We start from the raw sequence: 72,089 nt of genomic DNA, 5'->3' as shown, positions 1-72,089 counted from the left end.
TGGCTCATAGTTATTCTCTTGGCTTTTTGTGGTGAATTTTATGAATAATTATATATTTTTAGCTCCCAACAGATACTCTTCCTATTTTCTTATTATAAAATATTTATTTCTGGTTACAAGAGTAATGGCTTAAATATAAATATTATAGTTTCATTTATTGAGTATCTATCACCATCTAGTCATTTTACTAAGCACTTGGTATCTTATGCAAGTTTCTAAAACTTTGTGGCTAAATTATTCATCTATGAAACAAGGCTAAAAATAATTCCTACTTTATGGGGTTGTGAGGATTTAACAGCATAATTCATGCAAAGTCATTTAGATAGTGCTTGACACATAAGTACACATGAATTCTACATTATTATTATTATTATTATTATTATTATTTAACATTTATTATTTACATCTTACAACTCTTGGGAATAGCTACCTTCTTCATATCTCCATTATACATCATCCCCTGTGATTACATCCTCCATAAATCCTCCATCAAAACCTGACTCAGGTTATTTACCATATTTTTCCTAGCAAATAATATCTGCCCATTTTAAACTCAGCCTATCTAAAAGTGAAACTATATTCTAGTCTTCATCCAAAAACAATACTTCTAATGCTTGATTTTTATGCAGTAATGCTTTATTTATATGATTTGAGTCCAGAGGATTTCTTCTGTTTTCCCTCATACCTTCTCATTCTCCATGCCAGTTAGACCCATATTTTATATCAACTTTATTTTTCCTGTTAGCCTTCTTGTTTAGCCCTTAATGTCTTATTATTGGGCAAGGACAATGACTCCCTCTGTTTTCATAACTTCCCATCTCTTTCATTCAGTATACTCCAGATGTGGGAGTTTTCCAGCCCTCCAAATTGTGTGTGTAGGTTATTAATGTATCCCCACTGACTGAAAGCTAGTATCCATACTCCTTATCCTAGCATTTTATAGTCACAATACCCAGAGTACGTTGAGCAGCTATTTACTACTTAATATAAAAATGAACATTTGTGAATGTTTGTTACATGCCAGGTGTACTTATCACAGAAATCCAAGGAGATACAGACTTTTAATATCTTTATTTCATGTTGAAGGGAATAGAAGCCTAGACAGCCAGTGTACATAATGTTTAATGGCATAGACTTTGAAGACTTACCTCAATGCCTTTATTTATAATATAGTGGAATATAATTATATCTATTTAATAAGGCTTTTGTGAGAAGTAAATTAGTGTATGCAATGTGTCTTGAATTGTGCCTGGCACACGGTAAGTTTTCAGTTAAGTGGCACTTCTTACTGTTTTTGGAGGTGTTAGTAACTGACCTAAATGGCAGGATTGAGATATGGAACCCAAGGAGCCTGGTACCAGAGCCCAAAGACCACCGTTATGCTCTACTGTCTACCTTGGAAGGCCTGCTAGACAGCATTCCAGGAGTTTTTCACATATTACCTCCCACATCTCCCTTCTTACCATTCAGCTAAGGCCTATTTAATTTGAGCCCACAGTAAACTTGTCTTCTTTTTTATACATGGGTGCCAGTTTCTCAAATTGTTTTTGAACTTCAAGATTCTGCATACAATTCTTCCATGGAGGCTTTCCATAATACATTTTTCCCTATTGCTACATAATTCACCTTCAATTTTGAATAATTATTCCAAAGAACATGTAGTCAATATTTAGGAGTTCCATTTCCATCTTTATAGTCCTTATTGATGTCTGTTATTTTGAATCCATAATACTATTTTAGTTGCTTTATGGATATACCACATTCAAACTAACAAGTTATTGTGTGCTTACATTTCTTTAAAATCCAATCCAAAATTTAAGTATATAAACATGTTGAAGAAAGTGACTTTTTGCTTCTATGGTACTTCGTACAGTGATGTCAATATATGTGGTAATTAGTAAATACCTAATTATAGTTATTCAATAACTCAATTATAGTTATTCAGTATGCTCAAGTACATTAGGCTAAATTGATAATAAATTGATTAATATATTCCACAACATGAAATTCTTCTAAGAATTAATGTGTAACATTTTATAGATAATTCTGTTTAAAATATTTTAAATCAGATATACTTTATTACATTTTTTTCTAAGCAAATGCAATGAAAGCAAATAGCATATTATGTACTTATATAGTAAAATAAAATATTGAATTTAAGAACCTATTCAGAAACCAAATCAAGTTTCTCCAGATAATGTTAACATTTCCTGAGTTACATACCAGAGATCTATTTTATCAGTGATTTTATTAAATATACACACTCAAATATTACTATTTCATAACAGCTGATTTATATTGAATACCTAAGTTTTGTACCTTTGCCAAATCAAAATTTCCATTAGAGACATAACTTGCAAACTTCCTATTAGTGGAATACTTAATTTCTTTTAACAATATTACTTATTATTGTTTAATTCCTAAGAAATGAAATGAAAATGAACAAACTATTTTCCCCTCCCCACTCCAAAGGAAGAAAAAATAGCTGTTTTGACTGCCCTACTTGGATACATCTCTTTATATATCAAATCCTTGGCAGCCCTTTTAAAAACTTCATTCCCAGAGCTTGCTCATGCTGCCAAAAAATACTTTCTCATCTTTGAAAAATAGAATTGTATTAAAGAATGTGATTTTTCAAATACTTAATAGAAAAAAAAAATAGAACTGTATGGCATGGACCCAAATTAGTGTTTTATAAAAGTTAACTCCTTTAGAAAAGAACACTGAAATTGTGCCAACCATGGACGAAAGCCTGTGTTGGAGTAGAGTTTCCACCAGGGTGAAAATCCTACTTTTCTTTTAAGCCTAAACTTTTAAAATACTCATTCTGAAACTTATGGCTAATAAAAAATAACCCTAACACTATTTCTTTTTGTAATAAAAGTATCGAAACAATAGAACATGCCCCAGATATCAGTTTTGAAGTGTCTTAAGGAATCAGTGAAGATAGGAAGTATGTACTAGATCTGTATGTATTGATATTCGGGTAAATAAAGACAGCAGGTCAGCAGATGGAAAAAATGTAAATATTTTCATCTATTCATAAGGTTTATCTAGAATATTAATATGGAAAATGAAACAAATATCACACATTTAATATATCTGAAGTTATCTGGAAGACTTCATCCTTTTTTCCCCCTCTGTTAGACATAATTTGCAATTAATGATTTAGCCAGTCACATTTTTATCTGGAAAGTTTTCCTAAGTGATTTCTAACATGTTAGATCCTCCAGGTATTCAAGCACAGAAATGAAATGCAAAGAAATCTTTATTGCTGGGAATGAATAAAATCACAAATTAGGTTCATTTAGCTTAAAATTTCTTGATCATTCATAAAATCCATTGTGCCATTGCTGTACCTGTAAGCGTCATGTGGAATCAGCACTAAAAAAGATATGTAGAGGTTAGATGGCAAATTAATTATTAATTTTACAAGTACCTAGTTCCCAGTCCAGCCATCAAGTAATTTCTTTGCCATTATTCCAAACATTGGCAAATCAATAAGAATGTACGTTTTCCCCTAGTAATATTGCAGTAAAAACAGTGAAACGTAGGTTTGAACAACTGATATATTTCAAAATACTGAGAAAGCGAAACCAGATTAATAAGATACTAAAAATTATCCAAAAATTAGAAACGTAAAACCTACATTAGACAAAACAATTACAATTAAAACAGCTTCTTCAAAAAATGAAAGCAGAAGGAATTTACTAATTATACCGCTTTATTAAGGAAAAAGAGCAAAAGCATAAGATCAACAACATTTGAAATTTCAGAGGGGGAATAACACCGGTGTATTCTATCAAAATAAAATTAAAAGATAATCTGTTTGGGAGAGCTCGAGTGGCTCAGTCGGCTGAGGGTCTGAGTCTTGATTTTGGCTCAAGTCATAATCTCTCACGTTTTGTGGGTTCAAGCCTTGTGTGGGGCTCTGTGCTGGCAGAGTGGAGCCTGCATGGGATTCTTTTTCTTTCTCCCTCTCTCTGCTCCTCCCCTGATGGCGAGCTACCTCTCTGTCTAAAAAAGAAAACAAGAAAAAAAAAAAAAAAAAAAAAAAAAAAAGAGAGAGAGAACAACTTGTTTAATCTTGTACAAAATAATTTTTAAACTGTGAATGTTCTAGAAAAATGCAGATTACAAAAAAGGACCCTTGAAAACAAGGGTAAGCAGAGATATTACCTTGGAAGAAATTAAAAATCTTTGAATTAATTTAAAAAGTACTGGCATATATATATATATATATATATATATATATATATATATATACATACACACATACACACACACACACACATATATGTATAAAGGTATTCCTTTATATATATTCTGTACAAAGGTATCCGTTAAAGGTATTCCATACAAAATTGAGACACCAAGGACTTCATTTTTCAACTGGTCATGAATAATGGAGAGTTTTGAGTAGAAGGGAGATAAATTAAAACCCTTTAAATACTATTTTAAATGTTTTTTTCCCACTAAAATCTAGTAACCATTTTAAAGTTGATTATCAAATGATAGCAAATACTAGCCAGTTATATTCCATCTTTCGAATCTAAAGTAGCAAACACTAGTAAACTTAAAGTAGTCAAACCTGATCATGGTTATAATTTTTAAGAACTCCAAAATGCTTTCTCTAGAAATGTAATTAACAAAATGCTTTCTTTAGAAAGTTACTTAACAAAATGCACCCATCAAAACCTATAAATATATTTTACTCCAATATTTCCACTTGAAATGAGACATTTATGATGAAATATTAGCTTGAGACTTTTTTTCATAACAGCATTTAAAAAGTACTATTTAAAATGAACAAAAACCTGAAATACCCAATAACAAACAGCAGAATGTCTGTTGAATGTTCTATTTAGACAGTGGCATAGGCAGCCTTTAAAGTTTGTGTTCCCAGTGCATTTTTAATGACCTGGTAAAAGTCTCACTAGACAATTATGAGTAGAAAAAAGAACAATATGTCCATACTGACTGTGATAAATACACATAATCTGAATTTTAAAAAATTGGGGAAAAACTTCTCTCTGATCATACTTAGACTTGGAAGATAATTATGGATGCTTACATTATATACTTATCAAGTTGTCTAAATGATCATAAGTTACTCTTAGAGTTGTTTTCTTATTTTAGGATTAATATTCAAAATGGCCATATAAACTAGAATAACCCACATGAGATGATAAACTACTAGACTTATCTATGGAAATTTATTTGCAAGGTTCCATGTGACTACATTTAGCCAGTCAACAGTTTTACTTAAAAATTAAATCAGTTGTATTAGTTAATTTATTTGGCCTTCATGCTAATTTTCTAAAAATTCATAAAATTATATGAAAGCAAGCATATCTTATTTCATAGCTTTATCATACTGTGTTATGTTAGTTTCTCAGTGATATAAAGGAGAGCTATATTGAGACATTAAAGTGGCATCAAATAATTTTTCCAATTATGCAAAGTTTAATTTGCATATTTAATCCCAGTGGCTTAAAAATCACAAATATTCCTTTGAAGTATCTTTATAAACTTAAACTGAAAGTTGTTTAGTTGAATGGTGGACATTTATGTAAATTATTTGATTAAGTTAAAAATGTACTTGAGACAACATTTTGGGAAAAAATGTAATTTTTAAAAATTGAAGAAGTATAGGTATAAAAAGGTACATAAATCATAAATATGTAACAAAATTATAAAGTGAGTTTGTCCATATAGGTCCATACAGAGTCAAGGAAAATAATTTTAGTGGCATACCAAAATCTTCATGACCCATGAAATTATTACTATCTACGCTTTCCTAAAGGTAATTCTGATGTCTAGCACCACAGATTAACAGGGTTTTAATCTTTATGCAAGTGCTATCATATAGGGTGTATAATTTTGTGTTTAGCTTCTTTCCCTCATAATTTGATGTTATCCATGGTATACACTAAGCTATGGATTATTATTTCATTGTGTAGAGTATTCCATATTATGAAAATACAGAAATTCACTAACAGTTCTAATGTTGATAGGTATCTGTCTTGCTATGTGTTGCTATGTATATCTTTCTAAGAGTATCCTTATTCGTGTTTCTTGGTGGGTGGGTCTAAGCATATGTATATGAAATTGTTGGGTCGTAAGGTATGCATTCATTCAAATTTAGTAGGAAATACCAAACATTTCAAAAGTGGCAGTATCAATTATAGTCTCTGTGTATGAGAGTCCCAGGTTATCCACACTTATCTACACTTGGTATTAGAACACTCAAATTTTAGCTGTTCTTGTTGACTGTAATTGTATCTGTTTCTGGTATTAGTTTGTATTACATTGAAACTAAGGGGATTGAGCGATTTTTTTTTTTTTTTTTTGCCAGTTATGAGGTTATCTGGTTAAGTCTTTTGCGCATTTTTACTATCTTTTAGTTGATGTGTAAGAGTTCTTCATATACTCTGGGTAGGGTTCTGTTTTCAGATATGAGTTGTGATTATCTTCACTCTTTGGATATTTTGTCACTCTTTTTCACTGTGTGTGTGTGTGTGTGTGTGTGTGTGTGTGTGTGTGTGTGAATCTTGATTTAATTGTCTTGGTGTCTCAATCTTAATTTAACTCTCTTGTATCTCTGACTTTATGCAGAATTTATTTTTTAATAATTTGTCTAGCTTTTCTAGTTGTTCTCACCGGAGGAATTGATCTCCATTACCTTGTTAATCGCTACCAATATAAGTGTGTGTGTGTGTGTGTGTGTGTGTGTGTGTGTATTTGAGTGTGTGTTTAAATACAATTCCCTTGATCTACCTGAATATTATATTATCCTAATAGTTCTTTCAATATCTAGCTTTCATGACCTATTCTGATCTTTACTACTTAACTAAATCATGGAAAATGTTGTCTTTTGAACAAATGAGACAAAGTAGAGAGATTAAGAACATCAAATGTATATCAATAAAGCCTAAAATACTAGTTAAGCTTAAGTATTTAACAATGCATTATAACATTACTTATAAATACTAGAATATTTTTAAAATATAACACTCAAGTTTCTATGTGTTAATTTTGGTACAAAACCCACTATACGATGTTTGCTATTCAAGAGAAAGTATTGTGATTACATAAGGTAAGTAAATCTATTTTCTTTTTTACTTTATGCCAATCCTTGTCCCTAATGATATTTAATTTTAATGAGCTGGATCTCTTTCAATGCCTGTCCTCAGTCCCTCTCCATTTCTCACATACCTCCAGATCAGGGGTTCTAGTGCAGGGGCTCTGATTAATGTCTTCAGTAATAACAATTTATGTTTAACGTTTCAAAGAAATTTCAATGTTGATTAAACATTTCGAAGGCTAACAATTATGTACCACAAGATGAAAGCCAACAGGAAATTATTAAAGCTTTGCTATGTGTTTACTGATTATTGGGAGAGGTTAATAGAGGAGAAGCAGAACTTTAGCAAGGTCTGACTGCAATCCCTAATAAAACCTAAAAATCATCTTAGGATCAAACTTCTGTGTATTTTAGAGATAAACTATGGCACTATAGGTTTCTGAAAAAATCTTACTAAGGATTTGATAAGCTTCTGAAGGGATGTTAAATTGAGGACAGATCTTAAGTGGCAATTCTGAAATTTCTCAAAAGGGCATTCATATACAAGCCATCAATTTTTAAAATTATGAATATTATACATTTAAATGAAAACTGACAATACTCATAGTGGCTGTGAAACTCCTAGTCAAATAATGCTAAACATTGCTGGTAATTATAGTATGTTACAAAATATGATAATATTCAGTGCCTCTTCACATAATTTGAGCCCACTATGAGCTATTTATCCTTGCTGTATTTTTTTTAATCTTTTAATATTTATTTTTGAGAGAGAGAGAGAGAGAGAGAGAGAGCGCAAGTGGGGAGGCTAGGGGGAGGGTAACAGAGAAAGACAGGGAGACACAGAATCCAAAGCAGGTTCCAGGCTCTGAGCTGTCAGCATAGAGCCCGACACAGGACTCAAACCCACAAGGTCATGAGATCATGACCCAAGCAGAAGTCAGATGCTTTACCCACTGGGCCACCCAGGCACTCTTATCCTTGCTGTTTATAAAAGAGATGCAGAGCTGAACATATCAGTATGCTGTTTGCCCCCTCCTAAAAACATATATGCTCCACCCTATATCCTTTAGCTCAACTCAAAAACATCATATGTTGGTTAATCCAAAACATAAATAGTTATTTTCAGGCTTTTACAGAGTGTCTGCAAAGGAAATCATTACGTTCAGGGTAAGAATTATGTGTTTTCAGTTGTAAAATTTGAAAAAGAAAATGAGGCAAAATCTACTTACATTTTCATGGAAGATGAATTCTATCCAGGGAACAGAAACATTTTAATTAGTTTCTCCAATATTGGTCCAATATTTCTAAGAAGAAAATATTGTTTCTGGACATTTTCAGAAAATAAAATTGATTATCAAACACACAACTTTCATATATAGAACAAGCCAACAACTTGACGATGAAAATTCTCAATCTGAAGTAACTGTTCAGCAGGCAGTTACTGATTTTACTTCAGCAATTTCTAATTCTATTTCTTCTTTCTAGTGAGCAGTAATCCCATTTAAAAGCAACTTGAATGTTTAAATGCTTTATTAACAATGGATATTAACAGGCGCAACATGGTAGATTATAGCTAATTGACAAAATTCTACACCCCCCAAACCTAATGAATTTATTTAAAAATTACTTAAAATAAGAGAAGAAAAGAAAAGAAAAGAAAAGAAAAGCCATAACAGGAAAAGGAGCAGGCGAACACCAACCTTACATTTTTTAATGGGAATTTGGAATGATAGACCTTAGATTCAACATGAAAAAACAGAAGTTTAATGGGTAATATTTCTGACAAGTATTAACAGTGCACTTTGAGGAAAGAAAGAATGGGACCCTGGAGAGTGTTATGGATTGATTTGAATCCCTCACAAATTCATATGTTGAAGTCTTACACCCCATTACCTCATAGTGTGGCCTTATTTAGAAAAAAAGGTCCTTGTGGATAGGTATAATTAGTTAAAATGAGGTCCTACCAGAGTAGGATGGGTCCGTTTCACTGTGCTTGGTGTCCTTATAAGAAGGGGAAATAGGGCCCAAGTCTAAGTTTTCATGGTTTTTCCTACCTGCCCCCTCCCCAGTGGCTAAGGGAGAATGTATATTATTAGGTAGGAGTAGCTGAAGTGATGGAATGAGATAATCTCTTTTAAAAGACCAGAAGTTCCCAGGACTTCCCAGAATTGGAGAAATAATGAAAGCCTGAAAGAAACAAAAATATGGAAATAGTTTTTAAAATCAATGGAGTTCTAAGGCTTCAGATTTCAGACCAACATCAGGAAAAGCTTAATGGTGGAATTAGCTTCACTAGGTGTTATGAAAGTAAAAGCAAGTTAGTAAAACCTAATTAAATATGCTTTAAAATCATCCATCATGCAGGATTATAGTTAGGTGAATTTTAAGATGCTTTCCTGTCCATTGTTAAATTATATAAGCAACAACCTAATTAAACCCCCTATTTGACAATAGAAAAAAATCCAGAGACCTTGCAAGGAACTAGGAGAAATAGATATGAGATTTGTACCATTTGGATCAGTTTTGTTAAATTCCAATAAGAGAGGAAAACAAAAGGAAGGATGGAGAAGAATGATATTCCTGTGAGAATATTTTGCTTTTGTTGGACTGAAGAAACTTGAATGATAAAACTCACAATAATAGAATGATAAAGAAAAAAAAAACATTTTACATAAACCCTACCACTTAGATGTGGTGAAAAAGCAATATATTTGAGGAGTTTGTTGTCCCTCACAAAAGAGTTTATCAAGGATTATCATTTCATTCGTTTTCACTTGAATATACACATTTCTTTTAATACAATCTGATGTGTGGGAGTATTTTGAGCACTATTTTAATGAAGATTGGAATTTGTCAGATTAGCTTATCAAATTTCCTGGCTTTTCATACTTCTATTTTCTATGGGTGGTCACTGCCTTTATTTTTATTGGCAATAAACTTGCTGTTTCAAAGATATAGAGTACCAATTACTTGACATATTGTTTATTTGTAGGAAAATGAATTCTGTGTAGTTTTGAAATTTATAGATCCACTAGTAATTAAATAGAAAAAATGAAATACCTGGGGAAATATTCCCTTTTAAAGAAAATAGCAACCCCTTTTCTTATCCTATAAATTGTTAGAAAAGTAATACAATAGAATATTTACTATAAAGTGCTCTACAGGATATAATCTTCTATTTTCATAAACAGTTTATTCTCTGTTTTCCTTAAATGCTTTTATAATTATTAGATTATAAGTAAAGATAGTACCTTTATTCCTTAGGTTACTAGTACCATTGCCTTTTCATCCATTTAATTTTCTAACTGTGGCATCACTCTTGTTTGCCATGGAAATGACTCCATTGTCAAAATATGGTTGCATTCAACGTTGGTAGATGAACACAGTGATTCCTTATTCCACAGAGAAATATCTATTAAATTGTTGATGTATATGTCTCCAATACGTATCACCGAATAGATTTATAAGTGAAGGTTCATTTTAGCAAAATGTTCGTATTCATGAAAGCTTTCAAAAGTAGAAAAAGAGGGTGGCAATTTCAACGCTGCTCTGCAGGTAACTGGAAGGCTGAGTCAGAGGCTGGTTCCTGGATGAATGAGAACACACAAGGCTTGCTTTCCCCTTTTGCACACAAGGGTCACTAGTGGAGCATACCCAGAGATTTAGAATTAAGACTCCCTTGTATTTTCTCAATTCTCCACAAAGTTCCTAGGGGATCTGAATGGACTTGGAGCTGTGAAACATGGTGAAGAGTCAGAGGAATTTCTCATGATGAGGTGCACAGCCAGACACTTTGGACCTGCTTCAGACTGCATTTTTCATGCATGCGTGGCAGCAGTGTTTAGACATGAATAGGCTGAGTTAGTTGTTCTCTTCCTTCCGGAAAATTAGCTTTGGAATATCCAACCAGCATTGAATCCATACACATTTCTTGGCATAAGAGGGCAATTACTTTTTAACTCCAGGAAGACAACATTGTCCTTTAAATTAAAGTGAAATAAAGATTTGAAATTAGGCATTGTAATGGAGCACGGCCCATAGCATAGTTCTATTAAGAGTTCCTACATTAGCAATGTAGGAGAAAAAGTCCCGAATGTTTTGAAAATAAACAAAAGCAAATATCTTACCTCCCATAAATTTTAACATAAACAGAAAAATAAATGAGGCAATCGTTTAGTGATAGATACACATATCATCACATTGTGTACTTTAAACTTGCTCTATGTCAATATCTCAAACCTGAAAATACATATTTTTAAATGAGGAAAATGAGGTATTTTTGCTCTTTTCCCCTTTTAGAAATCATTCACAGAAGAGCTTTTTTTTTAATTCTAGGTAGAAAATGAATTTTTTAATAAGATTAGAATTGAGGGGGACACCAGAAAGATATGTTCAGTTTTATCACTTGTTAAAGTTGCAAACTTAGTTTCAATATTGCTCCTTTGATGAAAAGTATTAAGAATGTGAGAAACAAAGACGAAGATAACAAGAATTTAGAAAATACTGTTAAACTCTCCTCTTCATTTTTCTTAATCAGATAAATTGTTGGTCTTCTGAAAACACTCTCCCTCCCCTTGACTTATGCTACATTTCTTTGTCTTTATAACCTACACACTTTTTCAGACAGGATTCAAGTATCTGGACTTATTCTCCAGTGACCTGGTTGCACTGTTTCTCCCAAGGTTATTCCTCTAGCCAGAGAGACCTCTGCTTGTTGATAACCTTACTTCTGGATCTTTTATTTTCTCTGGTTTCTCTGGTTTTGTGTGACAGCTTTCACTTGTTCCCTCGTCAGGGATAGAGAAAAATGTCTCTTGTATATTTGGGTTTATTTTTGCCATGAATTTTGCTGTGTTTAAGACTCCAAACTGAAGGGAGACATAGGGATGTTTGAAACAGGCTTATTTCAGATAATCATAAAACTGTTCATATTAATTGTCATTTTCATATGACCACATAAGCTAGAATGTGTTATATATCCAACGTATAAAGCATTGGGAAAATGTTTCAAGTGTGTTATTTTGGTTGTAGTTTTAACAATGTCTAAAGTGGAGTTTAGAAATTAAATATTATTACCTAATGCACAAACTTTATATTGAGGAGGTAAAAGCCTTTGATTTTTGCAAATAGAGTCTTACCATAGATAATTTTGAATTCTTTCATGAGAAAAATAGGGTTTTATAGCTAATTAAGATTATGTTGTTTGACCTCAAGGACTTACAGATGATATTTAAATTGAAAATATGTAAAAGAGAACTAACTCTATATTCAGATAATGTTTAAGTATGGTCTGTTAATTATTCAAAATTCCATCATTTGGTATCTTTTTATTCATAAACATTACTTTTCTTATGTATGTCATATTTAATTATTCATTTATTTTTAAACATTAAAATTTTTTTTCAATGTTTATTTGTTTTTGAGAGAGAGACAGAGTGTGAGCAGGGGAGGGGCAGAGAGAGAGGGAGAAAACAGAATCTGAAGCAGGCTCCAGGCTCCGAGCTGTCAGCACAGAGCCCGACATGGGGCTTGAACTCACTAAGTGATGGTATCAGGACCTGAGCTGAAGTCAGATGCTCAACTGACTGAGCCACCCAGGCATCCCTAAACATTTTTCATGTTTGTTTGTTTGTTTATGTATGTATGTACATATGTATGTATTTGTTTATTTTTGAGAGACAGAGACCAAGTGTGAGCAGTGGAGGGCCAAGAGACAGGGAAACACAGAATCCAAAGCAGGCTCCAGGCTCTGAGCTGTCAAAACAGAGCCCAACATGGGTCTTGAACTCACTAAATGCAAGATCACGACCTGAGCTGATTCTGGACACTTAACTGATTGAGCCACCCAGGAGCCCCTATAGATGTCATATTTAAAGCAACACGTCCAAAATTAATTGAAGTGTAGGAATAGTGTTCTAGAAGCATATTTTTTTCGTATCAGTGAAATGGCTTAAAAGATTATCACTAATATTTTCAGGGTAATGTAGAGAGAATGAAAAGAACAGTCACAAAATTAGCCAACATTTTTGGAGATGTGAGGAAAAAACTTCAATGAAGGAGATTATTTAAAAGAACCTAGTAAGGAACAGAAAAAAAAAATGTACCAAAGAGAAAATAAACTTTTTTATGTCTTAAGCTTAGAATTTCTCTCTCCCCTGTTCTCAAACACTTGGCTAAGTAAAAGTCTACAGTAAAATTATTACTAATCTTCTGGCTTGGGTCCATTCCCAATATAACAAATGCTTCACTAGCTCCTCTGTCATTTATATCTGTACATATTATGATGAATATTCCACTTATGCAGTCTACTTGCCAAATTTTTAAGTTTGAATATTCTCACTTGTAAATCTAGTTTAATAGGAGAAATCAAACAAATTTTGTTGGTCATTGTAGAAGAAACTGTTCCACAGTATTCTGGTAACATTGATTTTTTTTTTTTTTTTTTTTACGGAAAAATCACTGAAATTTCAGGTAACAGAGACAAAACTTTAAAGTTATCCTATGTTCTAGGCCTAATAAGATAACATTATCTGTTGTCTCAGGCTCCATTAAGATCATCTTGAAACTTAAGGTGGGGTTTTATTTAAGACAAAATATAAAGGTATATAACATGAGTGAATGCTCCCTTTATCCATCTTGATTAAATAATTAGACATAGTATTTTGCCTTCATTAAAATTGGATTATTATCCCACATTAATGGTCTATTTTGAATGTAAGATTTATAGATAGGGCTTTATATATGAGGAAAAAGAGGCACTATAATAGTGTTGCAAACTTGGATTCTGAGGAGTGATTTGGATTGAATTGTAGCTTAGACTCTCCCAAATCCTGTGACCTTTAAAGAGGTTTTAAACTTTATTTCCATTTTCTTGTTTGTTACATTGCAATAAATGATGGTTCTACTTTATTGGCTTGCCATGATAAATTGAACGTAATAGGCCTATTCTACTAATGCCTGACACATAATACACACTTGATACGTTTTAGCAACTGTTATTGTTTCAAAATGAAGATTTGGGGTAAATTCAAAAGTGTTTTTGCAATGGACCCAAGACAGATCTCAGATAAATATTTCAAGTTCATAGTGAAGGTCTGCTTTCTATTGATTAGTTATATAGTTCTGTACTTTTTTCCATTTGTTACCTAAAAATAGAAAACTTACTTCAGCAAATACCATAACTGCATTCTTTCCCAGTAACTTTCCTTTCAAACTGACCTAATCCAAAGTTTTGTTTTGTTTTTTTAATACCATATCCCAAGGGCAGTACTGATAACCATAAAGTTAGCTTTAGCTTTTTTCATCTACCCATCCAGTCATTTCATCCAGACCTATAACATTTTATTTTATTTCTCTTAAAGATTTATGTTATTTTTTAGAGAGAGTGCAAGCATGAGCCAGGGAGAGGGGCTGAGGGGGTGGGGGGGAGAAGGAGAGGGAGAGGGAGAGGAAGAGAGAGAGAGAATATCCCAAGCAGGCTCTATGCTCAGCGCGGAGCCCAGTGTGGAGCTAGATCCCACGAACCTGGGATCATGACCTAGCTGATGTTCAACTGAGTGAACCATTCAGATGTCCCAAGACCTATTTCAAAACAGGAAAATTTACTTGATACTTGATCTCCTGGAATTCAGGTACTCTGTGCTCTACTCCTGAAATTCTGTGTACTGAAATCCCATTCATGTCAAAAGCTCCTATCAGTCCCTGTTTTATATTATAGTGATTTTGTTTTGAAATCTTCATAGTGGCCTCGTCTCTATATATGCGTATATTTCCATATCCTCTTCTTCACCTGATGTTTTATAGACTAACGGAAACTTAATTGGACCTACTTTTCATAGCTCAGAAAAGTCCTACACTATTCTATTTTTTCTCAATTCCTCCAACCCATGTTTATTCGTATTTCACCTGCACAGACAGGATCATAACTGTGCACTGTTGGGACGTGATCCTGTGTGGCTTACTTAAAGTTTCCTTTTGTTCTGCAAATATATTGTAAACTTATATCTTCAACTCCCTTCTATCACAGGTTTTATTTCAGATTAACTGTATGAGACAGGGAAGACCTCACTGGAGTTCTATGTAAAATAAAATTCATTGTATGGATGATCTGTTACGTCTTTAACTACTTTTTGTACATATTAACTAATTATATACTAGATACTCATACTAGATACTACTTTGCTTAAAGAAATGAAGGAAGATTGATTTAGAGAGGCATTTGGGGAGTAGACTTATAAGATACAGCTAAGAAAAGGCAGGAATCACGGATAGTATTTCTAAGGCTTCTGGCTTAGGTGACAATTGAATTACAAAGAAACACAGGGAGAAATGGATGCAGATTCTGGCCACGATAGAGCATTTTGATAAATTCTGGGATTTGTAGGTTTTGGTGGAGCTGTGACTGGCAAGGACATTCAAAGACCATCTTTGGCTTCTGGAGCTATGTACATGGACTGTGAGGAGCCTGGCCCAGCAGGAGGCACCGTTTTTGTAAAACACAATTACGCTCTGAGTAGGGAGAGTAGCTGATGTCAGAGCTTTATTCCACTGATATTTCAGGCCCACGGCCAAGGTAGCATTCTTATGTAGATTGAGGCCTGAAATTGTGCAGTGAACCTGAAAGCAGTCCAAGAAGAGTGAGTGGGGCTCCTTTCAGAATAAGCCATGGCAATTCAACTGCAGGGAGAAATTAACTCTGGACTCGGATCCTCCTTCTTAGTGAGGAAATGCTGATGAAAAGAACCCAATGCTGAGGTATAAATACACACTTCCATGCACACATATGTGCATACACGGGACTATTCTCATCTATGGCAAAATTTCCTGTAGGTTATTTGTATTTTTAAAGTGGAAACATTTGGTAAGCAGAAAGAGTGCAGATTCTGGAAAGTTCATTTAGTAATTGAGGCTCAATCTGCATGGTTTTTGGCCCCCTAAAAACTAATTCTTTATTAGTGAAGAGGAAGGACTCTTGTCTCTGAAAAATAATAACATCTCACAATGTTGTGATAAATTTGCTTTTGGAAAAAAGCCCATCAAAAGAAGATTAAGTGTAGTGAGTTGGAGTCATGATTTAAAATATATGTAAGGAGCATAATCATAAAATGTGTATGTATATATGTCAACACAACGAAACAAAACTTTATGAAGGTTGCCTCTAAGTGGAATTCCAAGTATTTTTAAAACTTTTCATTTTCTCTGTATTGCAAATTACTTTTTATATAAACATTATTTTATAACCATATAAGTTATATATTTTTTTTAGAAATGAATGATAGAAGATCAAATAACTTAGCATGCACATCTATTTCACAAAAATGTGAAAGATGGGCTGAGTTTTAATAGGCCCAATTCCCCAGGCAAACAGTACAGATGCATAGTTATACTTTTCAAATAATTTATCCTATGCTTACATATTTGAAAATCTTCAAATGTGTAAGTTACAATTCAGTTGTTTGCTTTGCTAACTCCTTCTGTTCAAATTTCTGAAATTCTTTCTTATGAGAAGTAATAGGTCATGATTCACCTGGATGGTTTTTGATAGTGTATACTCAAGTCAATACTAAATCTTATTTGAGCCCCATGGATGGATGGCTTTATTTATCCACAAGTACCACTTCAGAGTGGTTTGGATGCTAAATGAGTGGTTCATTTCTACTTGCTAAACTTTCATGAGTCAGTGAATGCCCCATTAACTCCTGTGGACATTATTACTCATTCTTCCTAGACTCAAAACTGAAATAGTCCATAGCTGCTTTTTATTTACAGTGTGGTGTTCATTCAATTATGACTGTTATATTGTCTACTATAATCACTGGAAAATCTACTCCTATTCCCTTCACCCCACTTTTTTTTTCTCCTTTGTCATTGTTGGTCTCCTGATAGGTTATTACCTGATATGAAGGTTAGGCTACTAAGGCACAAGAATGAGACAGTCTTTAAAATTTGATCTTTCAATACTTTATAATTGCCATATTTGACACATATGAATTTCTACACATGTAAAAATTTTAAGTGATTTTTGCAATGGAAAAAAAATGTCTTAAAGCTTTATTTCCAGACAGATAATAAATAGCAATTGTACTTTAAAGTATAGGTTTTAAATAACTTTTCTGTGTCAAATGAATAAAATAGAAGTAGAACTACTTAAAATTTTCAGTTAGAAAGAGATCTATTTAAAAATTTAGGTTTACACATCAGACTTCATGTAAAAGACCCATGAAATGTTCCATATTGTCATTTATTTCATGAAATCTTATTTGATATATATTTAATTATAAACCACTAGTATGAGGTTTATAAAAACTAATATTTAAGTAGTATTTATAGTCAAGAAGTTTAAAACTGATAGAAACTCAGTTCACCATTGATACAACTTTTTTCTAATAACTTTATATTTTATGCAGTAAAGCTATATAGAATATCAAGCATAATGTTGGGTTCCTAAGATATTAATGTAATGAAAATTATATTTAGCATGTATGTCTTTTTATGAAATGTATCATGAGTTATAAGTAAATATTATTTTTAAATGATTATAAAACAATAGTAAACTTTTACATCCAATTATACAAAGAACTGTAATGTATTAAAGCATAAAATGTATACAGGCTACATACACTGACCTCTATGCAATAAAGTATATGCAAATAACTAGAAAAATAAATGTCCTTAATAATCACTAACAACTCACAAAAATCCAGTGGGAAGGGTTATTTAGGAAAAATGGCCATTGTGTAATTTTGTATCAAAACTAATGGAATAGATTTGAAAGTTTTTCCCATGCAAGCATTCAACTTTCAAATTCATCTATTCAAAAAGAATGAAGTAAATGAACTAAATATTCATATCAAGAAACTAAAAATACTATAATTAAATTATTCTAAGGAAAGCAAGTAGAAAGAATAAAGATAAAAGTATTTTGAAAAGGCTAATACTCTGATAAACCTTGCATTATTAACCAAGAACAAAAAAAGGATAAAAGAAAATGTATTAGTGATATGTAGGAGAATTAAACAGAGATAAATATTACATTAAAGAATACATGAATCAGTTAAAAGTGTTTGGAAATGACAGGAAAGTCATCTCAAAGTGGCGTAAGTATCTATTAGCACACAATAATTGAAAAATAGTGGGGTTGAGTTGATTAGAGACATTTTAGGTTCATATTTTCTCATTTTCTCAGCTACACACATCTTCTGTATATTTCATTTGTTAAGGAGTTACCTCCTTGCAGTGCCGTAGTTCTAGTAGCCACTTTAGCTGGTATCATCCCGTGTTCAAACCGTTTTAGAGGTGTACCTCTGCCATCCTTGTTGTCCAAGAAAAAAGTCTCACCATGTCTCACTGTATGCGACTGAGCCAAGTACCTATCACTGAATTAATCACTGGGTACAGTGTAACGACAAGCTTCCTTGCTTATATTTCAACTGCATGGGTTACTCTGGAAGTGGATTTGGAAGCAACCCTAAGCCCATTGATTAAAATTCAAGAAGGGTAATTTCTTAAATGCAAAATCAGGATGCTAATGTTAGTCAACAATAGAAAGGAAAATAAGTGCCAAGTGTTAAACAAATGTATGTTGTTTTTAATGTACGTGTTATAAAAATAATGTATTCATTCAGAAATACTGTTTAAGTGGTTACTATATACCAGGCATGTTATCAGGTTCCAGTAGTAACAAAAATCACAAGGCCCTTGCACAGTTCACATTACACTGAATTTAGTGTTACTTGGAAATTAACATTTCAATGTGATTTAAAGGTAGGAAAACTTAAATTACCTAAATTGTCTTAGCAAGACTTCCCAATACCTTGCATAATTAAAAAAATCCTTTCACAGCAAATATACTTCTAATAGAGTTTGATAAATGTTAAAAATGATTTTGAAAGCTTATTTATTGCAGTATTGTATGCAGTAACAAATTATTAGAAATATCCAAAAAGTCCATCAAGACAAGACTTGAAAATTTTTTACACTATGGAATAAGGTTCCATAAAACTATGAAAAATGTGTTAAATTATGAGACCCTCCATGACATATTAAATAAAAAATAGGTTACCAAAGACTATAATTGTGAGATACTATCATAAAGGTTAAAGACTTGGGAAATATGTTTGGATGTACATGTGTATGTATAAAATATTACTGGGGGATGTGGAATGGACTGACAACATCAGTTGCCTTTGGGTCAGGAACCTAGGTTTTTAAAAATCAGACCTAGGGGAATTTTTACTTTTTATTCTATTAAAGTTCTAAATTTTGAAATATGTGAGTGTAAAGCTCCTTGTATAATAAAACCTTAAATATTTAATGTTACCAATCAAAAGTCTCGAGGTGGCTAAATGGGACACTTAATTTTCTTATTATAAGTGTATTCTTCTGGGATGTGGGAAGAAAGGATGAGCATATTAGGCCCAACCTAACCTCACTTTAACTTAATCAGTTCTTTAAAGGCTCTGTTTCTAAATTAGTCATACAAGGGATTAGGGCTTCAAATATGGATGTTGGAAGGGCACAGTTCAGCCCATAAAAGAAAAAGAAAATACAAAGTATCTTTTTAAACAATTATAGATTTCGGAATTAAAATAATAAATCAGTATATTAAAATAGATATCCTCCTCATGCTGAATATATTCTAGGAATTAAGAGTAGTATAAACTTACCTATTGCTGTTTCTTACATTAAGCCACTTTCAGATATTAAATGTAAATGGAGTAAACTTAGAATAAGATTGTTTACATAGATTAAAATTACAACAATTTTCAAAAGCAACTAACTGTTATTTTCAAAAGACTCCTGTAAAGCATAAAGAATTGGCAAGGATGAAAGTAAAAGTATGGAGAAATATGTCACAAACTGACAGCTACTGTGGTTGTATAAAGACAAAAATACTTGGAAAAAAAGCCTTAGAAATAGAAGTGATACATAATGATAAATACCCATTTCAAAACAAGTTATAAAACTTCTAAACATGTATGTATCAAACAAAATAGATAAAACTTAAAGAACTACAAGAAAAAACACAGTTTTTCAATCACTGATCTCTGTGGGAAATAAATCACCAGCAATGTTACAAAAGGCTTGAACAACCGAGTTTATAAGCTTTGCTTAATGGCCATAAGTAGATTTCTACATCCAACATTATTCTCATGCACTTAAATACTCAAAAATCAATAGCAAACCAAATCACTTAATTATACAAATATCAAATATTAGCTATCACAAATTCCACATTCTCTGACAATAAATGGAGTTAAAAAAAGCTGTATTATAAAATGCCCTATTAGAAATTTAAAAAGATATTCATACACAAGGGTCAAGGAAGAAATCAAAATAGAAATATCAAAATTTTGGAATAGAATTATTAAACAAATACATATTAAAAATTTGGAACCACAATAAAAGCAAAAGTTTCAAGTGAAATCTAAATCTGATACTGTTATATTGTAAAGTTGGAAATTATCAGCTTAATGAACATCTTAAGAAGTTAGAAAAAGAAACACAACAAAAGGAGTATCAGTGAATAAACTGAAATAATACACAAAATAAAGGTAGGATAAAATAATAAAATAAAAATTATAGCAAGGATCAGTGATAGAGAAAAGAAAACTAGAATGGACATAAAGCCAAATACAAATTTGAAAAGACTTACAGATGGGCTAAATGGGTGATGGGCATTAAGGAGGACACTTGTAATGAACACTGGGTGTTATATGAGTGATGAATCACTAAATTCTCCTGAAACCAATATTACACTATATGTTACACTAGAATATATATATATATATATATAAAATATATATAAATTACACTAGAATATATGTGTGTGTACATATATATATAAATTACACTAACTACTAGAATTTACATAAAAACTTTAAAAAATTACAAAACAGATGAATATAGTAAGATTGGCCAAAACACAAAGTCCGAGAGAAATGAGCAAATATGTCATAAATAAAAATTTAAGCATAACTATAAATTTAAAAAATAAATATTTTGTCAGTACGTTCAATGCTTGTATCCAGAGACCCAATTCCTGAAATAAGAAAAAGTGTTGAAAGTGACTCAGGACAAAATGTAGATCCTGAATGACTGTACATTTAAGAAATTGAAACACCACTTAGACACTTTGGTATAGAGAAGACACCAGGCCTTGAGATTTTTGAGCATTTTCCAACAAAATTTCAGAGGATAACTTATTACAGTCTTGTACAAAATATTCTGGAGAATAGAGAGATAATTTTTCTCATATTTTATATAGGATCTCTATAACCTGGAAAAAAACCCTGTATATTCACATATATAAATATTTAAACTAGATTTAAATTTAGATATATTTATATATACACAAAAATAATTATATAGTTTTTATCTAGAAAGGTAGCTAGATTTCACTTCTGTATTTTTATTTTTATTAACATAATGAAATTTATTGATCATCTTAGGCACTGGTGTCATCTTCTTTGAGAAGAAACTCAGTATTGTAAAAATAACTATTGTTATGAAGTTAATATATACAATCCTAGAAAATACAATCCTAATGTATGCATACTGAACAAAACCTGACACATGTCTTCTAAAGTTCTGTGGAAGAGGTCATTAGTAGTCACGAAAAATTTAAAAAGTAAAAATAAGAGAGCTCTAACAGCCAAAATGAAGCCATGTTTTTATGCTACAGTAAACTTTAAAAAATGAAATTATGTATGTACAGAAGTTGCATGTAATGGGAGTATGTAATATAAGAAAAAATTTACATTCCATACCAGTGGAGAGAAGGATAAATTATTCATAAATGAGTTGGATGAAATTAGGTATCAGAAATGATTTAAAAATTATAACAAAACTTCAAGAGGCTAAAATTGTGAATGAAAAAAAATACTGGGACCATGGTAAAAACATATAGCAAGCCATTAAATAAAATTGTGAGGTTAAAGAGTGCCTACATAATTTAGGGTATCCTTAGGAGCAATAAAGAAAAGATGTCTATAATTCACCTTTCAGAAAACGTTTTTACTGCAAATTATACATAAAAGGTGACTTAAATAAAAAAATGAATTGATAGACAATATTTGCCTTATTTTTTGCCTCATATTTAATAAGTAAGTCTCCATAAGCAGAATATAAAGATAATCCCAATAAGTTTAAATATATATTTGATATTCCATTTCCTTTTTATATACTTTAAATACAAATTCTCAACAGTGATTAACTTAGAGGAAAAGAGAAGTATTGAAGAGTAGGTGTAAAAAGAGATTGTTGTGTTTTCTCTAGATGGACTGCATCTTGTCTAGTGAAGAGCTTCTGGTATCAGATGAAGTTTGAGAGTTTTTTGAAGGTTAGATCTCAGGCATCCTATGTCAAGTGTGAAACAGCCATGAGAGTTCAGTGTACATAGTGGTAGTTTATAGAGCTAAAAGTAGTAGTTACTCTGGGCAGAGGTGTGGTGATGAGGTTGGACCTAACCAGGAAAGTCTTCATGCTAAACACTATGTAGATACATAAGAAATCAATGTATTTGAAATAGACAGGTGAAACTATTAAATTTGTGTTTTTGGAAAGATCATTTTGTCATGGAATTCTGAACATATAAAGACAAATTAGGGGTACCTGGGTGGCTCAGTCAGTTGAGTGTCCAAGTCTTGATTTCTGCACAGTTCATTATCCCAGAGTGGTGGGATCAAGCCCCACATCAAGATCCATGCTGAGCATGGTGCCTACTTGGTATTCTCTCCCTCTCTCCCTCTCCCTCTCCCTCTCCCTCTCTCTTCCTCCCTCTCCCTCTCCCTCTCCCTCTCCCTCTCTCTTCCTCCCTCTCTCTTCCTCCCTCTGTCTCTTCCGCCTCCCCTCCTTGTCTTTCCACATTCACATGTGCATGCTCCTTCTCTCAAATAAAATGAAACAAATTAAATGTGATCCTACATCTCTGATATCTTGTTTCTGGCCCCAGTGCTGGTAGGAACTCACTATCTAAGTGACAGACAGATATGTAAACAAATTGCCACACAAAGCAGAAGTATTAAAGTATTTAGAAGCAAAGGACTGACTAGCAAACCCATTTAGGGAAAGTATCAGGGGAAAAATGACATTTTATTTGGGGGCATTCATATTTAGGTAGTGAGCTACCATTTTACTTGTGTATGACTCATAGAAATCCTTTATCAAGTAGCCATGGATCAAGAACATGAAAATATAAATATCCCATGGTGTCATGATTTAAAGCATTTTTTTTAAGTTTTAATTATTTTTAGAGAGAGAAAGTTAAGCAGAGGAGGGACAGAGAGAATCCCAAGCCGGCTCCTCACTGAGCACAGAGCTGGATGTGGGGCTCAAACTCACCAACTGGGAGGTCATGATCTGAGCCAAAACCAAGAGTTGGTCACTTAAAAGACTGAGCTACCCAGGCGCTCTGGTGATTTATGTTTCGATATGGACTTAATCCTTTTCTATTTATTATTTTGTTGGCATGGGTTTAGGTACACTATCTCCTAAATTTGTCTTAAGCATATTATAATCGTTGAGCAATGAAGCTATAACTCTAAGACTCAAAGATTGAATATTTGATAACATAAAATGACACTGGGGCACCTGGGTGGCTCAGTCAAGCCAGCAGCCAACTCTGGATTTCTGTTCAGGTTATGATCTCACAGTTCCTGAGAATGAGCCTTCTGTTGAGGTCTGTGCTGACAATACGGAACCTGCTTGGGATTCTCTCTCTCCCTCTCTTTCTTCCCTTTCCCGGCTCACGTGTGCTCTCTCTTTCTCTCTCTCAAAATAAATAAACTTAAAAAATAAATTAAAACCAAACTTATGCTATTTAGGAATAACTGAAAATGATCAGAGAAAGAAGTGGGGCTCCTCATGATTTGTTTCTTTTCAAAACATAGTGTTTATTTGGGGACACCTGGGTGGCTCAGTCAGGTGTCCGACTCTTAATTTCAGCTCAGGTCATGATCTCATGGTTCATGGGTTCGAGCCCTGCATCAGGCTCCACACTGATGGCATGGAGCCTGTTTGGGATTCTCTCTCCCCTTCTCTCTCTATCCCTCCCCCAGTCACTCTCTGTCTCTCTCAAAATAAATAAACTTAAAAAAATAAAAATAAAAACAGTGTTTATTTCCAATTAAGCCAAACTTAAAAATGGATATATATGGGATGGTTGTATTTATTGTTGGGGCATAGAAAATGTGCATAAAATTGGTTTTATTTACTATCTGCTAATCTTATTTTACATTAATATTAATCATTAATTTTGGTATGTGATATTAGAAATGCTGTATATTGAGGCAAAACTACAATTTTCTTGACTTGTTTTAAGGCAGTGTTCTAGCTTTTATAAGCATCTGCCCCAAGAAAACTCCATGTAGGAAAATTTCAGACCTAAATAATAAAGGAATATTAAAATTACAGTGATCCAAATATAGTGTATGCAGGTTGCCTGGATATAATACAATATATTGAATAATTTTAAAATATGGGTAATTAGAATATCAGCATTGAATATCAGAGATCTCAGTATAAAAGTCATTTCAAATGCATCGTCATTACATTGTTTTTGTATTTATAGAATAAGTGAAAGATGATGTATGAGACATAATAAAGGACATAGGAATACAGCATTTATTTCAGAAAGTAATAACGATTAATGGAAATCTCAAGATTATTTCCTTCTGGAGACAGAGATGCTTGCTGGAGAATGGATCAGATATAAAAATAAAAAATAAAATATTTTTTATCTTTTCTGCAAGATTAAAATACTAAGTGGGATTCTTAAATATAATTTGTGCTTCCATAGTGGTCCCACATCACCTTCTATTTTGTATATTCAAACTGATCTAGTTCATGTTTTTATTATGTTTCCAAGTGAAAATATTATATTTCCTAGCTGGATCTCCTATAGTTATGCAGCAAAAATATAAAATTCCTGTTTTCTGTCAAAGATTGTATAATAGATTTTTTTAAAAAAATAAGTGCATGCACACATTTTTTAATGTGCAGAAAATTTGCATTCATTTGCACTTTGAAATTGTCATCCACTCACATTTTTTCTACTTTTGTTACTTTTAAACTAATCTGCATAAAGCATGAAAGTTACCCAGCTGTTCAGTGGAATACATTATTTTCTGCTTTCAAAGAAAGTGCAAGTTATATTTTCTGTCCCTAATTTAGCACCCATTTTATTAAATTTCAAATTAAATGTAAATACCACATAAACCATTGGATGCTTAGAATGAGGAAAGTTGAGAAATTAAACTCAAGATGAGGAGCTCAGAACTTTATGAAATATAATTGCATGATAAATGCATACTTCTAACGTTAACATACTATTCCAAATATGTCACAAAAAAGTCATTAACTAGGATAGCAAATTTTGCAAAAAAAAATAAAAAGTAGAATAGATACACATTTAGAAAAGTTTTTATGATTGTGTCTCACAATTTAGGCCTACAGAGTCTTCATACTAATCAAATAAAGGAGCAGGCATGTAAACAAAATGTAATTGAACAAGTGAGTTCTAGATTATAAGCCAATTTTCATCAATTAACTATGTTAGGCATCTGTGTTGTAACTCTTGACAAGTAAAAAGCTTTTAACTTCTGACACATTTCTTTCAATTTCAGCATCTAAGAGGGAAAAAAAAGTCATAGTTAAATATATTTTTAAACTTTATTTTACTAAGTTGAAATACTACGTTCCCAAATGGATGGAAAAAAGTGCTTTTCAGGTCTCTTCATATTCACTTTATATTGTAAACTAATTTTCATCTTAAAATATTCTTTTGGAAAGTCTCAACCATTCTGAATTGAAAGTAGTCAACAATTTTGTGCCAATTTTTTAATGGACAGTTTTATATGTAAATGATTATTCCCTAGAGTCATAAGTGAATATAAAAGACAAAATTATGATTAAGAGTAATGTTCACTTCTAAAATTTTGCTACAGGAAACAGATAAGGAAAAGGACAGTTTCTTGCGGGCTTTTTGGCCCAGTCCTCAGGGATGACATACAAAATTTTGTTTGAAAATTGAAATCTGAAATACTGGTAAATTTAGCTAATCTGTCAGGTTCTTTAAAAAGATAAAATTTGGGTGCAGTCATTTATTTTGGAAGAAATTTCAGAATGAAAATTTATAGTTCATAAAATTTATAAAACTTTATAATCTACTTCCCATTGGAAGAATTATTAGGCAGTTCTCATGGGTTGATTTTGGTGTGCCACATAAAAGTGCTTTAAGAAAATTATAAATGTGTGTGTTTAAAAAATTTAGTAAACGGTATCAGATGTGTAAATATCTAAAGAATACTGTATTTCAGAGCCAACATCTCAGAAAAAAAAAATGAATCTAATGATGAAAAGGTTTAAGCAATTAGATTTGGTGCATGCTTCCTCTAGTAGATTTGATATTTAAAATACATAAAATATAAAATATATAGAAAGAAAAATACAGACAGAGATACAGAGAATAAAAGAGATGGATCCTCAAAAAATTACACAAGAATAGACAAGAATTCACTCTGTATCAAAGAGTACCACTTATGTTGCCTCTTTTGGTGTTTTAAATAAAATTCTTCCCTGCTTCATGGAAATTTATTTATTTATTCTAGTTAACTTTTTAAGTTTTGTTTTTGTAATAATTTAAAGTTTTGGAATTGCTATATTTTTCCAAGTTTCACCAATTATGTTTTGCTCATATACATATTTTTATGTATATTATATATTTCAAAACAGTTTGAGAACAGGTTGGAGATACTAAGACCTTTTTCTCCTAGATATATCTGTATTTTCAAGAACAAGTATATGATCTCACATAAGCACAACTCAATTATAAAAATTAGGAACTCTAACACTGATAGATTTAATTGATGCAATCATATCCACAATCATTGTTTTGGCAATGGATATTTGTGGATATTTTCCCCAGATGAATCAATTAATGGAGATACATTTTATTTTGCAGTCATCAGTTTAGTCTCTTTCTAGAGGTAGGAAGTTCCTCACCTTTTCTTTGTCTTCTTCATCTTGATATTGCATGGTCAAGCTATTCTATAAAATATTCATCAAATGGTGTGCCTGTTGTTTCTTCATAATTACTTTAGTCAGTCATTTCTGCATGAATACTGCAAAAACAAAATTGTCTTTCTTGCTGCTGCTGATTAGGCATGTAGGCCTGTGATGCTAATATATTACAGTATCGGTGACTTTTACTTCAATGACTTGGTTCAGTGTTTGCCACTGTAAAATAAAATCTTTGAATCCTTAATAATATAAAATAAAAGTTCTTATTTACAATAGAATGCCAGTAAATAAATAGGGGAGAAATAAGAGTTAGAAAATCATCATTTGTGTCTAAAAGAGTGATTGAATCAATCTCAGAGTATCTCGCAAACTGCTCACAAATTGAAGTAATAAGCTCATAAATCCAAAAGATTAAGAATAAGACATGGAATCAGGATCATAGCTCCCATATTTAAAATTTTACCAAAGGTTTTAACCATTGTAATAAGGCAATAAAAAACTAAAAGCCATAAGGATTGCAAAGAAATAAAACTAATTTTCTTCCAAGATGGTGCGACTGTTAAGGAAGATCCTAAGGAATCTATAAAACAACTAGTGATCTGGATATTTTCTTTGAAGTGTCTATTCAAGTTCTTTGCCTATATGTTATTTGGCTTGATTACCCCTCTTTTGGTTTTGGCTGTTCTTTATTCTGGATACAAGTCTTTCATAAGATACATGAAATATTTTAATATGGTATATGAGTAGTGTTTTACTCTCCCATAACAATGTTTTAGGAAGAACAGAAGTTCTCAATTTTTTATGAGTTGCAACTTATCAGTTCATTATTTTTTGTATCATGTTTTGACATCATATTTAATAAGTATTTGCTTATCAAACTCACTCAAGAAGAAATGATGTGAATTGCATTTACTGATAAATTCTATAAGAGTGGCTGATAAATTGTCCATAATACTATTAGAGGGGATACAGTTGAGTGGGTATGTTAGTGATTTCATTTTTGCCATGCAATGTTTGAGATATGTTTGTTACTTCTGGGCTAGCATAATCAAAGAGCACAGCTGAATATTGGAATTTGAAATTTAGTCAAAGGCATAAGGTAATAATATATATTTTGGAAGTCACAGAGGTATAAAAGATGACTCAAGAAGAATTTTTTTAAAGAAAACAGGCTAAATCTTTGGAATTACCATAATTTAAGGTACAGATGGAAGAAGGCGTCTAAATAAGAAATGATAAGGATGGGGGGAAAAGCTAGGGTCAAGTCATGGCACAAATTCCAAGGAAGGAAAAAAGCTGAAAATATAAGAAAGTATTGAACATGTAAAATGCTGTAAAGAGTCAATAAAATAATGAAATAGAAGAATTATTGGAAAAGTTACAAAGTCTCTGATGACTTGAACCAGAGCAGTTTAGTTAAGGAGAAGGAGCAGACACCAGATACTCCCAGGTTAAAAAGAAATCTGAGAAATGATATGGAGGCAGATGCATAGAGTACATTTCAAGATACTTGAATTTAAAAGAAGTAAATGGGATTATCACCAGCTCTTCTTGAAAGAGAGTTTTATATATATTTAAATGCTGAATGGGAAGGAAGAAAAGAACAGTATGAGGATTTACAGACAACAGCATGTTGGAGGAGGCTATAGAGCCCAGGATCTAGAATGTTGTTGGTAAGAATTAGTTTACTAAGGAGCATTAAAGTAATCTGGAAAGAAGGAAGAAATGAGGGGTAGCTTCAGATAAGTTAATAGGCACAGGACTGGCAAATGGAGTGGGTAAGGCCCGGCACGAAAGGGGATTAGAGAACAGAGAGTGGTGTTGGGGCACAGCTTTGGGGAAGGAAAGCCATTAAAATTACAGGATTAGTGGGGCAACTGGGTGGCTCAGTTGGCTAAGATCTTGATTGAATAACTCTTGATTTCACTCAGGTCATGATCTCACGGTTTCATCAGTTCAAGTCCCACATCAGGTTCTGCGCAGGCAGCGCAAAGCCTGCTTGGGATTCTCTCTCACCCTCTCTCTCTGCCCCTTCCCCACTCACTCTGTCTCTCTCTCAAAATAAATAAATAAAACTTAAAAAATTAAAAAAAAAAGTATTGACATGGTACTGAATATAGTGTGTGGAATTGAATATAGAAGTAAAAAAAAAAATGTTTGGGGGCCTAGGTGGCTCAGTCGGTTAAGCGTCCGACTTCGGCTCGGGTCAAGATCTCATGGTTCATGAGTTCAAGCCCCGCATCGGGTTCTGTGCTGTCAGCTCAGAGCCTGAAGCCTGCTTTGGAGTCTCTGTTTCTGTCTCTGTCTCTCCCCCTCCCCCACTCTCACTCTGTCTCTCAAAAATAAATAAATGTTAAAAAATCTTTTTTTAAAGAAGTAAAAAAAAAAATGCTGCTGAATGATGATTAGGATCCAGCTGACATTGGCAAACTTATATGATGATTAGGGTCCAGCTGCCATTGACAGACTCCAGGACATAGAGTCTTTTGGTTTTGTTCAGTAGCCTTGAAGACTTAAAGTCCTAAGTGGTGAGGAGAGATGAGGGAAGTTAAAAAGAGGTAGAACAATGTAATAAAAATTACTGCTCCATTTTCTTTTTCTTTTCATGACTGTAAAATAGGCTAATGTGATGGTCATAAATTTGAATAACTGACTAAAACAATGGATAACTTTTAGTAAGAGGTTATTATAATTATATACTATGCTATACCCTTGGCAATTTTAGGCTGGCAGTGTGTAGGACCATACTTCTTATACTATTGACTCTAAAATTTCTTTCCACATGATCCCTAACATGCTTCTTCCTTCTTTCTACCGAACCATCTTCTGCAAGGTAGACCATGCTTGCCATATTTGTACCCATGGGCCTGAGTGGTGAATGAGGTTGGCTGAATTTTGGCTGATTTAGGAGATGGAGTTGAGGAAATAGAACTTGGATGTGTGGACTTGCGTGCCCACATTTAGGCACATGCTCTCTGGGCCTTTCCTGGTATAGGAATAGAGCAAAGTGTGGGGAGAACTGTGGGGCAGGTCATGGGGTCAAGGGCCTAAATTTATACTCTTGTGCCACATGCCCCAAAATGGTAAGGGTTATTCTAATATGTTGAGTTAGAGTTTGTCCCAGAGAGTTGGACACCTGAGCTCCCATTCCTATCCAGTATGCAATGCTATTTTTTGAAACCTTCACAATGAGCTAGAACTTACTTTGTGTTTATTTTGGAGGCATTGATCACATTCCAGTGGTGATATGAAACAAAGTAATAAAACAAAGCATAATGTCCAGAAAAATTTTAATAGGATTGTAAGGGATACTTGACTATAAGGAAGAAGCGCATTTAGACTGCAAAAGGGAAAATATTCTATAGTATATCTGGCCTTGTTTGTACTTAATGGGAATTCGGATTTGTCTACGTGAACCTGATGTGATATTAGGATTGGTTGATTTATACTCAGCAATTTGCATTATTTGGTGTCCATGTGTTTTAGATGATTAGGAAGAAAGAAGTATGATTGCCTGGGGAGAACTGAAATAATATGTGTAATGAACCACAAGTGATGGCATGGTGAATCCTAGCCAGCCTTAGGGACAGTGGACTGGTATTTCATGCTCCTGAGAAGAGACATTTAATAATTATTCCTTTTAGAGATCAACTTTACCAGAAGACTGTTGAAGTCTTGTCACTATAGTCCCAAAGGGGCATCCCTAGTGAAAAGCATTATGTGCAAAGGGCAGAGAAAATTTATTTTTATGTAGATTTACCACTATGGCTACCACCACCACCACCACTTTGTAAATTTGCTGGTTCAGAATGAGAGGGAAGTCATTGTTCCATAGAAGTGACAGTGAGGGACGTGGCAAGCTAAGGCCTGGAGATGGCAACCTCTAGAATAGGTTGGTGAACAAACAAGCATGGGGGAGAACAGCAGCACCTGGGCACAGGATTTGCGCATGAAAACTTGTCACCTCTGTCTTAAAGACTTCTCTCAACATGTGGAGTGAGAGTTTTTTAATAAAAGTAAAATCCCCTGCTTTATAAATGGGAGCTCAGAAGCCAGTAGTGTTTTCTTGTTGTTAATGTGACTCTACTATTACTCAAAAACCATGAGATAAGTTTGTTTTGCTGATGAGGGACTGGATCTAGTCTATATTGCTCTAGAAAACGGGGCTGGCACCAAATCATGGATATTGTAAAAGGTGCATTTTGGTAAAAATGGCACCTTGTTTTCTAATTATTAGAGCTGTTGTAAAAAGGTCATTAATGGAAAATGAATCAAGCAGAGGCAAGAAAACCACTTGGCAAGGGATTTTACACAGGGAGGCCAAATGAAAACACAGATAAGTATTAATGCTTTTTATAAAGTGCTTTGATATTAATAGTAGGGAATTTTAAGTTCTTAACACTTTATTTTTTTTATTTTATTTTATTTTATTTTATTTTATTTTATTTTATTTTATTTTATTTTATTTTATTTTATTTTATTATTTTTTTTTTATGAAATTTATTGACAAATTGGTTTCCATACAACACCCAGTGCTCATCCCAAAAGGTGCCCTCCTCAATACCCATCACCCACCCTCCCCTCCCTCCCACCCCCCATCAACCCTCAGTTTGTTCTCAGTTTTTAACAGTCTCTTATGCTTTGGCTCTCTCCCACTCTAACCTCTTTTTTTTTTTTTTCTTTCCCTCCCCCATGGGTTCCTGTTAAGTTTCTCAGGATCCACATAAGAGTGAAACCATATGGTATCTGTCTTTCTCTGTATGGCTTATTTCACTTAGCATTACACTCTCCAGTTCCATCCACGTTGCTACAAAGGGCCATATTTCATTTTTTCTCATTGCCACATAGTACTCCATTGTGTATATATACAACAATTTCTTTATCCATTCATCAGTTGATGGACATTTAGGCTCTTTCCATAATTTGGCTATTGTTGAGAGTGCTGCTATGAACATTGGGGTACAAGTGCCCCTATGCATCAGTACTCCTGTATCCCTTGGATAAATTCCTAGCAGTGCTATTGCTGGGTCATAGGGTAGGTCTATTTTTAATTTTCTGAGGAACCTCCACACTGCTTTCCAGAGCGGCTGCACCAATTTGCATTCCCACCAACAGTGCAAGAGGGTTCCCGTTTCTCCACATCCTCTCCAGCATCTATAGTCTCCTGATTTGTTCATTTTGGCCACTCTGACTGGCGTGAGGTGATACCTGAGTGTGGTTTTGATTTGTATTTCCCTGATAAGGAGCGACGCTGAACATCTTTTCATGTGCCTGTTGGCCATCTGGATGTCTTCTTTAGAGAAGTGTCTATTCATGTTTTCTGCCCATTTCTTCACTGGGTTATTTGTTTTTCGGGTGTGGAGTTTGGTGAGCTCTTTATAGATTTTAGATACTAGCCCTTTGTCCGATATGTCATTTGCAAATATCTTTTCCCATTCCGTTGGTTGCCTTTTAGTTTTGTTGGTTGTTTCCTTTGCTGTGCAGAAGCTTTTTATCTTCATAAGGTCCCAGTAATTCACTTTTGCTTTTAATTCCCTTGCCTTTGGGGATGTGTCGAGTAAGAGATTGCTACGGCTGAGGTCAGAGAGATCTTTTCCTGCTTTCTCCTCTAAGGTTTTGATGGTTTCCTGTCTCACATTTAGGTCCTTTATCCATTTTGAGTTTATTTTTGTAAATGGTGTGAGAAAGTGGTCTAGTTTCAACCTTCTGCATGTTGCTGTCCAGTTCTCCCAGCACCATTTGTTAAAGAGGCTGTCTTTTTTCCATTGGATGTTCTTTCCTGCTTTGTCAAAGATGAGTTGGCCATACGTTTGTGGGTCTAGTTCTGGGGTTTCTATTCTATTCCATTGGTCTGTGTATCTGTTTTTGTGCCAATACCATGCTGTCTTGATGATGACAGCTTTGTAGTAGAGGCTAAAGTCTGGGATTGTGATGCCTCCTGCTTTGGTCTTCTTCTTCAAAATTCCTTTGGCTATTCGGGGCCTTTTGTGGTTCCATATGAATTTTAGGATTGCTTGTTCTAATTTCGAGAAGAATGCTGGTGCAATTTTGATTGGGATTGCATTGAATGTGTAGATAGCTTTGGGTAGTATTGACATTTTGACAATATTTATTTTTCCAATCCATGAGCAGGGAATGTCTTTCCATTTCTTTAAGTCTTCTTCAATTACCTTCATAAGCTTTCTATAGTTTTCAGCATACAGATCCTTTACATCTTTGGTTAGATTTATTCCTAGGTATTTTATGCTTCTTGGTGCAATTGTGAATGGGATCATTTTCTTTATTTGTCTTTCTGTTGCTTCATTGTTAGTGTATAAGAATGCAACTGATTTCTGGACATTGATTTTGTATCCTGCAACTTTGCTGAATTCATGTATCAGTTCTAGCAGACTTTTGGTGGAGTCTATCGGATTTTCCATGTATAATATCATGTCATCTGCAAAAAGCGAAAGCTTGACTTCATCTTTGCCAATTTTGATGCCTTTGATTTCCTTTTGTTGTCTGATTGCTGATGCTAGAACTTCCAGCACTATGTTAAACAACAGCGGTGAGAGTGGGCATCCCTGTCGTGTTCCTGATCTCAGGGAAAAAGCTCTCAGTTTTTCCCCGTTGAGGATGATGTTAGCTGTGGGCTTTTCATAAATTGCTTTTATGATCTTTAAGTATGTTCCTTCTATCCCGACTTTCTCAAGGGTTTTTATTAAGAAATGGTGCTGGATTTTGTCAAAGGCCTTTTCTGCATCGATTGACAGGATCATATGGTTCTTCTCTTTTTTTTTTGTTAATGTGATGTATCACGTTGATTGATTTGCGAATGTTGAACCAGCCCTGCATCCCAGGAATGAATCCCACTTGATCATGGTGAATAATTCTTTTTATATGCTGTTGAATTCGATTTGCTAGTATCTTATTGAGAATTTTTGCATCCATATTCATCAGGGATATTGGCCTGTAGTTCTCTTTTTTTACTGGGTCTCTGTCTGGTTTAGGAATCAAAGTAATACTGGCTTCATAGAATGAGTCTGGAAGTTTTCCTTCCCTTTCTATTTCTTGGAATAGCTTGAGAAGGATAGGTATTATCTCTGCTTTAAATGTCTGGTAGAACTCCCCTGGGAAGCCATCTGGTCCTGGACTCTTATTTGTTGGGAGATTTTTGATAACCGATTCAATTTCTTCGCTGGTTATGGGTCTGTTCAAGCTTTCTATTTCCTCCTGATTGAGTTTTGGAAGAGTGTGGGTGTTCAGGAATGTGTCCATTTCTTCCAGGTTGTCCAATTTGTTGGCATATAATTTTTCATAGTATTCCCTGATAATTGTTTGTATCTCTGAGGGATTGGTTGTAATAATTCCATTTTCATTCATGATTTTATCTATTTGGGTCATCTCCCTTTTCTTTTTGAGAAGCCTGGCTAGAGGTTTGTCAATTTTGTTTATTTTTTCAAAAAACCAACTCTTGGTTTCGTTGATCTGCTCTACAGTTTTTTTAGATTCTATATTGTTTATTTCTGCTCTGATCTTTATTATTTCTCTTCTTCTGCTGGGTTTAGGCTGCCTTTGCTGTTCTGCTTCTATTTCCTTTAGGTGTGCTGTTAGATTTTGTATTTGGGATTTTTCTTGTTTCTTGAGATAGGCCTGGATTGCAATGTATTTTCCTCTCAGGACTGCCTTCTCTGCGTCCCAAAGCGTTTGGATTGTTGTATTTTCATTTTCGTTTGTTTCCATATATTTTTTGATTTCTTCTCTAATTGCCTGGTTGACCCACTCATTCGTTAGTAGGGTGTTCTTTAACCTCCACGCTTTTGGAGGTTTTCCAGACTTTTTCCTGTGGTTGATTTCAAGCTTCATAGCATTGTGTTCTGAAAGTATGCATGGTATAATTTCAATTCTTGTAAACTTATGAAGGGCTGTTTTGTGACCCAGTATATGATCTATCTTGGAGAATGTTCCATGTGCACTCGAGAAGAAAGTATATTCTGTTGCTTTGGGATGCAGAGTTCTAAATATATCTGTCAAGTCCATCTGATCCAATGTCTCATTCAGGGCCCTTGTTTCTTTATTGACTGTGTGTCTAGATGATCTATCCATTTCTGTAAGTGGGGTGTTAAAGTCCCCTGCAATTACCACATTCTTATCAATAAGGTTGCTTCTGTTTATGAGTAATTGTTTTATATACTTGGGGGCTCCGATATTCGGCGCATAGACATTTATAATTGTTAGCTCTTCCTGATGGATAGGCCCCGTAACTATTATATAATGTCCTTCTTCATCTCTTGTTACAGCCTTTAATTTAAAGTCTAGTTTGTCTGATATAAGTATGGCTACTCCAGCTTTCTTTTGGCTTCCAGTAGCATGATAAATAGTTCTCCATCCCCTCACTCTGAATCTAAAGGTGTCCTCAGGTCTAAAATGAGTCTCTTGTAGACAGCAAATAGATGGGCCTTGTTTTTTTATCCATTCTGATACCCTATGTCTTTTGGTTGGCGCATTTAATCCATTTACATTCAGTGTTATTATAGAAAGATACGGGTTTAGAGTCATTGTGATGTCTGTATGTTTTATGCTTGTAGTGATGTCTCTGGTACTTTGTCTCACAGGGTCCCCCTTAGGATCTCTTGTAGGGCTGGTTTAGTGGTGACAAATTCCTTCAGTTTTTGTTTGTTTGGGAAGACCTTTATCTCTCCTTCTATTCTAAATGACAGACTTGCTGGATAAAGGATTCTCGGCTGCATATTTTTGCTGTCTAGCACCCTGAAAATCTCGTGCCAATTCTTTCTGGCCTGCCAAGTTTCAAAAGAGAGATCAGTCACGAGTCTTATAGGTCTCCCTTTATATGTGAGGACACGTTTACCCCTTGCTGCTTTCAGAATTTTCTCTTTATCCTTGTATTTTGCCAGTTTCACTATGATATGTCGTGCAGAAGATCGATTCAAGTTACGTCTGAAGGGAGTTCTCTGTGCCTCTTGGATTTCAATGCCTTTTTCCTTCCCCAGTTCAGGGAAGTTCTCAGCTATTATTTCTTCAAGTACCCCTTCAGCACCTTTCCCTCTCTCTTCCTCCTCTGGAATACCAATTATGCGTATATTATTTCTTTTTAGTGTATCACTTAGTTCTCTAATTTTCCCCTCATACTCCTGGATTTTTTTATCTCTCTTTTTCTCAGCTTCCTCTTTTTCCATAACTTTATCTTCTAGTTCACCTATTCTCTCCTCTGCCTCTTCCATCCGAGCCGTGGTGGTTTGCATTTTGTTTTGCATTTCCTTTAAAGCGTTTTTCAGCTCCTCGTGACTGTTCCTTAGTCCCTTGATCTCTGTAGCAAGAGATTCTCTGCTGTCCTGTATACTGTTTTCCAGCCCAGCGATTAATTTTATGACTATTATTCTAAATTCACTTTCTGTTATATTATTTAAATCCTTTTTGATCAGCTCATTAGCTGTTGTTATTTCCTGGAGATTCTTCTGAGGGGAATTCTTCCGCTTGGTCATTTTGGATAGTCCCTGGTGTGGTGAGGACCTGCAGGGCACTTCCCCTGTGCTGTGGTGTATAACTGGAGTTGGTGGGCGGGGCCGCAGTCAGTCCTGATGTCTGCCCCCAGCCCACCGCTGGGGCCACAGTCAGACTGGTGTGTGCCTTCTCTTCCCCTCTCCTAGGGGTGGGATTCACTGTGGGGTGGCGTGGCCCGTCTGGGCTACTTGCACACTGCCAGGCTTGTGATGCTGGGGATCTGGCGTATTAGCTGGGGTGGGAAGGCAAGGTGCACGGCGGGAGGGGGGGCAGGCTTAGCTCGCTTCTCCTTAGGTGATCCACTTCAGGAGGGGCCCTGTGGCAGCCGGAGGGAGTCAGATCCGCTGCCGGAGGTTTGGCTCCACAGAAGCACAGAGTTGGGTGTTTGCGCGGAGCGAGCGATTTCCCTGGCCGGAACCGGTTCCCTTTGGGATTTTGGCTGGGGGATGGGCGGGGGAGATGGCGCTGGCGAGCGCCTTTGTTCCCCGCCAAACTGAGCTCTGTCGTCCGGGGGCTCCGCAGCTCACCCTCCCTTTGTCCTCCAGCCTTCCTGCTTTCCGAGCAGAGCTGTTAACTTATGACCTCCCAGACGCTAAGTCGCGCTTGCTGTTGGAACACAGTCCGTCAGGCCCCCCTGCTTTTGCAAGCCGGACTCGAGGGCTCTGCTTGGCTGGCGAGCCGCCCCTCCGCCCCGGCTCCCTCCCGCCAGTCCGTGGAGCGCGCACCGCCTCGCCGCCCTTCCTACCCTCTTCCGTGGGCCTCTCGTCTGCACTTGGGTCCGGTGACTCCGTTCTGCTAATCCTCTGGCGGTTTTCTGGGTTATTTAGGCAGGTGTAGGTGGAATCTAAGTGATCAGCAGGACGCGCGGTGAGCCCAGCGTCCTCCTACGCCGCCATCTTCCTGCGCCTCTCTCAAGTTCTTAACACTTTAAAAGAGAATAAGAAGGTGGACACAGCAAGAATTCTGGGGATGTAAGCGTATTTAAGTGGACATATTTTAACAATTCAATTTTGTAGAACTTTGTTAAAGTGTCTATTTAAAAACTATTTTCTAAAATGTTAGCTCACTCAGGAGCATCAGGAAAAGACATAACTACAGTATTTTGGGAACATTTTGTTCCTTTTTTGGAAGGATGCCAGTGTCTCTATTCATATAATATCTTTCTTCATAAATCCTAATAACAGTCATTCAAGAGAGTACAAAGGCAGTATATTATCCTTATAGCACATCTGCAACCCCCTGACTCATACGTGCATATACACCAAGTACAAAATAGTTGAAATTTCACTAGAAAAGCATGTGTTTTCTAAATAGAGCGATGGGTAAATGGTGGTAAAAGAATGTTTGTACATTATATGTACTTAAGGGTTAATATTTGAAGAGGTAGCAGGTCCCTTAAGCAGAGATTTCATTAATCAAAGCATGTCCATCTAATAACAAGGTTGGCATTTAAGCTACATTTTCTTTTAAGAGTCTCCTTAGTTTTCCTAGTTGCCTTCTTTGATACGGTCTCCTAAGAGTCTATACATGTGCATCAACCTATACTACACAGGGTGACATAGTGTGAATACATGTGCATGTACAGGATTGGGGGAACTGGAATGGGATGAGGCAAAAAGAAGGCTTCCATTCTCTGTGATTAGGAATTCAGTCTGATGCCTGGAGAACCTATTAAAGTTGATAGATTTTTCTAGAAGAAAAGATAAAACTACTTAAAATGAAATACTTTTATTTGAAAATGAGAGCTTCTCTCTATATATGTAGATAATAAACCAACTTCTTTCTTTTCTGATATTCTTCTTAACCCATTGCCTTTACTTTTATTATAAAAGAAGGAAAAACTAAAATGTAGGATTGTTTGCAAAACCAATTTTTTGTTCTAATATCAAAGTCTTACAAGTCAAAGAAGTATGTAGAAATTACCCTGTCCTTTTCATAATTATCCAAATGGCATTAGAAAAAAAATAAGAGTTTTTCTTCATAAGTGAAATTATGTTCTATTTTATTCCAAGGTTTCATGGAAAGCTTTGCATGTGTGAGTCAGCTCCTCAAAGCAAATCTCATTTACAATTCATGACATCTTTTCATCCCAATTATTTAGTTTCATTTCCTTTGTATTTTAGTTCTTTTAACTTTTAGAATTACATTCATTTTAGCCAAAATTGCTATAATTTTATTCTCCCTTTGCCGAAAATCCACCATGTACATGAGAAGACTTGATTAACCTTGTTTTCTCTTGTGAAGTTGTAAAACTCAAATATGGATCTAGGTTATTAGTCTACCATGGAGGGAATACAGCAAAAATGTCCTACAGCTAACATATTTGTGCATTGTATCACTGGTATTCAGATTAATTTTCACAACTGTTCCTTTCGAATTGTTATATCAACAATTTGACAATTTGAACATTTACAATCCTATTTTATTTCCTATAAACATGTCTGGAAACTGATTCTAATTTTTCCCTATTTTTTTGGTTATTGTTAGGCATTCTCTTTATTTTATGGCACTGATTTTGAATTACTACATACATTTCCATCCTCAGTTGTGAGTAGCAAGGTAAGTTTTAATATTGTTAGGTTTTTAATGTTGGGTTTTTCCAAGGCTATATTTATTTTTGTATTTTAAAAATTATTTTTATTATTACTTTTTATTTGAAGTAGTTTAAGATTCATGAGAAGTTGCACAACTAGTAGAGAAGTTTCCTGTGTACCTGTCACCCACAGTACCTTTACATAATCACAGTACATTATAAAACCCAGGGAATCGATATTGGCACAATACTATTACTTGAGTACAGATTTTATATGGATTTCACCAGTTTTAACATGCTCTCTCTTAAAAAATTTGTTGATGTATGGTTTTATGAAATTTTATCATATCTAGATTTTGGTGAACAATCACCATACTCAGGGCACAGAACGATTCCATCACCACAAAGAAATTACCTCATATTCTGCCTAATTAGTCATACTGTTCCCTAACCCTTGACAAAGTGGGTGAAGGGGAGAGGAAGATACAAGCCTGTATTTAAAAAGGAGTTTGAACCACACATATGCTTAAGAAACTAAAATGGCTGCTATTTGCCTCTTGGATCGTAAATAAGCTCTGCTTAAGTATGTATCTCCCTTTCCCTCCAGCCTGTCTAATATGTTCCTCATCCTTTTTAATCAGACCAACACTTTATGTTCCTGTGTGCATATGGCAGGTCTCTCCTTCCCTGGATAATTGCCTGATTCCCTCTTATTCATTTCTAAAATTACTAACTCAAGTATCTGATTCTCTCACCACAACTTCTTCTTCCAATTCCCTTGTTCAACCAACCCACAGGGTCATTGTTGGATTTAGAAATGCTGTCCTCTCCAATGACCCATCCATTTTGTTGCAGTAAAACACCTTTTTCATTGATTCATTCTCCTCTTTATACAGTGGAGACATAATTGTTCATGATATCGATAAAATTCTTTTAATACTTTATTTTCCCTTTGTATACCTGTTACCAAAAAGCCTACCATCTCTTCTTGCCTTTGAACTGCCAAGCATGGCTGGAGAAACTTGCAACGTGGCACATCTAGATCAGTATAAATTCATGATCACCAACCTCAAACTCAACTCTTGTCCATCTTTTCTTCTTGTTCTTGTTCTTTTTCTTTGTTTTTTTTTTTTTTGAGTTTACTTTTAAACAATCTCTACACCCAACATGGGGCTCAAACTCACGACTCAAAGATCAAGAGCCATGTTCTCCACTGACTGAGCTAGCCAGATGCCCCCAATTTTTTGTTTTTTGATAAACTTTATTTCTTAGTCATTTGAAGAATGTAAATTTCAAACTGCTTATGATCTCTTCTCACCTCCAACTCCCTCTTCACCATATCTTATTCCTCAAAGGCAAATTATTTTTCTGCTTCCCAAAGAAAGTAAAAGGTACCACTCTGGAGCTTTCTCATCTTTCATTACCAGATCGCTTGACTTGCCCACACATTCTTTATTTAAATGACTTGTCTTGTTCATATCTCCACTTGGATGCTTCATAGGCATCCCCCTGCCCCCCACACACAAATTATTCAAGATCAGTCTTTTAATCAAACACTCCTGCCTTCATTCAGACTGCCTTTATTTTCCCCACTCAGATGAAAACAACATCTGTCTGAAACTTTGGAATCATCTTTGACTTCTTCCTCTTTCTTACCCCAATTTTTAATTCATAACCAAGTCTTGTAGATTTAAGTATTTGAAATACCTTCAAATATTTCAATATTTGAAATTCAATATTGAATTTCAATATTATACACCTTCCACATTACAAGTTTCACAAATGCAGAGAATACAGGAATACCTTTTTTCTTTTGCATTTCAAAGCACTCATTGTCCCTATATGTGTTCATTAGCTATACATTTTTTTCAAGAGACTTATCTTTTTAATAGTTTATCTTCCTAAATTATTTCTTAAATTTCTCCTGCACCATACATTTTAGATGGTGCAGGATATACTAAATATAAATATAGATATAAATATAAATAGATATAAATATAAATAGATATAAATAAAATAAATATAAATATAAATAGATATAAATATAAATATATTTATATAGATAAATAAATATACTAAAATGTATATTTACATAGTTGGTATTTAACAAATTCTTGGCTTGGCTAAAAGCAATAACAAATAAGATGTTAATGTGCTTATCATCATAATTATGAGTTTTCCATTAGATATGATGCTTCTTTGATATTTGTAATACAACAAAGAATGTATGTGTGTTAACTTCAAATATAAATAACCGTATCAGGCTACCCATGATTTTCATTTATATCACTAGTATGTATCAGTGATAATATTTAGGACTGGCGAAAGGTGGCCTCCTGCTTGAGACTTTGTCATTCGTTTCAGCATTTTTCAGATATTTTCATATCTTCTTGATATTGCACAAATACATTATCTCGAATCTCAGCAGCTAAATGCACATTGTAAATTAAGAAGATTTTCCTTTAAATAAATGATTAGTTCAGAATAAATCTTGACTTTAAAGGAACATGTGGATTTAGTTCAAAGCAAAAGGGTTTTACAGACTGCCTTCCACTCTACTTTCATGGGAGATATTAGCAAAGCAAATGGAATGCCACATTTCTAATTGACCTTATTGTGGACACAAGTATGTGAGGAGTTTTCTACTTTAAATATCAAAACGAAGATTGGGGGATATTGTGAATGCCACCAAAACACTTAGAACTAATAAAAATATATTTTTTACAAAGTAATATAAACACATTTAGGCCACTTGAAAATTATTTGTGGGAGTGGAGAAGAAAGTATTTCCAACACTCTAGCTCAATCATCTGTATTTCTGCGTACACTTCACGTCTTTTTTCTAGGAAAACATTATACAGTAGGTTAATCATAATGTTTCTGTTATTTTGCACACTGCTCTTTTTGTATATTGTATAGTTATAAGGTTTACATTTTACTTCCTACAAAATATAAAATTAGTTGTCATTTGTAATCCTTTATATTGTATCGTGATTACATAATTTACAGAATGTTCTGAGCACACTCAGTGTCTCAGAACTGACTGAGTTGAACAAGTACTTGTAAGTGACCATTAAAAAGTTCAGTTTCATAAGAACACCTGGGTGACTCAGTCGGTTAAGTGTCTGACTCTTGGCTTCAACTCAGGTTATTGTCTCACTGCTGGTGAGTTTGAGCCCAGCATTGGGCTCCATGCTGACAGTGCGGAGCCTGCTTGGGATTCTCAATCTCTCCCCCTCTCTCTCTCTCTGCCCATCTCCTGCTAATGATCTCTCTCTCTCTCTCTGTCTTTCAAAATAAATAAATAAACTTTTTTTTAAAGTTAAATTTTGTAGATTTCTTCTACAGGAAAATAGTAGATAGTCAACTGTAATATAAGAAATATATGTTCCATATTATAAAGGGGGTTATATTCCTAGAGTGTCATCACAATGATAAAAACAGGTAGAAATCTTAACCCCCAAAATGTTTACTTTAATGTAATTAACCACTTGAAACAATGCCAGCTTTATAATGAATAATATCAATATGGATCTGTTTTTGAATTTCCATCTCTCCTTAACAAACTCCCTAAAGATTCTTACAAATACTCTTTGTATTTTTTTAATGATTCTTTTTGACAGAGAAAGAGAGAGACAGAGTGTGAGTTGGGGAGGGGCAGAGAGAGAGGGATACACAAAATCTGAAGCAGGCTCCAGGCTCCAAGCTGTCAGCACAGAGTCCGACGTGCGACTCGACCCCACGGACTGCGAGATCATGACCCGAGCCACCCACCAGGCACCCCTACCCTTTGTAATTTACCTTCTAATCTGTTACATGGACATGATGAAGGGTGAAGTAAAAATACTTCATTTAAAAGATAAAGAATAGTTGAAAAAATTAAAAAAAAAAAAGATAAACAGTAGTTGGCTTATTCCTTAGTCAGCCATCTACCCCTCTAAAATCATAGTGCATTTGACTTCAGCCACTACCTTCTGTTGCAAAAGGAATTAGAAACTAAACTCTTTGTTTACATTTTTATGTGTTTGTGAAAATATATTGAGTGAAGTAAGATTAAATGAAGTAGAGCTGACTTTAGAAAAAAAAGATTATTTGTATGTGTTTTCCCTCTTTTTGTTTTGTTTCATCTACCTTTTCAAGAATAGATAGGCAATAACGAAATAAAAAGACATAATTTATTTCACCATTCTCTAGGCTTGATCCAGTTTCATGTAGGATCTATTTTTCAAATGGTTTTTTTTCCTAGCTTTATTGATTAGAAAATTGACAAAATTTTAAGATACTTAAAGTATACAATGTGATGACTTGATCTATATATATACACTGTGAACGATTTTCTTCCATGAAATTAATTAACACATTCATCATCTCATATATTTGCTTTTTTTTTTTTGGTGAGAATATTTTTTAGTCTTAGCATATGCCAGTATTATCAACTATAATCACCATGTTTTACATTAGATCCTCAGACCTTCTTCACCTTATAACTGAAAGTTTATACCCCTTTACCAACCTCTTCCTCTTTCTCCAGTCCCCCAGCCCCTGGCAACCGTTTTTCTATTCTGTTTCTATGAGTTTAATTTATTTTTAGACTGCATATAAGTGATATGATATAGTATTTCTTTCTTGATCTGATTTATTTCACTTAATATAATGCCTTCTAGGTTTATCCATGTTGTTGCAAATGATAAATCTTCTTTTTTAAAGCTGATTAATATTCAGTAGGGTATGTGTGTTAAAATGCTTCATATACATCACATTTTCTTGATCCATTCATCTGTTGACAAAGCCTTAGCTGTTGTGGCTAATGCTGGGATGAGCATGGAAGGACAGATAATGGTTTTGTTTTCTTTAAGTATACCCAGAAGCAGAATTGCTGGATCATATGGTAGCTCTATTAATTTCTTGAGGAGCCTCTAAGCAATTTTCCATAGTGACCGTAATAGCTGATATACACCCCCCAACAGTGTACAAGCACTCTCTTTTCTCCACATCCTCACCAATATTTGTTATCTCTTATCTTTTTTTTTTATAATAGCCATCAACAGATGTGATGCTTTTGATTTGCATTTCCCTGATGATTAGTGATGATGAGCACCTTTTCATGTACCTGTCGGTCATTTGTATGTCGTCTTTGGAAAAATGTCTATTCAAGTCCATTAATTGTTATGGAGCTGTATGAACTTCTTGCATATTTTAGTTATTAACCCCTTCTTGAATATGTTCTTTGAAGATATTTCCTTCCATTGCATATGTTGCTTTGTCATTTGGTTAAGGTTTCCTTTGTTGTACAGAGCTTTTTAGTGTGATGTGGGCCCACCTGTTTATTTTTGCTTTTGTTGTCTTTGCTTTGGTGTCAAATAAAAAAAAAATCATCATTGCTAATGTTTGTAAAGGAAATTACTTTTTTTCTTCTAGGAGTTTTAAGATCTCAGGCCTTAAATTTAAGTGTTTAATCCATTTTGAGTTGATTTCTGTGTATGGTGTAAGATAGGGATCCCCCTTCATTCTTTTGCATGTGGCTAATAGAATTCCTAGTACCATTTATTGAAGAGACCATTCTTTCCCAATTCTATATTCTTGGGTCTTTTGTTGAAAATTAATTTACCATATATGCATGGGCTTATTTGGGGGCACTCTTTCTGTCCCATTGATCTCTGTATCTGTTTTTATGCCAATAGTGTACTATTTTGATTACTGTAGCTTTGTTATATAGCTTAAAATCAAGAAATGTGATGTCTCCAGCTTTGATTCATTTTTCAAGATTGCTTTGACTATTCATGGTCTTTTGTGGTTCCATACAAATTTTTTTTGGTTTTATTTTTTTCTAATGTAAAAAATGCCATTGGATTTTTTATACAAATTGCACTGAATCTTAGATTGCTTTTGGTAAGTGGGGCATTTTAATAATATTCTTCCAATCCATTCATATGGAATGAATATCTTCCCATTTATTGGTGTCTCTTCTATTTCTTCCATTAATATCTTATAGTGTTCAATGTATAGGAACATTGGCTTTATGTTTATGCACTTCACAGATACTGTTTTTATACATTAAAGGTTTGTGGTGACCCTGTGTTGAACAAGTTGGTTGGCACCACTTTGTTCCAAAAGCATTTCCTCACTTTCTGTCTCTGTCATATTTTGGTAATTCTCACAATATTTAAACTTTGTCATTTTAATTTTCAAGGTGATCTTCGATTACTGATCTTTGATGTTACTGGTTATAATTATTTTCGGGTAACATGTATCCTGTTCTAAATGATGGCAAACTTAATAAAATGTGTGTATTTTGACTCTTCCATTGACTGGCCATTTTCCATCTCACTTCCTCTCCTCAGTCATCTATATTCCCTAATATACAGCAATATTTGAAATCAGCCCAATTAATAATCCTACAGTGACCTCTAAATATTTAAGTGAAAAAAGTTCACTTATCTTTCAGTTTCAATCAAAAGGCAGAAATTATTAAGCTTAGTGAGAAAGACATGTGAAAATCTAAGATAGGGTACACTCTTGTGCCAAACAATAAGCCACCTTGTGAATGCGAAGGAAATTGTTCTTGAAGGAGATTAAAAATGTCAGTCTGATGAACACATGAGTGATAAGAAGGTGAAATACCTTATCCCTAATAGGGAGAAAATTTTGGTGGTCTGGATAGAAGATCAAACCGCCCACAACATTCCCATAAGCCAAAGCATAACCCAGAACAAGTTTCTAACTTTAAATCTGTGAAGTCTGAGAATGGTGAGAAAACTGCAGAAGAGAAGTTTGAAGCCATTTGAAGCCAAGAGAGGTTGGGTCATGAGGTTTAAGGAAAGAAGCCATCTCCAAAACAGCAATTGCAAGGTGAAGCAAGTGCTGATGTAGAAGCTACAAGTAGTCAGAAGATGTACCTAAGATAATTAGTGAAGTTTGCTGCACTAAACAATAGTTTTTCAATGTAGATGAAATAACCTGATATTGGATCCTAACTCGGGGTCTGGACTTCTCTCTTGTCCAGCAAGAGAACAGATGCAGGATTAAAATGTGAGAGAGGTTAATGTTCAGGAGGAGACCAGAGCCCTGAGTAAGCATCCTTGCTCCATTTTTATTAGGATCAGAAGGCTTACAAGTGTGATGGATGTCACAAGAGATAGTGAAACCGTGAATGTTAATTCATGGGTGTGAGGGAAAGGGGATTTTGAAGATATGTGGTGTTAGGGGTTTGGGTCAATACAATCAAAGTCCTGGTGTTGGGCAGATGGGTGTTTACTGCAGGCATGAGGTGCCATGTTTGTTTATCCTAGCTTAAGGGACAAGACAGAGCATGCTACCTCAGGGTCAACAAGGCATCTTTCTTTTGCTAATTAGCTCTGCTCTAGGCAACTTCACCCAGCTGTGGTCTATTTACCTGTTTACCTATTTTGGTCCTTTCTTCCTGTGAAAGCAGCTTTCTGCTATTGTATCAAGTTGGGAGGTATTTCTGCCCTGAATACCTAACGTTATTTACCTAATTTTGGACATGTTCATACTGTGGCTTTCTATATCTTTATGCTTTGTTAACCCATCGGTGCAAGCTCAGGGAATTCCTAAGCTTATTCCCCACATATTGGAAGATGATGTCATCTAGAACTTTCATAGCTAGAGAGGACAAATCAGAGCTTAGCTTCAGAGCTTCAAAGGACAGGCTAACTTTCCTGTTAGGGACTAATTCAGTTGGTGACTTGAAGTCAAAGCCAGTGCTCATTTACTATTCTGAAAATCATAGAGCCCTTAATAATTATGCTACATCTACTCTGCCTGTGCTGTATAAATGGAAGAAAAACCCCTGCATGATAGCACATCTGTTTACAACATGGCTTACCAGATATTAAGCTTATTATTGAAACCTGCTCAGGAAAAAAAAATCCTTTCCAAATCCTACTGCTCATTGACAGCACACCTGATCACTTAAAAGTTCTGATGAAGATGTACAATGAGATTAATGTTGTTTTCATGTCTACTAACACAACATCCATTCTGCAGGCCATGAATCAAGAAGTAATTTTGACTTTGAAGTCTTATTATCGAAGAAATGCCTTTGTTAGGCTGTAGCTGACATGGATGGTAATTCCTCTGATGGATCTGGGCAAAATCAATGGAAAATCTTTGGGAAAAGATTCACCATTCTAGATGCCATTAAGAACATCGGTAATTCATGAGAAGAGGTCAATATATCTACACTACCAGGAGCTTGGAAGAAGTTGGTTTTAACACTCATGGATGACTTTGAGGGGTTCAAGTGGAGAAAATAATTGCAGATATAGTAGAAATAGCAAGAGTACTAGAGTTAGAAGTAGAGCCTGGAGGCACCTGGGTGACTCAGTCAGTTTAGCATCCAACCTCGGCTCAGGTCATGATCTCACAGCTCATGAGTTCAAGCCCTGTGTTGGGCTCTGTGCTGACAGCTCAGAGCCTGGAGCCTGCTTTGGATCCTGTGTATCCCTCTCTCTCTGGTCCTCCTCTGCTCATACCCTGGCTCTCTCTTTCTCAAAAATAAACAAACACTAAAAATTTTTAAAAAGAAGGAGTAGAGCCTGAGGATGTGACTGAATTGCTGCAATCATGATGAAACTTGAATAAACACTTGCTTCTTATGGTTGAGCAGAGAAAGTGGTTTCTTGGGATAGCATCTTCACTAGGAGTACCTTCTGTGAAGATTGGTGAAATGACAGCAAAGGTTTTAGACTACTACATAAACTTAATTCATAAAGCAGTGTCAGGGTTTGAGAGGATTGACTCCCATTTTCAAAGAAGTTTTATGTGGGTAAAATGCTATCCAACAGCAAGGCATGCTATGGAGAAATCCTTCATGAAAGAAAGAGTCATTCACTGTAGCACAGTTCACTGTTCTATTTTATATTTATTTTTATTTTTTCAATTTTAATTTTTATTTTTTTTAATATATGAAGTTTATTGTCAAATTGGTTTCCATACAACACCCAGTGCTCATCCCAAAAGGTGCCCTCCTCAATACCCATCACCCACCCTCCCCTCCCTCCCACCCACCATCAGCCCTCAGTTTGTTCTCAGTTTTTAAGAGTCTTTTATGCTTTGGCTCTCTCCACTCTAACCTCTTTTTTTTTTTTTTTTTTGCCTTCCCCTCCCCCATGGGTTCTGTTAAGTTTCTCAGAATCCACATAAGAGTGAAAACATATGGTATCTGTCTTTCTCTGTATGGCTTATTTCACTTAGCATCACACTCTCCAGTTCCATCCACATTGCCACAAAGGGCCATATTTCGTTCTTTCTCATTGCCCTGTAGTACTCCAGTGTGTATATAAACCACAATTTCTTTATCCATTCATCAGTTGATGGACATTTAGGCTCTTTCCACAATTTGGCTGTTGTTGAGAGTGCTGCTATAAACATTGGGGTACAAGTGCCCCTATGCATCAGTACTCCTGTATCCCTTGGATAAATTCCTAGCAGTGCTATTGCTGGGTCATAGGGTAGGTCTATTTTTAATTTTGTGAGGAACCTCCACACAGTTTTCCAGAGTGGCTGCACCAATTTGCATTCCCACCAACAGTGCAAGAGGGTTCCTGTTTCTCCACATCCTCTCCAGCATCTATAGTCTCCTGATTTGTTCATTTTGGCCACTCTGACTGGCGTGAGATGGTATCTGAGTGTGGTTTTGATTTGTATTTCCCTGATGAGGAGCGACACTGAACATCTTTTCATGTGCCTGTTGGCCATCTGGATGTCTTCTTTAGAGAAGTGTCTATTCATGTTTTCTGCCCATTTCTTCACTGGGTTATTTGTTTTTCAGGTGTGGAGTTTGGTGACCTCTTTATAGATTTTGGATACTAGCCCTTTGTCCGATATGTCATTTGCAAATATCTTTTCCCATTCCGTTGGTTGCCTTTTAGTTTTGTTGGTTGTTTCCTTTGCGGTGCAGAAGCTTTTTATCTTCATAAGGTCCCAGTAGTTCATTTTTGCTTTTAATTCCCTTGCCTTTGGGGATGTGTTGAGTAAGAAATTGCTGTGGCTGAGGTCAGAGAGGTCTTTTCCTGCTTTCTCCTCTAGGGTTTTGATGGTTTCCTGTCTCACATTCAGGTCCTTTATCCATTTTGAGTTTATTTTTGTGAATGGTGTGAGAAAGTGGTCTAGTTTCAACCTTCTGCATGTTGCTGTCCAGTTCTCCCAGCACCATTTGTTAAAAAGACTGTCTTTTTTTCCATTGGATATTCTTTCCTGCTTTGTCAAAGATTAGTTGGCCATACGTTTGTGGGTCTAGTTCTGGGGTTTCTATTCTATTCCATTGGTCTATGTGTCTGTTTTTGTGCCAACACCATGCTGTCTTGATGATTACAGCTTTGTAGTAGAGGCTAAAGTCTGGGATTGTGATGCCTCCTGCTTTGGTCTTTTTCTTCAAAATTACTTTGGCTATTCAGGGCCTTTTGTGGTTCCATATGAATTTTAGGGTTGCTTGTTCTAGTTTCGAGAAGAATGCTGGTACAATTTTGATAGGGATTGCATTGAATGTGTAGATAGCTTTGGGTAGTATTGACATTTTGACAATATTTATTCTTCCAATCCATGAGCATGGAATGTTTTTCCATTTCTTTATATCTTCTTCAAGTTCCTTCATAAGCTTTATATAGTTTGGAGCATACAGATTTTGTACATCTTTGGTTAGATTTATCCCTAGGTATTTTATGCTTCTTGGTGCAATTGTGAATGGGATCCGTTTCTTTATTTGTCTTTCTGTTGCTTCATTGTTAGTGTATAAGAATGCAACTGATTTCTGTACATTGATTTAGTATCCTGCAACTTTGCTAAATTCATGTATCAGTTCTAGCAGACTTCTGGTGGAGTCTATCAGATTTTCCATATATAATATCATGTCATTTGCAAAAAGTGAAAGCTTGACTTCATTTTTGCCAATTTTGATGCCTTTGATTTCCTTTTGTTGTCTGATTGCTGAGGCTAGAACTTCCAACACTATGTTAAACAACAGCAGTGAGAGTGGACATCCCTGTCGTGTTCCTGATCTCAGGGAAAAAGCTCTCATTTTTTCCCCATTGAGAATGATGTTAGCTGTGGGCTTTTCATAAATGGCTTTTATGATGTTTAAGTATGTTCCTTCTATTCCGACTTTCTCAAGGGTTTTTATTAAGAAAGGGTGCTGGATTTTGTCAAAGGCCTTTTCTGCATCGATTGACAGGATCATATGGTTCTTATCTTTTCTTTTATTAATGTGATGTATCACATTGATTGATTTGCAAATGTTGAACCAGCCCTGCATCCCAGGAATGAATCCCACTTGATCATGGTGAATAACTCTTTTTATATGCTGTTGAATTCGATTTGCTAGTATCTTATTGAGAATTTTTGCATCCATATTCATCAGGGATATTGGCCTGTAGTTCTCTTTTTTTACTGGGTCTCTGTCTGGTTTAGGAATCAAAGTAATACTGGCTTCATAGAATGAGTCTGGAAGTTTTCCTTCCCTTTCTATTTCTTGGAATAGCTTGAGAAGGATAGGTATTATCTCTGCTTTAAATGTCTGGTAGAACTCCCCTGGGAAGCCATCTGGTCCTGGACTCTTATTTGTTGGGAGATTTTTGATGACTGATTCAATTTATTCACTGGTTATGGGTCTGTTTAGGTTTTCTATTTCCTCCTGATTGAGTTCTGGAAGAGTATGGATGTTTAGGAATTTTTCCATTTTTCCAGGTTGTCCAGTTTGTTGGCATATAATTTTTATTAGTATTCCCTGATAATTGTTTGTATTTCTGAGGGATTGGTTGTAATAATTCCATTTTCATTCACGATTTTACCTATTTGGGTCATCTCCCTTTTCTTTTTGAGAAGCCTGGCTAGAGGTTTATCAATTTTGTTTATTTTTTCAAAAAACCAACTCTTGGTTTCGTTGACCTGCTCTACAGTTTTTTTAGATTCTATATTGTTTATTTCTGCTCTGATCTTTATTATTTCTCTTCTTCTGCTGGGTTTAGGCTGCCTTTGCTGTTCTGCTTCTATTTCCTTTAGGTGTGCTGTTAGATTTTGTATTTGGTATATTTCTTGTTTCTTGAGATAGGCCTGGATTGCAATGTATTTTCCTCTCAGGACTGCATCCACTGCATCCCAAAGCATTTGGATTTTTGCATTTTCATTTTCGTTTGTTTCCATATATTTTTTAATTTCTTCTCTAATTGCCTGGTTGACCCATTCATTCTTTAGTAGGGTGTTCTTTAACCTCCATGCTTTTGAAGGTTTTCCAGACTTTTTCCTGTGGTTGATTTCAAGCTTCATAGCATTGTGGTCTGAAAGTATGCATGGTATGATCTCAGTTCTTGTATACTTATGAAGGGCTGTTTTGTGACCCAGTATGTGATCTGTCTTGGAGAATGTTCTATGTGCACTCAAGAAGAAAGTATATTATGTTGCTTTGGGATGCAGAGTTCTAAATATATCTGTCAAGTCCATCTGATCCAATGTATTACTCAGGGCCCTTGTTTCTTTATTGACCGTGTGTCTAGATGATCTATCCATTTCTGTAAGTGGAGTGTTAAAGTCCCCTGCAATTACCCCATTCTTATCAATAAGGTTGCTTATGTTTGTGAGTAATTGTTTTATATATTTGGGGGCTCCTGTATTCGGCACATAGACATTTATAATTGTCAGTTCTTCTTGATGGATAGACCCTGTAATTATTATATAATGCCCTTCTTCATCTCTTGTTACAGCCTTTAATTTAAAGTCTAGTTTGTCTGATATAAGTATGGCTACTCCAGCTTTCTTTTGACTTCCAGTGGCATGATAAATATTCTCCATCCCCTCACTCTCAATCTGAAGGTGTCCTCAGGTCTAAAATGAGTCTCTTGTAGACAGCAAATAGATGGGTCTTGTTTCTTTATCCATTCTGATACCCTATGTCTTTTGGTTGGCGCATTTAGTCCATTTACATTCAGTGTTATTATAGAAAGATATGGGTTTAGAGTCATTGTGATGTCTGTAGGTTTCATGCTTGTAGCGATGTCTCTGGTACTTTGTCTCCCAGGTTCCCCCTTAGGATCTCTTGTAGGGCTGGTTTAGTGGTGATGAATTCCTTCAGTTTTTGTTTGTTTGGGAAAACCTTTATCTCTCCTGCTATTCTAAGTGACAGACTTGCTGGATAAAGGATTCTCGGCTGCATATTTTTTCTGTTCATCACATTGAAGATCTCCTGCCATTCCTTTCTGGCCTGCCAAGTTTCAGTAGAGAGATTGGTCACAAGTCTTATAGGTCTCCCTTTATATGTTAGAGCACGTTTATCCCTAGCTGCTTTCAGAATTTTCTCTTTATCCTTGTATTTTGCCAGTTTCACTAAGATATGTCGTGCAGAAGATCGATTCGAATTACGTCTGAAGGGAGTTCTCTGTGCCTCTAGGATTTCAATGCCTTTTTCCTTCCCCAGATCCGGGAAGTTCTCAGCTATTATTTCTTCAAGTACACCTTCAGCGCCTTTCCCTCTCTCTTCCTCCTCTGGAATACCAATTATGCGTAGATTATTTCTCTTTAGTGCATCACTTAGTTCTCTAATTTTCCCCTCATACTCCTGATTTTTTTATCTTTTTCTCAGCTTACTCTTTCCGTAATTTTATCTTCTAGTTCACCTATTCTCTCCTCTGCCTCTTCAATCTGAGCCGTAGTTGTCTCCATTTTATTTTGCAACTCATTGATAGCATTTTTTAGCTCCTCCTGGCTGTTCCTTAGTCCCTTGATCTCTGTAGCAAGAGATTCTCTGCTGTCCTCTATACTGTTTTCTAGCCCAGCGATTAATTTTATGACTATTATTCTACATTCACTTTCTTTTTTATTGTTTAAATCATTTTTGATCAGTTCATTAGCTGTTGTTGTTTCCTGGATATTTTTCTGAGGGGAATTCTTCCATTTCGTCATTTTGGATAGTCGCTGGAGTGGTGCGGGACTGCGTGGCCCTTTCCCTGTGCTGTCTTGAATAACTTGCGTTGGTGGGCGGGGCCTCAGTGAGACCTGATGTCTGCCCCCAGCCTACTGCTGGGGCCACAGTCAGACTGGTATGTGCCTTCTCTTCCCCTCTCCTATGGGCGGGATTCACTGTGGGGTGGTGTGGCCCGTTTGGGCTACTTGCACACTGCCAAGCTTGTGGTGCTGGGGATCTGGCATATTAGCTGGGGTGGATTGGCAAGGTGCACAGGGGTGGGAGGGGCAGGCTCAGCTCGCTTTTCCTTTGGAGACCGTTTCGGGAGGGGCCCTGAGGCACCAGGAGGGAGTCAGACCCACTAGAGGGATGGATCCGCAGAAGCACAGAATTGGGTGTTTGCGCAGTGCAAGCAAGTTCCCTGGAAGGAACTGGTTCCCTTTGGGATTTTGGCTGGGGGATGGGCGAGGGAGATGGCGCTGGCGAGTGCCTTTGTTCCCCGCCAAGCTGAGCTCTGTAGTCCGGGGCTCAACAACTTTCCCTCCCATTGTCTTCCAGCCCTCCTGCTCTGCTCTCTGAGCAGAGCTGTTAGCTTATAACCTTCCAGATGTCAAGTTCTGCTGTCGGAACACACTCCATCTGGCCCCTCCACTTTTGCCAGCCAGACTCAGGGGTCTGCTTGGCCTGCAGGCCGCTCCTCCGCCCGGGCTCCCTCCCGCCAGTCCGTGGAGCGCGCACCGCCTTGCTGCCCTTCCTACCCTCTTTCGTGGGCCTCTCGTCTGCGCTTGGCTCGGGAGACTCCGTTCTGCTAGTCTTCTGGTGGTTTTCTGGGTTATTTAGGCAGGTGTAGGTGGAATCTAAGTGATCAGCAGGACATGCGGTGAGTCCAGCGTACTCCTATGCTGCCATCTTCCCAGGATCCCTCACTGTTCTATTTTAAAAAGTTGTCATGGCCATCCCAGTCTTCAGCAATCAACAACCTGATCAATTAGAAGGCATCAATATCAAGGCAAGACCCTCCACCATCAAGGAGAGGGTGACTGGCTGAGACCTCATATAACGGCTAGCATTTTTTAAACAAAATACTTTTAAAGGCATATACAATGTTTTAGACATAATGCTATTGCACCCTAATAGACTACTGTATAGTGTTAATATAACTTTTATATTCACTGGGAAACAAAAATAATAATTTGACTCAATTTATTGTGAAATATGCTTTATTGTGGTACTATGGAACTGAAACTGCAGTATCTCCATGTTATTGCTGTATGGATTTTTCACCTCTTAAATTTATTTCTAAATATTTTTTTCATGTTATTGTAAATGAGATTGTTTTCTTACTTTTTCTTTCTGATAGTTTGTTAGTGTCTAGAAATGCAACTGATTTCTGGTGTTGATTTTATATCCTTCAACTTAACCAAAGTCACTTATTCTGACAATTTTTTGGTGGTTATCTTTAGGGTTTTCCATATATAATAGGTCATCTGCAATAGAGACAGTTTTACTTCTTCCCTTTCTGATTTGGATGCTTTGTATTTGTTTTATTTGTTTAATTGCTCTGGCTAGGACTTCAGGTAGTAGGTTGAATAAGAATGACATCTTTGTCTTGTTTTTGATCTTAGGGGAAAAGCTTTCAGCTTTTCACTGTTGAGTAAGATGTTAGCTATGGGCTAGTCATATATGGCCTTTGTTATTGTTGAGGTATGTTACCTTCAAACCAAATTTGTTAATTTTTATCATGAAAGGATGTCGAATTTTGTCTATTTTTTTCTGCATCTGTTGAAACTGTTGTATGATTTTTATCTTTCATTTTGTCAGTCTCATATATCATACCGATTTTGTGTATGTTCAACCATTCTTAGGTCCCTGGAATAAATCCCATTTGATAATGGCATATGATATTTTTAATCTACTATTAAACTCAGTTTACTAATATTTTGTTGAGGATTTTTGCATCTGTGTTTGTCAGGGATATCGGTGTATAATTTTCTTGTAGTGTCTTTTTCTGACTTGGTATTAAGATAATGGTATCAAAGTTGGAGTTGTTCCTTAATTTTCTTTCTTCTTTCTTTTTCTTTTCTTTTTTTTTTTTTTTTTTAGATTGAACTTTGATAATTGATTCTTCTGGAAATGTTTGGTAATATTCACCAGTAAATTCATTTGGGCTAGGACTTTATTTTTGCTGGCAGGTTTTTGATTACTGATTCAGTTTTCTTGCTAGTAATTGGTCTATTAATTTCCTATCTCTTCATGCTTCAGTTGTGGTAGGTTGTATAGTTCTGGGAATTTATCCACTTCTTCTAAGTCTCCATTTTTTGGTTTAAAATTGCTTATAATAATCTCTTATCCTTTGTATTTCGATGGTGGTATCAGTTGTAATGTCTCTGCTTTCATTTCTGATTTTATTTGAGTCCTTTATTTCTTGGTGAGTCTTGCTAAAGGTTTGTCTATTTTGTCTTAAAAAACAGTTCTTAGTGTTCTGACTATTCTGAGTTTATTATGGAAAGGATGTGTTAGGTTTAAAAGGGCGAGAAAACTTAGTTTAGAAGTTGTAAAATGTGCAACTAAAAATTTTATACAGATTTCTATAAACACAGATGAGGTACTCTATCTACATATTTTCCTGGAAAACAGTTTTGTAAAAACTTTATTTTAGAATTTTTAATTTAAATGAAGTTATAAAGATAGTATATAATTCCTGTATACTCTGCACAAAGATGCCCCTATTAAAATCTTCTATGGGTGTGCTATATTTATTAAAATACACAAGATCAACATATTAGTAACTGAAAATTATATGCTATTAAAAAAATCCTTAGTTTTGCCTGTTTTTTACTGTACCAAAATCTCATCTGGAATACTAAAATACATTTACTTAACATGTCTCCTTTTTCTTTTGCTGGCTGTTACATTTTTCAGACTTTCCATGTTTTGGGTGACCTAGAGAGTTTTGAGGAGTATACTGGTCAGGAATTGTATTGAAATTTTGTCAATTGAGATTTGTCTGCTACTTTGCTCACAATTAGACTGAGGTTACGTGTTCTGGAGGGAAGACTGCAGAGGTAAAGGGCTGTTCTTATTACATCATATTGTCAACATGATTGAACAAGTCATGGATGTATTTATCACCGTTGATGCTAACTCCGATCAACTGGCTGAGGTAGTGCTTGTAGTTTTCTTCACTACAACGTATCCTTTTTTTTCCCCTGTCTTTACACACTGCACTCTTTGAAGGAAGTCATTATTAGCAGCCAAAATTAAGTAGTGGAGAGTTATGTTCAATCTGTTTAGGCCCAGATGTATGTGTTCTTGCCTCATGTGTTTTGGTCTGTTTTTAGGTGCGGACATGTCTAGGACTGTTATGTCTTCATAGGTAATTGATCCCTTTATCACTATAAAATGTCCTTGAAAATTGATAAAACTGTGTTCTGAAATCTGCTTTGTCTGAAATTAGTACAGCTACTCCACCATTCTTTTGGCTAGTTTTAGTGTCACAGCTAGACCCTCCCCAAGACCTGACCTTTACTGTCTGCCTGCTTATACTCAGTAACTTTTGTTTTACATTTCTCCTTAAGTCCTTCTTTTCTATTTATTTCTTAATTCAGGCAAATGAAACCCAAAACCATACCTCAGGTGATAGAGACTGTCCTGACAAGACCTCTTGCTGACAAAGACCACCCAGACCCTATGACCTAAATTTCTAACTTGAGCTTGTGCCAGTGGACCATGGAGTGATCTACTGGAATGACCTACTTACATTTACCTCATTATAATACTAAAATCTCCACCCAAGGAGGAGCCTCAGGCTCATTTACCTAATATACAATGTATGTATAGGCCTTCAGGAGCACGCATGGTCTTATTATTGCCTGTCTCCACATATGATGACAATGCTTCCCTTTGTAAATATTCATTCTAACCCCAAATAAAAGGAAATCATTCAACCCCAAATCTCAGGGAGTCATGACTTTGGAAGCTATTCCTCATGATCTCCTTACTTGTTGCAAATAAAATTTGCTTTGTGTGACAACTCACCTAGTATAGTTTCTGGGACTCACCGAGGAGAGAACTCAGGTTGGTTTGGTTATATTACTGTGTTATATCTTTCTCCATTCCTTTATTTTTGACTTTTGATTTTAAAAGGGCTTTCTTGCATAACACATATAGTTTGATTATGTTTTGTTAACCACTCTGATAATTAGTGTATTTAGACAATTAACATTTTAAGTGATTATTGATATGGATGAATGTTTACTATGTTTTAAGTGTTTTTAATTAATTGGATTTAATTTAGTTTATTTTTGTTTTTTCTGCATATCGTGGCTGTGGTTTTCTCTTGGCCTTTGGCTTTTTATAGTTTGAATATGATATTGTTTCTTGTGGCTGCTATAAAAATTACATAAAATTTGTGGCTTAAAACAATAAAAAAAATTATTTTCTCACTATTGTGGAGTCTAAAATCCCCAAATCAGTATTACTTACTGATCTAAAAGTCAAGGTAGCAGTAGGGCAGTAAAGAAGGTTCTAGAATCTAGAAAGGATAATCTGTCCCCTGTTTCTTCCAGCTCTGTCAGTGCCAAAATTCCTTGATTTGTGATTTTATCACTTCAATCTCTGCCATGGTGGTCACCCTGCTTTCTTCTCTTCTGTCTGTGTCCGTTCTACCTCCTCACCTGTTTTACAAGATTACATAGGATTGTGTTTAAGGTCCAGACATTCCCATCAATAGTGCATGAGGATTCCTTTTCCTCCTCATCCTCACCAACACTTGTTACGTCTTGTATCGTTTATTTTTAAACCATTCTGACAAGTGTAAGGTGATATTTCATTGTGGTTTTGATTTGCATTTTCCTGATAATTAATGATCCTGGACATCTTTTCACGTGTCTGTTGGCCATCGATCTGTCTTCTTTAGGAAAGTGTCCATATATTCTGCCCATTTTAATTGGATTATTAGATTTTTTGGTGTTGAGTTGTATAAGTTCTTTATAAATTTTGGATATTAATCCCTCATTGTATATATCTTTTGCCAATATCTTCTCTGATTCAGTAGGTTGCCTTTTCATTTTGTTGACAGTTTTCTTCACTGTGCAAAAGCTTTTTATTTTGGTATAGTCCCAAAAGTTTAATTTTGCTTTTGTTTGCTTTGCCAAGGAGACATATCTAGAAAAATGTGATTGTCAAAAGATTTGACTTTCTATGACTTTCAAAGAGATCACTACCTATGTTTTCTTCTAGGAGTTTTAGGATTTCAGGTATCACATTTATGCTCTGAATCCATTTTGAGTTTGTTTTTGTGTCTGGTGTAAGAAAGCGGGCCAGTTTCATTCCTTTGCATGCACTTGTCCAGTTTCCCAGAACCATTTATTGAAGTGTCTTTTCCCCATATTCCTGCCTACTTTGTCAAAGATTATTTGACCATAAAACCGTGGGGTTATGTCTGGACTGTCTATTCCATTCTATTGATCTGTGTCTATTTTTGTGCCAGTACCATACTGTTTGATTACTACAGCTTTCTAGTATGTCTTGAAATCTGGAATTTGCAACTTTGCTCTTCTTTCTCAAGATTCTTTTGGCCATTTAGAGTTTTTTGTGGTCCCGTATAAATTTTGGGATTATTTTTTCTGTCTCTGTGAAAAATGTTGGTATTGCATTTAATATGTAGATTGCTCTGGGTACATTGGACATTTTGTGTCATTGTCAATTTCCTTCATCATTGCTTTATAGGTTTCAGAGTACAAGTCTTTCACTTCCTTGGCTAATTTTATTTGAGAGACTTTATTATTTTTGGTGCAATTATAAAAGGGATTGTTTTCTTAATTTCTCTTCCTGATACTTTATTGTTAGTGCATAAAAATGCAACTTATTTCTGTATATTAATGTTGTATCCTGTGACTTTACTGAATTCATTTATCAGTTGCAGTAGGTTTTTGGTGGGGTCTTTTGGATTTTCCTTGTGTAGTATCATGCCTTCTACAAAGAGTGAAAGTTTTAGTTCTTCCTTACCAATTAGGATGCCTTTTATTTCTTGTTTGATTGCTGTGGCTAGGACTTCCAGTATTATGGTGAATAAAACTTATGAGAGTGAACATCCTTGTCTTATTTCTGATCCTAAAGGAAAAGCTCTCAGCTTTTCACCATTTAAGTTTTTCATATATGGCCTTTATTATGTTGAAGTAAACTCCTCTAAGCCTACTTTGCTGAGGGTTTTTGTTTTGTTTTATTTATCATGAATGGATGTTGTACTTTGTCAAGTGCCTTTTCTGAGTCTATTGAGATGATCATATGGTTTTTATCCTTGCTCTTGTTAGTGTATTATTTTGATTGAGTTATGATTATTAAACCAGCCTTGTGTCCCTGGAATAAGTCCCATTTGATCATGTTGAATGATATTTTTAATGTATTGTTGGATTTGTTTTGCAATATTATGTTGAAGAGTTTTGCATCTATGTTCATTGAAGATATTGGCCTGTAGTTCTCTTTCTTGTGGTATCTTTATCTGGTTTTGGTGTTAGGGTAATGCTGGCCTCATAGAATGAATTTGCAAGCTTTTTTTCCTCTTCTATTTTTGAAATAGTTTGAAAAGAATAGGTATTAGTTTTCCTTTTAAGTGTTTGATAAATTCACCTATGAAGCCATCTGGTTCTAGAATTTTGTTTAGTGGAGTTTTTTGATTGTTGATTAAACTTTATTGCAATATTCACTATGTTCAAGTATTCTATTTCTTCGAGACTCAGTTTTGGAAGATTATATTTCTAGGTATTTATCTTTTCTTTTGAGTTGATCGATTTGTTGGCGTATAATTTTTCATAATATTATAATTCTTTGTGTTTCTATGGTGTTGTTATTTCTCCTTTTATTTCTAATTCTATTTGAGTCTTTAATTTTTTTTATGAGTTTGGCTAAAGGTTTATCAATTTTGTTGATCCTTTCAAAGAACCAGCTTCTGGTTTCATTGACCTGTTCTTTTGTTTGTTATTCTCTATTTCATTCATTTCTGCTCTAATCTTTATTATTTCCTTCCTTCTACATTGGGCTTTATTTGTTGTTCTTTTTCTAGCTCCCCTAGGCATAAGTTTAAGTTGTTTATTTTAGGTTTTTCTTCTGTAGGTAGTCCTGTATTGCTGTAATCTACATTCTTAGAACAGTTCTTACTGCACCCCAAAAATTTTGGTCAGTTATGTTTTCATTTTCCTTGTATGAATTTTCTGATCTCCTCTTTGATTTCTTGGTTGACTCATTCATTGTTTAGTAGCATGTTATTTAGTCTTCAAGTAATTTGTGTTCTTTTCAGACTTTTTCTTGTGATTTATTTCTGGTTTCATACTGTTATGGTCAGAACACATGCATGCTATGATTTCAGTCATTTTGAATTTATTGAGACTTGTTTGTGGCCTAACATGTGATCTCTTGTGGATAATAGTCCATGTGCACTTGAAAAAACATGTGTATTTTGCAGTTTTTGTGTGGAATGTTCTGAATATATCTATTAGGTCCGCCTGGTCCATTGTATCATTCAAAGCCACCGTTGTTGATTTTTTGTGTTTGGATGATCTATCCATTGATGTAAGTGGGGTGTTAACGTCACCTACTATTACTGTAGGTGCCTAAATTCTCTTGTTGGATTGGTCCTTTTATCATTATGTGGTGACCTTCTTTGTGTCTTGTTATAATCTTTGCTTTAAAACCTATTTTGTTTCAGATAAGTGCTTTCTTTTCACTTCCATTTGCGTGATAAATGATTTTCCATCCCTTCAGTTGTGATCTATATGTGCCTTAGGTCTGATGTGAGTGTCTTGTAGGCAGTGTATTGATGGGTCTTGTTTTTTTCTTTTCTTTTTTTTTTTTTTTTTTTTTTTTGCCTATTCAGTCCCCTTACATCTTGGATTAGAGCATTCAGTCCATTTACAAAGTAATTATTGATAGGTATAGAATCATTGCCATGTTGTTATATGTTTGAATGCTATTTTTGTACTTCTCTTACTTTCTTCACTTATGATTTGATGGCTCTTTTTAATGATTTGCTTGGATTTATTTCTCTTTATTTCTTGCATATCTAGTACAGGTTTTGATTCATAGTTACCATTTTGCTCCTGTATAGCATCTTATGCATATAGCAGTCTATTTTCAGTTGATGGTTGCTTAAGTTTGAAAGCTTTCTAAAAGCACTAAATTTTTACTCCCTACCACCAATTTTTATGTATATGATGTCATATTTTACATTCTTTTTATTTTGTGAATCTCTTGACGGATTTGTATAGATATGATTGATTTACTCTTTTGTGCTTTATCCTCTGTACTGGTTGTAAAAATGATTAATCTATTACTTTTATTGCATTTGTATACCCCTGTGATTTTTTTTTTTAAGTGGGTAGATTTTTCTTGGTAGAGTTTTCTTGGTTTTAGATTTTGTTTTTTCTTCCAGCACTCTGAATATATCATTCCACTCCCTTCTGGCTTGTAAAGTTTCTCCTAAAAAAATCATCTCATAGCCTTTGGAGTTTCCTTTGGATGTAACTGTTTCAATGCTTTTAAACTTTATTTTTATCACTAGTGTGATAATTTAAACTTTATTTTTATATAGTTGTTTGTGTGATAATTATTATGTGTCTTGGTGTGGTCTCTTTGGGTTGATTTTGTTTTGTTTTGCTTTGTTTTGTTTTGTTTTTGTTTGCACGTCTCTCTGTGCCTGCTGGATCAGATCTGGATGTCTGTTTCCTTCCACTGATTTGGGACATTTTCAGCTATAATTTCTTCAAATAAATTTGCTGTCCCTTTTGCTCTCTCTTCTCTTTCTGGGATCCCTATAATGTAAATGTTATTATACTTAATGATATCACTGAGTTCCCTTAACTTATTTTCACTTTTTTTTTTCTTTTTTCTTTTCATCTTGGTTGTTTTCCAGTACTCTGTCTTCTAGCTCATGGGTCCATTCTTCTGATTCCTCTAATCTTCCCTGATTCCCTCTTCATCTCTCATTGATTCTTTTAATATTTTCTATCTCTTTGTTGAAGGTCTTATTGAGATCCTCCACTCTTTTCTCAAGTCCAGTAAGTAGTAGTTTATGACCATTAATTTGAATTCTTCATCAGGCATATTGCTTATCTATCTGTTTTAAAACTAATCTGTTCTGTTTTTGTTCTGTTCTTTCATTTGAAGGTCATATACCTCTGTCTCTTCATTTTAACTAACTCTGTGAATATTTCTGTGTATCAGGAAAGTCAGTTACATCTCCTGATCTTGAAGGCAATGGCTTTATGTAGGAGAGCTCCTGTGGTACTCTGTGGTACAATGTCCCCTGCTCACCAGAACCAGGCACTTCAGGAGTGTCTCCTGTGTGGGTTATGTACACCTTACTTTTTTGGCTGAGTCTTGTTTGCCTTCAGTCCAGTTGGCTGCAATATCCCATTGTGCCTGCTGTGGGCCAGCTTTGGTCCCTGTGCTGTTAAGAGACCAGTTATAGGCTTCTGGTTGGGCAGTGTTAGCAGTCAGACCAGATAGATGCCTAACCTCAGCCTGTTTGCTGGGGCTGTAGTCATGCTGAACTGAAGGGCACTCTTTTGTGTTATCTCCTGAGGGGCTTTTATTGGTGGGCAGGGCCTTCAGGCAAACCAAATATATGCTCCCAGGCTAGCTGTTGAGGCTTCAGTAGCATAAACCTGCGGGTTGCATTCTCTGCCTTGTCCCCTGAGAGGATTTTGTTGGTGCGCAGGGCTGGCAGTCTGCTGTGGCTGCAGAGGCACTGATTGCAGGACATTCTCTCTGCACTGTCATTCACAAGGTCTGGCTTCTGAAAGTACTGGTGTGTGTGGTTATCTTTGCTTCTCCAAAGGGAAGGAGTCACGTTGGGGTGGTGTGGGTCCCTACGGGGGCTGCTTGCAGGATGAGAGCTGCTTTGGAGGGACTCTGCAAAGCAGAGAAAAGATAAATACCTAGAAACATAATCTTCCAAAACTGAGTCTCGAGAAATAGAATATTTGAACATAGTGAATATCGTAATAAAGGAGCTGCTTTGGAGGGACTCTGATCATATGGGGCAGATTGGATGGGACAGATCTGTAGGAGAACTTGGGGAGGGACAGTTCACGTTGTTAGCAAGCTAAATGGAAAGTATTCATGCTTTTTCCTGCAAGTGTGAGGCTATCTATGCTGGGAGGGGAGAGAAATAGTGCCTACCAGCTCTTTTGTTCTTGGAGAAGCCTCCTGAAGGTGTCTGCACCTTTAGCAGATGTTCTGAGATTAGTAAATAGGTCTCCTTCATGTATACCCCAGGTAGCTCTCAAACTGCTGCTTCTATGCTGTATCTCAGTAGGGTTATTTGTTATGCTGTCTCTATGAAGGTGGTGACTCAGTTTTTGATTGCCCTCTAGCTCTCCCACAGCTGAGCCTGTTGATTTTTAAGGTAGCAGGAGTTAAGCCCTGCTGGCTAAAAAAACTCATGAGGTTAAGCTCACTAGTTTTCAAAGACAAATGTTATGGGGACTCATCTTCCCAGTGCATACCCCCTGTGTCTGGGGTACCTCCTATGGAGTCTCCTCCCCTTCCTTCTTTGTACTTGTGATGTCCTCTTATTTGTGGTTGGTCTCACCAGGACTTTGGTTTCCAACTGTGTCTCCACTGTTCCTACTCTTTTGGATATATCCTCCTTTTGACAATTAACTCTGGAAAGTTCTGCCAGTCTTTGGGTCATTTTCTGGGCTGGATGCACTGAGGTACCTATTATCTAGGTATGTCAGTGAGACCAGGTGAGCTTAGGATTCTCCTATTCCACCTTCTTTCCAGAAGTCTGTCCCACAGTTTTGAATGCTCTGCTTTTATTTTGTTTTTATTTCCGTTTTCCTCCTTGAATTTTAGTTTGGTAAGTTTCTTTTAACCTATGTCCAAGATCACTGATTCTTTCCTTGGTCTTGTTGACTGTGCTAATGAGCCCAGCAAAAACATTCTTTATTTATAGTGCTTTTGTTTACAGTTACAGTGTTACAATGTTTTTATTTTAGCATTTATTTTTATTTTTAGATTTTTCATCTCTCTACTTATATTGCCTATGATATCTACTTTTACATTGAAGCTCTTAATATGTTAATCATATTTAGACTAAACTTCCTGGCTGATCATTCTGGCATCTGTATCATATCTGAGTTTAAGTGTGATGCTTTCAAACCATGTCTCTTGACATGTATTGCAAGGTTTTGTTGTTGTTGTTGTTGGAAGCAGATATGTTGTATCAAGAAATAAGAACTGAGGGGAAATAAGACTTAAGAGTGAGGGTTTATGATAATTGAGATAGGAGATGGGCTATAATTAATGTTTTTTGTACTCACACTTTTCAAAGTCCAGTCCTTCCAATCTCCATGTTTTTTCTCCCTTCATGTTTTTTGGCTTAGGTAGTAGGTATTCCTCGTCAGAGAGGATTTTTATCCTGCAGCACTTCCAGATGTCCTGTGGTGGAGGTTGTGATACGTGGAGGAAGTGTTTTAGTGGGCCTTTGTCCCTAGGCTATGACCTTCACGAGTGTTTTGCTAGCTTCCGTCAGCCCCCATCACTAGGTGATACAGGAAGCCTGTAATTGGCTACAATGGGAACGTGGCCCTTCCCCTAGCTGGGATAAGGCTTTGGTGTGAAAGCTTTCCCCCCCTCTGGGGAGTAGGCTTTGCCTATAAAGGATATCCTGAGTATTTTACACAGATTATTCTTCTTACCCTGATAGAGTCATAGAGGATCTTTCCTGAGATTTTAAACTGAAAACCTGTTGGTGTTCCTAGAGGTAAAACCTATAAAAGTGTGGGAACTCCTCAAAGACTGTGGCCTCCAGAAGTTCCTCACCCTCACTGTAGTGCATACTCAGTCTCCAACATTCATCAAAATAACCATGTAAGTGTTCATATCAGTTTATGACAGCAGAAGCTTTTGCTTCAGGTAAGCACTTCTTTGCTGTGACTCTTTAGATTGATCTGTTTGTCCAGATGGTGGTGGACAGGTATGCCTTGCAACCTTGATTCACTGATGGGTGCAAGAAAGTCATTCATCATCAGTCTCTTCAGCTCCTTCTCATTGCAGAGATAGGAGTGATGACTACCAAGTTCTTTGTAGTTGGAGTCGAAACCCTCTATATGTTTGGTTGGAGAAAACATTGTGTTGTCATTGCTATTTACAATGATTAACCTACCACCACCTAAAAATGGACTGTAATGAAGAGAAGTGAAAAGAGACAATAGAGAAAGTCTAGACAGAAGCGATTCAGGACTTTGATTATTTGGGGAAAGAAAAGGTATAGATTGTAAAGAGGTTATAAGATGTATCTACTGGAAGCAAAAATTATGTACATGCTTTAAAAAATACTGGTTTGAGATGTCTGACAATAAAATGTGTATTGCTGCACACATTAACTCCCAGATTCTGTGCCCCAAGAAGCTGACTTCTATGGGATGCTTCAGGAAGACCCCTTTCATTTTGGTTCTTGGTTGTGTTCAGTGAATAGGAGGTATATTATAAGAGATAAGAGCTGGAGTGTGAGGAGAGTAAACTTGGGATATTTGTCCCTTCAAGTTTCCTTCTGCAGAACATTTTATAAAAGGTCACTTTGCCATTTCACAACTCACCTTTTACAGCTTTGTTACCCTTTTTGCTCTCTTTGGCTTCTGGGAACAGCTCTTTCCTCCTCAGGCCTAGGGGTGACAATAACCAGCTCCCAATTTTTCCTATATCCAGGGTGATCTGCTCATCCTGTTGATTTCCTTTAACCCTACTCATGTCCTCCTGCTTTAATTATTTTGATTACTCCTTTTAAGTATACCCAGTGTTTCCTGTTGGGACCATGATGGCTAATGCAGTCACACCTACCTCAGTTTCTACCACAAGGAAGGCAATCACTAAGTGTTATATCTGTTTTACCGTTATAGGAGAAAAAGAGATGGGAAAGAAAGAGACCACAGTAAGAAGGGATAATAAGGCTTTGAACCTAGTGATTATAGAATTCTAGTGCCCTAAGAGGAGTGAGAAGTCCAATATATAGTTTGTCAGAAATATAAGGAAGATTGGATAAAGAGTTCAGTGTATGGAAACCAATTTGACAATGCATTTCATGTTAAAAAAAAAAGAGTTCAGTGTGGGACATGGAGATAAATGAGACATGTGGTGGACAAGAATCAACATCACATGTAACTGAAGAGGCCTGTTGGAAATACAGGCTGGAGAAGTGATTTGTTGAAACTGATATTTGGGATCAACTCAGACATAGATGAGAAACAGCACATAATAAAAGAAAGATACACTTATAAAAGTAATGCCATGTTTGTAATGGTCAGAGAAAAATTAAGAACCTCGTATGTAGACAGGGAAGGACAGGAAGTAAAAGTAGGGGATTCCATGTCAGAGAAGACAAAATAGGAAAATTTATGTTTTTAATTAATTAGGCCATAGTTTTGAATGTTGTTTACATTGAGGATATCAGAAATCAAGAGGCTATCAGATGTAACAGCTAGCAATGATTGTGAGTTTTCAAACAATAGTGCTTCTTAACTTTCTCACTGACATATCACTACGAGAGGAAAACAAAGCTATTTGGGCCTGGGGGAAGGGGTGAGAAAGTGGTGATATTATAATAATACTTCATCTTTTTCTCTTATTAAATTTTTAAAAAATGTAAACTATTTTCCATTCAAGTAGATCTTTCATTTTATATGGAAAAGTATTTTTAAACTACCATATTTTTTCATAGGGTATCCATAACACATTAAGACAAATTGGGTAACTTAACACAATAGAAATATATTCTCTCACATTTCTGGTAGAGCAGGGTTGGTTCCTTCTGGAGGCTCTGAGGGAGAAATCACCCCATGCTTCTCTCCTAGCTTCTGGTGGTTGCTGGCATCCTTGGCATTTTTTGGCTTGTAGATGTGTCACTCCAATTTGTTTCCATCTACACACTGCTTTCTTATCTGTGTCTCCATGTCATTGGCTCTTTGTGTTTAGGGTTTGCTCTAATCTAATATGATGTCATCTAATATCTGCAAAGACCCAAATCCCAAGTAAAGTCACATTCTGAGGTTCTGAGAAGGCACGGATCTTGAGAGGGGCATTATTTAACCCAGTACAACTACCCAATTAAAATAATTTTTCCCAGAACAGCAGTTTTACATAAAGTTTATGCTCTAACACAGTTTACCATTTTTATTTAGTTGAAGGCTTGACATAACCCCATGAGAAATGATTATGAATACTTCAGTAGGATAAGGACAGCTATAAATTATATGGAGGAGAAAGAAACCAGATTTCAAAGTATGGAGGAATAAATGGAATAAAGTATTGAATTACAGGAGAGAAGTATAGATAGAGCTCTCATCAGTAGCTTTAAGAATGGAAGGATAGGGGGGCGCCTGGGTGGCACAGTCGGTTAAGTGTCGGACTTCAGCCAGGTCACGATCTCCGCGGTCCGTGAGTTCGAGCCCTGCGTCAGGCTCTGGGCTGATGGCTCAGAGCCTGGAGCCTGTTTCCGATTCTGTGTCTCCCTCTCCCTCTCTCTCTGCTTCTCCCCCGTTCATGCTCTGTCTCTCTCTGTCCCCCCCAAAAAAATAAATAAACGTTGAAAAAAAAAAAAGAATGGAAGGATAGGGACGGGAGAAATAAATCAAGGACTTTGTAGACATAAAGGAAGTGTGCTTTTTCGAGGTGAGACCTGAGAATATATTTTTTTAATGTTTATTTATTTTTGAGAGAGTGACAGAGCATGAGTCAGGGAGGGGCAGAGAGAGAGAGGGAGACACATAATCCAAAACAGGCTTCAGGCTCTGAGTTGTCAGCACAGAGCCCGATGCGGGGCTTGAACCCACAAACTGTGAGATCATGATCCGAGCCAAAGTTGGACGCTCAACGGATTGAACCTCCCAGGAACCCCATGAGACCTGACAATATTTTAGGAAGAATGAAGACATTGAGTACAAATAAAATGTTTTTAAACTAACATGAAATTGATAATGCCTTTGCAAAATACAGAAAGACACATCAAGAATAAAAGTTCAGAAGTCTTGTTGAGTCTTGGCAAATGAGCTTCACTTCAAAGACAAAAAAGGGGGGGGGGGGAGGAGGGGCATATGGAGTCACTATAAGAGAAAGTATGTGAGGATCCATCCAGTATTTTGTGGCATTTTAGATGCCAACTTTTTGAAACATTCTAAACATTTCTCCTTTAAAATGTAATCTGCTGCAATCATTTATGACTTTCTCTAGGCAATCCTCCTGGAAAAGTAAACAGAAACAAAAACACTGTATTTTGAATTAAGTGGTTTTTGTTGAGTTCTGAAAGAATAGTAAAAAAAACCAAAAATCTATAAGGGAAAATGTTTTCTTTAATGTTTAAGATTGAGACATTTTCTAGTTTGAAGGGAAAAATAAAGTCCTCTGAATCTTTACAGGAATGTAGGCATTATAGGCTCCCAGCTGCAAACTTTCTCTTCCATTAACAGCAAATAGGGTTTCTTGTTTAGGGCCTGTAAAGCAATTCTAATGATCCGAATAGGCCTGGAGGCCCTTCAAAAGCTTTATAAGGAAAATTAATTGAAGACTCACTGTCCTTGGAATTTACTGCTATTGGCACTTAGTAGCTCTGACAAATTCTCTCTCATATGTTATTGAATTACTGGGGCATTTTAGAACTTTTGTCTCTAGCCATTGTTCTGTGTGACCATAACTATATCCATATTTATATAATTCCTCACCCCCCCATGAGTGCCTATTTGCTATTTAATCCGTAGGAATTTTGAAGGATTATAAATTTAACTTAAGATTTTTGCTCTCTGCATTATCCCATAATATTCAGTGTTAATTGGCAATTGTTCTTTTTCTGATTCAATTATTTTGTTTTCAGTTGAGATTCTCTTCAGGAGAATCAGCCTGGCATTACAAAGAGGAAGGGTAATACGTGAACACAAGAGATACACACAGCAGCTCTCAGAAAGACCTAAAATATGTTTTGCCCTTCTGGCAATGTAGTTATGTTCCCTCTTGCTGCTGCCTTTTTGACTCTGGTTATTGAAATTGAAAGACTAGAGTAAGACAAAGAGCTGCTGCCTTTCACAAATTCATTTACCATGAACATTTCGTAGATCTGTTTTCATTAACTGAAGCCCCTACATGCATTTTGGATTTTATTGAGCACACTATAGCCATCAAGAGAAAGATCCACTTCATTCCAATCACACTTTGTACCAGAATGGAAAGTAGTTGAATTAATCCAAAGACAACAAAAAGCGTCATGTATTAAAATTACCACATCCTAAACAAACATGACCAACACTTCTCTGTAGGCATTAGTCTGTGTATGTGTATTTTTCCATGCTTGTGGGGGACTGAGGTGACCAAGGCACTGAAAGGATAAAGGAGCAGGACATAGGCTCACACAAAGCTGTAGTTTATGCATTACAATTCAGTTTCTTGGTGAAAGGGAAGGCTACTGGAATAAGCAAAGGACTAGCAGCCATAGTACAGCTGATGACAACTTTAAGAAGGGGTGCTGAGCTCAGAGCCCCTTAAATTCAATGGCTGGGTGGGACCAGGGAGGACATTTGGTAGCTGGTCTCCTGTGTGCACAAATCAAAGAATGTAAAAGATGCCTGTTGAAAGGTATGCTGTTGCCCATAGGGCACCAGGAACTCCGAGGGCGGAATATTGAAAATGACTTTAAGTAGTTGGTCAGAATTATATTCAATACAATTTAAACTTACAGAGCTGTTCAGAAACTACACATTTCAGTGGCCCATGTTTCCAGCTCTGACTCAAGACTTAAGCAGAGTGTGTTTTGCATGACCTTTCTCATTTTGATAAAAACAATTTAAGAATCAGGCTGATTTCTGCCTAATCAGCAGGGATGTTGAGAACTCACTCTTGCAGTTTCTGCTGACACTTATTTATGGGATTTGCTGATAGCAGATAAGGAGACATGAGGATGTGAAAACCCATGGGGTGGGAGGGAGAAGAGTGGATAACGAGACAGATGCACTATCTAGTTAATTTCAGGAAAAACCCAAACTTTAATGTTAAATGAAAGATTGAACTGAGGGATGTATAAGATAGGAGATGTGAAGACTCATGCAATTTCAAAACTGAGAAATCTCTGACTGGTACACAATGGAGTATCTTCCATTTAACCATGTAGCAACATTCATAAATTCTTTGCCTGTAGAAAATGCACTATATGAAAATGCACTCACATTTTTAAAGCAAATATGTCTGTGTTCCTGAACTAATCTTTGCATTTGATACTCACACCATTGATTTTCATTGTTAATAAATGGTACATGTGCAATCTCCAATAAGTGTTAGAGAAGACAAACCTATTTTATATTTTTAAAATTTTATTCATAAATATTTTTTACATGTTGGTCTTTCAGATTAGCAAGAGTTCTTTCATTCTTTTGGAGAAATTATTAAACACATGCATGAGTAGGTGAAAAGTATACTGAAGGCCCAGAGTGTTGTTTTCCTGTATGTCATTCTCAACAATTCTGTACCTTCTACAAACTTTATCTGTCAGATACAGCTATTTTGTTGGGAGTATGTAAGAGCAAGTCAAGTCAACCATTCATAATTCTTCATATCTATTTTCTAATGATAATTACTACTTCTGAATAGAAATTTACCATTACAACACCAAAATAAATGGATAATTATCATCTAATAAGTCTAAAACTTCCCCAACTCAAAGACCAATTTTACTGTTGGTTTGCTCAAGTCACATAATTCCTACAAATTCCACACATTGTCACACTACATTTGCTATTATTCCAAAGTCTAATTTGTATTCTAGAATAGGCCTTGCGTGTGTGTGTGTGTGTGTGCGCGCGCTCGCGTATATAGACACACAATTTAATTGAAAACCAGGTCTTTCATGCTGTAGACTATCTCACATTCTGGGTATGGGTAGTTGCTTTGGCATAGTGTGTTATCTTATTACTCTAACACTGTTTCCTATAAACTAGATGCTTGATTTAAGATCTTATTTAGGGGCGCCTGGGTGGCGCAGTCGGTTAAGCGTCCGACTTCAGCCAGGTCACGATCTCGCGGTCCATGAGTTCGAGCCCCGCATCGGGCTCTGGGCTGATGGCTCAGAGCCTGGAGCCTGTTTCTGATTCTGTGTCTCCCTCTCTCTCTGCCCCTCCCCCGTTCATGCTCTGTCTCTCTCTGTCCCAAAAATAAAATAAACGTTGAAAAAAAATTAAAAAAAAAAAAGATCTTGTTTAAGTGTTTTGGTTGGCAACAATGTTTTGTAGGTGCTGCTATGCACTTCCTACCAAATCACATTACATGATGCATATGAAGTCCATTTGTCCTACTTATAATGATATTAAGTTATTTTTCACAAAATCTCATCATTATAAACTTCTCCAGCATTTCATGTGATGGTTTTTGCATCCATTGATAGTTTTTGCCTACATCCTTTATGTTCATTATTTTACTAGATATTGTCAAATAGTGTATTTCTATCTTGATTATCCTTTGTCTATTTATTAGCTAGAGTTCTTCTGTTAAAAATGAAACTGCCTTATCTAGTTGACTATATTTTTTTTAATGTTTATTTTTGAGAGGCAGAGAGATACAGGGTGCGATCGGCGGAGGGGCAGAGAGATCATGACCTGAGCTGAAGTCAGATGCTTAACCAACTTAGCTACAGGCACCCCTAGTTGGCTTTCTTATAATCAGATTTTATTAGAAAAGGCAGGATAAATAGTTTGAAAATTAATAAAGGGAAAAAGTAATGAGTCCCTCACTAACAGATTTCAATTGGGACTAATAATTTTTTGTAGTATCTTAATGAACATGAACTGATGGATATATCATGTATGTGCATGCCTTTTGTGCTTTTCAAAATACTACACCACAGATGACAGAGTTTTGCTCAGGAACACTGAAGTTATGCTTTGTGTTAGTATTACATTGGGTCTTGCCATACACGCCACAAGCATGCTTTATTACTATCAATGCCTTTAATAGTATTGGGTTTGTCAGATTATATGGTCCAAGCATCAGGGCTGCTTAATAGC

Source organism: Lynx canadensis, chromosome B2, assembly GCF_007474595.2.
Source record: "Lynx canadensis isolate LIC74 chromosome B2, mLynCan4.pri.v2, whole genome shotgun sequence".
In the NCBI taxonomy this organism is placed as follows: Eukaryota; Metazoa; Chordata; class Mammalia; order Carnivora; family Felidae; genus Lynx; species Lynx canadensis.
Note: the sequence above shows the minus strand (reverse complement) of the source record.